Source organism: Microcaecilia unicolor, chromosome 4, assembly GCF_901765095.1.
Source record: "Microcaecilia unicolor chromosome 4, aMicUni1.1, whole genome shotgun sequence".
In the NCBI taxonomy this organism is placed as follows: domain Eukaryota; kingdom Metazoa; phylum Chordata; class Amphibia; order Gymnophiona; family Siphonopidae; genus Microcaecilia; species Microcaecilia unicolor.
This window is the reverse complement of record NC_044034.1, coordinates 37,547,897-37,619,985: the sequence shown is the minus strand read 5'-3', so window position 1 is coordinate 37,619,985 and position 72,089 is coordinate 37,547,897. Positions and strand designations below refer to the sequence as shown.

The 72,089-nt window shown below is 45.1% G+C and overlaps 1 protein-coding gene across 1 annotated transcript; it reads right to left on the bottom strand.

Moving 5' to 3' along the window:
* Positions 1 to 36,652: 36,652 nt before the first annotated feature.
* Positions 36,653 to 69,016, bottom strand: PRSS23 (serine protease 23). Its single transcript, XM_030200153.1, has 2 exons — positions 68,802 to 69,016; positions 36,653 to 38,592 (listed from the first exon to the last, which is right to left on the bottom strand). The coding sequence occupies exon 2, from the start codon at positions 38,577 to 38,579 to the stop codon at positions 37,443 to 37,445; it is 1,137 nt and encodes a 378-aa protein (XP_030056013.1). The 5' UTR covers positions 38,580 to 38,592; positions 68,802 to 69,016; the 3' UTR covers positions 36,653 to 37,442.
* Positions 69,017 to 72,089: the final 3,073 nt, after the last annotated feature.

Sequence of the window (72,089 nt, the reverse complement as noted above, 5' to 3'; positions counted from 1 at the left end):
AGAGAGAAAAAGACCCCAATGCTGGGCAACTCCTTGGAGGCCTGGGCCCAGGGAATTTTACCACATACAGAACCCCGAGGCAGGCGTTTATCACCGATACACGGTGTCATGTCGAGTCTTATCTTCCACTATTAAAGAACAGTTTTTATTCCTTATTTTTTCGTCTCCTTGGTCTTTTTGGAAGCATCCTGTTGACCATGCTATTCCTCTTTTGCAAGCATTTAAAAACTTTCCAGTTTCATAAATATCTGGTTCAGGAAGATCACTAACCCCCTTATTCTATTTTTATGCCAAGTACGCATGTATAATAGAATACTAGCATTTATGAGCGTGACTGTTAAAGTTATGTGCGTAAGTACTAGTTGGGTATAAAGCAGGAGTTAGCCGGGCTGCTTCTCGCAGTTGGCGGCAAACATGTAAATTCAATACCGGGCTAATCCAGCGACTGGCATTGAATTTGGGAGGGGGAGGTATACCGCTATGCACATAGCCAGTTAAGCCAATACTGATCAGCTGACTGGCTAAGTTATAGCGGTCAAAGATAGACCTGTTACCGCTAAATTTAGCCAGTCAGCCAATGGCTATTGTCGTGCAACATAGCCGGTGACCAGGCTAGCCACTAAATGCTAATATTCAGCCAAGGTAGCTGGATATCTCACGCTGAATAGCCAGCTTAAGGCTATTTAACCAGTCAGGAGCCATTACTGGCCAGTTAAATAGAGCTGAATATCAGGCAGTATAATTTTAGTGTGCTTAGAAGATAAACACAAGGGGGTGTGCATAGGGGAGGGCCATGGGCAGGACATGGGTGTGTCCAACATTTATACAAATAATTTATAGAATACTGTAAGTCAGGGCCGCCGAGTGGCGGGGCAGGGGGGACAACATTCCCCAGACCTGGCTTCCAAGGAGGGCCCGGAGCCAGGGTCTCTCTTTGTTTCCTGCTCCTGACGGGACCCGGGTGATCGTGTCCTGACAGGAGCAGGAGAGAGAAAACTCCCACGCCGGGCCCCCCTTGGAGGCTAGGGAGGAGCAGACACAGCAGGGCTTTGGGCCAGGACCTCTGGTTTGGCTGCAGGGGTCCCCCCCCCCAGATCCAGCCAGCAGAAGAGGTCTTCCTCCAGTGCTGCTCTTCACTCTGCCACATTGCCTCCACTGCATGCAAATATGTCTCATGACTGTTCATTGTGAATATCCTGAAAACTCAATTGACTGGGGTGCCTTCAGGACCAGGTTTGGGAACCATTGGACCAGGGGACGATACGCTATTATGGGAACCTCAGCTTGGGGTATCATCTGGGCACCAGGGATGTCTTTTTCTATTTACAACTAGGCCATTATGTGTTCTCCTTGCCATCATCAGCATTAACAATGGAGCATCACAAACATCTGTCTGAGGCTTATAGCCTGGAAGCACAGCAGAGAATACCACTATGGTTCCAGCATAGATACTTGTTGGATACTTTGCCTGCTTTTGATTTGGTGTCTTTGACACGACGGTGGTCAGAGGAATTGTTTATGGTGATCACGGTGGAACACCTTAGTCGGAGTCTGGCGAGCTGTTGATGCTTGCCTAATAATGTTCTTTATTGGGAGAGGCAATGTAAACTGGTGACGCGACTCTATATTTCACCCAACTGAGCTTACAATGCGCACTTTAGCACTTCAGATCTTTGCCTCGGGTGCCAACAACCCCAGGCAACCTTGGATCACATGTTATCAACTTGTGCCCTTGTTCAATGTTTCTAGTACCACATTGGGTTTCATGTAACCGCCTTGTGGCAGAGGCGATGGATTCCACAGCCCTTGCTACTCTTTCCCTCTTTTGATGTAGTCTCCCCCAAGCCAAAGGGATTTATTGGATATGTGAAGCATTCAGCTCTGTTGGGGATCAAATGTATTCTTCAATGCTGGTTGCACACTATACCTCCATCCCTGGCGCATTGGTGGTCTGCGATGATTCATCGTGCTGCTATGTAACGCTGTGAGATTTGGACTCACCTCAAGGGAAACGTCTTTCACTGGTTTGGACATCTTTTTGGAATTATTTGACCCCAACAGCTCGCATTTGCATCTTAAATAATTGAGGCCTTGGGTCATATGTTGTTGGGGGACTTGTGGACTTGGAGGTGATGTCTTTTCCCTGTTTTTTTCTTATATCTCTGTGAGTGGGGGATTTGAGATCTTGTTCCAATTGTCTATATGTTGTTTGATTGTTACTCTTGAAATTCAATAACCTTTATTAAAATAAAACTGCTTTCTAATGGATACATGCCTTTAAATATTGCTCCCTAGATTGTCAGTAATAGGATTTTCATGTGTTGGCAACCCTAGCTCTTCTTTTGGCTCACTTGCAGTCTGGTTGGGAACCAAAAAGTTGTATTCTCTGAGATTCCTGGTTGGAAAAGGTTATCTAGAGTGCACTGTACAACTGTCACAGCAAGCTCTGCGATAAAATAAAGCTATTGTCACAGAAGAGATGGAATAGGACGATGTAATCACTGTATAGAAAAATATTTTCCAATGTGCATATAAGTCAGTTTACTCAGTCCAACCTCAGCTTTCTCTGGTGAGTTTTCTTAGGTTAACCAGTCAAAGACACTTAAATACGCATCACATCAGCAATTTATGATCACAAATGTGAGTCTTGGTTTCCAAGAGCAAAAAATAAATGAACTCTGAACATATTCACTTTTTCATCCCAAGGGAGCTCCAAAACCACCGCATAGGTTTTGCTCAGATTTGAGAGAGAAATATATAATCCCACAATGATAAAGTAGGCTGAGTTTCAACCCATAATGAGTCCCTTTGACCACATAATGAGTAAGTGAACATCCCATTTTCCTGTAAAAACCATTTACAGATTTGTTATTTTTTTAATCAGGCGTTTTTTGGTAAAAGACCAAAATGGGACCAAACTCAGCTCAAAGGCCATACATTCTATTTGATTTTAGTCAAAAGACTGGAAAGATGCACAAATCAAACAAATAAATTATAACACATTTGAGTATTCTGTGTTGCATGTGAGATAATCATTCTTGTATGTGATAGCTTCTTAGTTGACGATGGTTCTCTGACCTGTTGGTCTTCTCTATCCTGTGAAAACAAGATGATAAGCTGGATGGAGGACTGAATAAGTAGTTACATTGTCATAAAGCTGGGCTTATGATGATATTGAGCTGATATAAGTAAGATAATAAGCTTCTATTTCTTTAATGATCTCTCATGTTTCATAGTCCAGTAACTATGATGAATTAGTTATAGGAAAGTGACTATTCATATACAGTGTTGATATTGTCCTTAATTATTTTCTGATCAGTGGTCTAATATCTTTATAAAGCAAGCATTCTTTTTTTTTAAATATCATACTGGTGCTCCTTGTGACTCTGGGCAAGTCACTTAACCCGCCATTGCCCCAGGTACAAAATAAATACCTGTATGTAAACCGCTTTGATTGTAACCACAGAAAGGTGGTATTTCAAGTCCCTTCCCCTTTCCCTTTCCCTTTCCCTTTCCCCTTCCCTTTCCCTCCCTTCAACCACCATGGGGTGAATTCTATATATACTGCAAAAAAACTGCTTAAAGTAAGGCGCGATTTCTAGAATAGCGGATAAGTGCAGGAATCATGCCTAACTTTAGGCATGGCCATTTGCACCAACTGAAACATGGCATAAATTGTTGCACCTAAACTAGGTGTGTATCCCCATTATTCTATTACTACATGCATAAATTTTAGGAGTACCCCCATTCTGCCCCTATTCCGCCCATGTTCCTCCCATTTCCATGTCCCTTTTTTGAACTCATGTATTGAATTCATTCAGTGTAAATGTTTAGGTATTTTTACCACCTCTCCAAATCTACATATACCAGTTACCCATAATTTGTAGAGATAAAAGACCAAGGCTGCCGCTTATGAGAAAAGTAATTTATTTACTACCCCTTCCCAAATTAGCATGTACCAGCCATGCACAATTTGGCGGATAAAAGAAACCAGAGCTACATGCATATGAGAAAGTCAATTGTTTATTTACTTACCAAAATGCAGATATATAAAGGTACAGATATAATCAAATAGTTTCTCATGGGAGAACAGCCGTTGCTATACATAAGTATTGTCTGCCTGCTGACTCTCCGAAGTAATTCTATGCTTCAACTGTTTACATATCCTTTATTTCAAACAATGCCCCACATAGGTTTAACAAATCATCTTCCTCGGAGATCGTTCTGCCTTCCCTCAACATCATCTGTCTCCCTTCAAGTTGCTAGACCACATTTTCTTGTTTATTGTAATTGCTCTTTTCCCATGTTTGCTTGCATGCAGGAATGTCTTATCAGATCATGAGTCTCACATGCTTATCAGTTTTGGCCCTTTGGCTCTGTTCCATGGTGCATGATCTATGCTCATTATTTACATCTCCCCCCCTTGAAGGCCTTCGAGAGTAAGGGCTTCATTCGAACCTCTGCTGTAGTCCCATCTATTTCAGATAGGAGCAATAAGTTCCTTTTCAGATGCATGTTAAACTTAGGGAGATCAATGAGTCACAGTGGCAACTCCTTTTTTACAGGTATCGGGCTACAGGTAACAAGAAAAGGTGGTTATAGTGAGATGTAAGTTGCCCCTCTTCAACCTTCCTCGAGCCTTATGTTACTTACACTACCTTACCATCTAAATGATCCTAGAGGATGACAATAATGCAAAATAAAGGGTAGCTCAATGAAATTAAACATTATTTTTAACATTTGCAATCTCTGCTTTTATGCGTAATCTTTCATACAGAACATATGCATGTCCTATAGGTTCTTTCTTACTTAAAGCAGTTTCAATTAATTGTTGCACGAAACTCCTAATGCAAGGTATTACACAACAGCCAAGAAGTACAAATACAGCAATAACGATTATCAATGTGGTCAAACCAGATAATATAAAAGTTTTCCATAACATAGTGAACATTGTATAAGCAATTAACATTAGCAATGCATAAAACAGCTTATGATGTAAAAAGATAATTCAGTAAGAAAAATAAAATCTTTAGAAAAGTCCATAATATGTAAACGATTAGAAATCAGGGTATTCAGTCACTTAAAATTTAATTGACTTGATGAATAGACAATCTTGGCATCAGAGAAATTTATAGTTCAGTGTAGGTTCTGGTATTATGAAGCAGCAGTCTGTATACCATTGGAAGGCTCACATAGGCAGGCATCATGTTGCATCCAGAAGACTTCCACTTAGAGCAGCTGAGAACACCTGCTATAGAAGAAGCAACATTTCTTGCATGATCTTTACTTAGGTGAAGTCAGTCTGATCTGCTATGCCTCTCTATACCCAAACTAAAGAAAAAAAAATTACAGTTTTTGACTGGCCATACTTATACCGTGTTTCCCCGAAAATAAGACACTGTCTTATATTAATTTTTGCTCCCCAAGACCCGCTAGGTCTTATTTTCAGGGGAGGCCTTATTTTTCGGGGAAACATCGGGTCACCCCCCCCCCCCCACCTGAGGTCGCCCCCCCAACCGAGATCGCCGGCTCGCCCCCCTCGATCGCCGGCTCCCCCCGCCCTCAGTCGCTCCCGGAACTAACCTCTTAAACGCTTCCTTTCACCATTCATCTTCGCACTCGCAGCAAGCAGCAGGGCAGGCCACTCCTTCCTTCCGTGTCCCGCCCTCGCCTGATGTAACGTAACGTCAGGCGAGGGCGGGTCATGGAAGGAAGGAGTGGCCTGCCCTGCTGCTTGCGGCGAGTGCGAAGGTGAAAGGAAGCGTTTAAGAGGTTAGTTCCGGGAGCGACTGACGGCGGGGGGAGCCGCCGATCGAGGGGGGAGCTGGCGATCTCGGGTGGGGGGCTGACCCCGATGTTTTCCCGAAAAATAAGGCCTCCCCTGCTAGGTCTTATTTTCGGGGGATGTCCTATTTTCGGGGAAACACGGTACATTGAGGAGTTAGGATTAAAAAAAACAGGAGACTTGAAAAAGAAAAAAAAAAGGACAATGTTATTCAAAGCATGGCCTCAAAACCACCTCTTGCTTATACAAAATACAGAAATCTAAGGTATTTTTTGTCTGCTTATCAGCAGTCAACGTCTTTCATATATTTATACAGCCCCCTCTTTCAGAGATGTGGAAACCACTTGGCAATGCTAAATGTCACGCTAACCATTTCTCCCTCAATCTCTAGAATAAAAGAGCTGCTGCTAACATTCAACAGTGGAAGAGCACGAATGATTTCATAGCTTTACCACCCAAAACCATGACATGATATACCTGTGATGTTTACAGGCCAATATTTAAAGGGACATAACCAGATAAATGCTGCCATTATCCAGTACAGTTGGGTTGTTGTTTAAAATGAATGTCATCTGCCGGTGATAGTGCATCTTCTTCTTAAAAAGCACACATTGTGTAAACAGCCCTTGCTAAAGTCTCCAATGACCTGTTCCTGGCCAGATCCCAAAGTCTCTATTCTATCCTCATCCTTCTCGACCTATCTGCTGCTTTTGACACTGTTGAGCACAGCTTACTCCTTGATACGCTGACTTCACTTGGATTTCAGGGCTCTATCTTGAGACCTCTTCTTTTCTCCATCTATACTTCTTCCCTTGGTGCTCTGATCTCATCCCATGGTTTTCAGTATCACCTTTATGCTGATGACTTCCATATCTACCTCTCCACACCAGAAATTTCAACGGGAATCCATGCCCAAGTATCAGCCTACCTGTCTGACATTGCTGCCTGGATGTCTCACCACCATCTGAAACTAAACATGACCAAGACTGAGCGTCTTATCTTTCTCCCTAAACCCACCTCTCCTCTTCCCCCATTCTGTATCTCTGTGGATAACACTCTCACCCTCCCTGTCTCATCAGCTCGTAATCTTGGGGTTATCTTTGACTCCTATCTCTCTGTCTCTGCACATATTAAACACACTGCTGAAACCTGTTGTTTCCTTCTCTATAATATCACCAAAATTCATCTTTTCCTTTCTGAGCACTCTATCAAAACCCTTATCCACACTCTTATCACTTCTCGCTTAGACTATTGCAACTTGCTTCCCACAGGTCTCCCAGTAAGCCAACTCTCTCCCTTTCAATCTGTTCAAAATTCTGTTGCACAACTTATGTTCTGCCAGTGTTGCTATGCTCATATTAGCCCTCTCCTCAAGACCAGCATAAGAATTCAAGAACATTACAGTACGTGAATTTTTGAATGACGTCACCAGGTGTGGAAATCACACATTTCTAGCAAGACAGTCACCAAGAAAAAAAATCTTCACCACTGCGCGTAGGGAAGTTTGAAGATTTGTTAGTGTGCGAAGTATGTCATCTGCAAAAAGCATAATCTTGTGTGTTACCCCTCCAGCATGGATCCCAGCTATGTCCGGAGATGCACAGATCATAGCTGCAAAAAGTTCAATCAATAAGGCAACCAGCAGGGGAGAGAGTGCACATCCTTGGTGCTTACCCCTCCGGAGTTCATATCTTTCAGGTGTCCATCTGTCGAGAAAGTCAGGTGCAGCGGTGATTGATGTATCCCTCACATACCTGCACTCCGTAGTAGAAAAGCGATTGATTGACATTTAGCTGGATGCAATGCTAAAAGTTTTCAAACTGGGGGATTTGGTTTGGGGGTAGGTTGAAATCGTTTGTTCTAAAAGCACCAGTACAGTTCAACAACTGGCAAGTGAACTAAATTCAGCATTTTTTTTCAAAGTGGTGGTTTTGGAATGTAGATGCCGTGTTCAAGCCTACAAAATGCCACTGTGTTTCTTGGAAGCTCACTGAATAAGATTCTCTGTCACTGAACTTTAATGACCCTTGATCTTTCAAGGTTGATTTTCTATTGTTTTTCTTTTTTTTATAATTATTTGGAAGCTATGACATGTCTCCCTGCCTCTGCCCACTTGAAATAGCGTTCTTGTTTAGGGGACACATCACATGACTGCTGATACTCTGTTATTTAACAGGGATGTGAGCCCTGTCTGGTGACATTCCCCACCCCCATGCTGGTTTCTGACTACAGCTATTGTGAATTCAAGGCATAAAAGAATGACCAAGATTTACCAAGTCACACTGAGTGGAGGGTTTTTTCTCCCCAGTTTCTTGTGGTAATAGGTATTTATCAGTCAAAGCATATGAGATTATTTGTTTTGATTCTAACTGCCTGCCTTTCATGGAAATGTTATGAACCTGATAAAAATGTTGGTAGCAATTTGCAAACCAACAGTGACTGTTTCAGCTATGTAATATAAGAACATAAGAATAGCCATACTGAGTCAGACCAATGGTCCATCTAGCCCAGTATCCTGCTTCCAGCAGTGGCCAATCCAGGTCACAGGTACCTGGCAGAATCCTACAGAGTAGCAAGATTTCATGCTACCAATCCCAGGGATAAATAGTGCTTTTCCCCATGTCTACCTTAATAACAGTTTATAGACTTTTCCTCCAGGAACTTGTCCAAGCCTTTTTAAACCCAGATATGTTAACTGTTGTTACACATCCTCCAGCAATGAGTTCCAGAGTTTAACTATTTATTGAGTGAAAAAATATTTTCTTCAATTTGTTTTAAAAGTCTTACTATGTAACTTCCTGGAGTGTTCCTTCGTTAAGGATATGGACTTGACAAATCATTCATTATGAATATGGATTTTGTAACCATTACAGAAAGGTAGTAAAATTAGATTTTTTTTAAATAAAATGTAGTATACAGCAAGTAAAGTTACATTAAATTAAATATTTCATACCCTGACTCACAATTCATGCCATCTCCTTTTGGGAGAGAAGAGACATAGTCCACGCTGCTGGTCATTTAAAGCTGCCAAGACTTGAGATCATCCAGTAAGTTTATGAATTCCTTGTCTGAATGAGAAATGTTTGAGTTCCAGTAGGTCGTTGTACCAGCATGCCAGCAAGTTCTGTGATGAAGTGATAACATTTTCAGAATACCATTAATGATTTGTTACAACAGAAAAATCCAATGAACAAGGTAAAATTAACGTGTGTGTGTTTGCAAGTGAAAATATAATAAAATTGTGCTATTGTTGACTTTAAAATCTATTCTTATTGTAACTGCTTTCAGTACTTCGAACCCAACAATGGAGTTTAGCTGAAAACAGCCACAGTAAAAAAAAATTTTTTTTTTTGAAGTTCACATAATTTTATTGGATTTTTGAGAAAAAATAGAAAAATACAATATAAACAATAACCATTACAATGAAATGATGGGAAATGTAATGAAAATGCCACCAAATACAAGGAGTGGCCTAGTGGTTAGCGCATGGGTCTTGCAATCCAGAGGTGGCTGGTTCAAATCCCACTGCTGCTCCTTTTGATCTTGGGCAAGTCACTTAACCAGTGGCGTAGCAAGGGGGGGCAGTCCACCCCGGATGTCAGCTCAAGGGGGGTGCTCCCTGCCAGCTCCCCCCCAGGTGCAGCACGATGACCCCCCCCCCCCCCCGGCTTCCGAGATTTCTTTAAAGGTAGGGTGCGGGAGCTGGTTGGACGGAGTTGAGGAGGGTAGGCACTGGGTCGGGGGGGGGTGTCATCGTGCTGCACCCCGAGGGGGGGGTGTAACGGCGAACCGCCCCGGGTGGCAGCCCCCCTTGCTACGCCACTGCACTTAACCCTCCATTGCCTCAGGTACAAACTTAGATTGTGAGCCCTCTTGGGACAAAGAAATATCCAGAGTATCTGAATGTACCTCACCTTGAGCTACTACCAAAAAAGGTGTGAGCAAAATCTAGATAAATAAATATAGAAGCAAAAAAAGAGGGTTTTTTATGAATACAAATAGTACTTCTGTAGAAATAAAAATTGTAAAATGAAAATAAAACTGAAAAAGAAATACCCTAATAGTGTCAAGATTTACATTGGAAAGAGGCAATTGGTGACCAGATTTTTTTCAATTGATTTATACCTATTGGTACTTGCAGCGTCTTTGCATTCATATCCATGAATCATGGCAATAGTATGTCATCAAAGGTAGTATTAAGCAAAGATGCATTTTTCCAATTTGAGAAGATCTGTATTGTAACTGCTAAAACAATATCTGGTAATCGAGATTGCCATTGATCTAATGGTTAGGAGAGAGCAAATGATCTAAATAAAATTATAGGGAAAGTGAAATTTTAATTTATAGGGGAAAGTTTTTAACTTCCGTCCATATAGACTTCCAGAAAAACAAAATCAAGAAGCAATAATATATTATAGGATTTAGAACCCCTCGTGATTTATTTATTTATTTATTTATTTATTTATTTATTTATTTATTTTTGTACATTTACACCCCACGTTTTCCCCACAGTTTTGCAGGCTCAAAGTGGCTTACAATGCAGTGATAGGCTATTGCCAGATCAGCGGTGACACAGTTACAAATAAATTAGAATTACATTAGATAGAATCGAAGAAACAGAGAAAATAGATAATAAGGAAAGGTGAAAAGAGTCTAAAAATGGTCCGTAAATAAGTTGGTAGGAAGGACTTCAGGTGATATGTTGAAGCCTTGGAGTAGGCTGAATCTCTTTTGGCTGCCTGTGCTAAACTCCGACAGTTGAGAAGATTTTGACTCGCTGTGATTGAATAGTGGCAACCGTCCACTCCAACCCCAAGACAAGGAGTGCTGCAATCAGTCCCTCTTCCACAATCTTCATCAGAAACAGCTGACTAGAAAGCGGACACCATCGGACAAGACAGACAATGCTGGCATCAGCCAATGGCTGGGATCGGTGGTCAAAAAGGAAGCAAGTCCCCCACGATGTACAGCGTTTTCCAAAAAGTAACCCCAACGCGAAGCAAGCTGCGATACTCTGTGATGAGGTGCAATGCCAACATTTGTCATCTTTGTGTGGGGTCCAAGGTGCTTTATGGATTAGAAAGTACAATGTTTGAGTGAGGCTGGTAGAAAAAGTGGGTCTGCTAACACAACATAAATAATTTTGCCATTCCTTGTCAGTACCAATCTAATTGGAATCCGCTTCCCATTTTGTTTTTTAAAATGAACAGAAGAAACAGTTTATTTCTCATTTTCTTATCAAAGAATGAGGTAGTATGACCAAGTATAATGGGCAAATTACAATCTTTTTCTTGATTGGAAATTCGTTTAAAGTATGATATATTAGGGAGACCTTTTTTAATACTATGTCGTAATTGTATTCAATTATAAAATTGTATGTTGGGAAGGTTGTATTTATCCGTTAAAAACTGAAAAGATACAAATGAATTCTCAATAATAATTAGATTTAAGGACCATATTCCAAGTTGACACCAATATTGTCAATACAGTCGATTCTGGATAATCGGGACACCAGTTAATCGGGGCGGCCATATAGTTGGTTCAAAACTGAGAGATCAAAAACAAAGCAGATTTATAAGAGGGAAAAGTTTTGGTTATTTGGGACATTGTGCAATTTAATAGGGCCGGATGCATCCACAGAATGTCATTGATGCATCACTTTCCCATCAAGTATAAACGGACAGCTAAGTTGGCGTACATGTGCTACCACAAGGTGTGTCGCGTTCCACCTATGGCATGCTCTCCAAAGTGCTCTGCTCAGACAAATGGTGACGGAACCCACTAGGGAGGGAGCAACGCTGGATCTGGTGCTCACAAATGGGGATAGTGTGTCAAATGTCCGAGTGGGTTCCCACCTGGGCAGCAGTGACCATCAAATGGTTTGGTTTGATATGACAGCTGAAGTGGAGGGCGACCACTCAAAACTCAAAGTCCTGGAGTTCAAGCATGCTGACTTTAGTATAATGGGAGAATACCTGAGGAAGGAGCTGATGGGCTTTATGTAAGGAGAGTAAATAAAAGCAAGAGAAAAAGGAAACCGATATGGTTCTCCAAGCAAGTGGTTGAGAAAATAAAGGCTAAAGAGTTGGCGTTCCTGAAATACAGAAAAACTCAAAAAGAGGAACACGGAGAGGAATACCGGATGAAACTGAAAGAAGCCAAGAGAGAGATACGTCTGGCGAAAGCGCAAGCGGAAGAACAAATGGCTAGAAATGTAAGGAGGGGTGACAAAAATTTCTTCAGGTATATTAGTGAAAGGAGGAAGACTAAAAAAAAAATTGTGAGACTGAAAGATGCTGCGAACCACTATGTAGATAACGATGAAGAAAAAGCAAATTTGCTAAATAAATACTTTTGTTCTGTTTTCACAGAAGAAAATCCTGGAGAAGGACCGCGATTGACTGGCAAAAGTACATATGAGAATGGAGTGGATATAGTACCGTTCACGGAAGAGAGTGTGTATGAACAGCTTGAAAATCTAAAGGTGGACAAAGCCATGGGACCAGACGGGATCCACCCCAGGATATTGAGGGAGCCCAGAGAGGTTCTGGCGGGTTCTCTTAAAGATTTGTTTAATAAATCCTTGGAGATGGGGGAGGTTCCATGGGATTTGAGAACAGCGGACGTGGTCCCTCTACACAAAAGTGGTGATCGGGAAGAAGCTGGAAACTACAGGCCGGTAAGCCTCACTTCGATTATTGGAAAAGTAATGGAAGCGATGCTGAAGGAAAGGATAGTGAATCTCCTGGAAGCCAATAAGTTGCAAGATCCCAGACAACATCGTTTTACCAAAGGTAAATTGTGCCAAACAAATCTCATTGAATTCTTTGACTGGGTGACCGGAGAAATGAATCAGGGACATGCTATAGACGTAATCTACTTAGATTTCAGCAAAACTTTTGACACGGTTCCCCACAGGAGGCTCTTGAATAAACTTGACAGGCTGAAAATAGGACCCGACGTGGTGGACTGAATTAGGAATTGGTTGACGGATAGACACCAGAGGGCGGTGGTTAATGGAATTCGCTCGGATGAAGGAAAAGTGAGTAGTGGAATGCCTCAGGGATCGGTGCAGGGGCCGATTCTGTTCAATATATTTGTGAGTGACATTGCCGAAGGGTTAGACGGTAAAGTTTGCCTTTTTGCGGATAATACTAAGATTTGTAACAGAGTGGAGACCCCGGAGGGAGTGGAAAATATGAAAAAGGATCTGCAGAAGCTAGAAGAATGGTCTATGGTTTTGGCAATTAAAATTCAATTTGAAGAAACGCAAAGTGATGCACTTAGGGAGTAGAAATCCATGGGAGACGTATGTGTTAGGTGGTGAGAGTCTGATATGTACAGATGGGGAGAGGGATCTTGGGGTGCTAGTATCTGAGGATCTGAAGGTGACAAAACACTGTGACAAGGCGTTGGCCATAGCTAGAAGGTTGTTAGGCTGTATAGAGAGAGGTGTGACCAGCAGAAGAAAAGAGGTTTTAATGCCCTGTATAAGTCGTTGGTGAGGCCCCACTTGGAATATTGTGTTCAGTTTTGGAGGCCGTATCTTGCTAAGGATGTAAAAAGAATTCAAGCGGTGCAAAGAAAAGCCTACAAAAATGGTATGGGATTTGCGTTACAAGACATATGAGGAGAGACTTGCTGACCTGAACATGTATACCCTGGAAGAAAGGAGAAACAGGGGTGATATGATACAGACATTCAAATATTTGAAAGGTATTAATCCACAAACGAACCTTTTCCGTAGATGGGAAGGCGGTAGAACTAGAGGACATGAAATGAGATTGAAGGGGGGCAGACTCAAGAAAAATGTCAGGAAGTATTTTTTCACGGAGTGGTGGATGCTTGGAATGCCCTCCCACGGAAGGTGGTGGAGATGAAAACGGTAACGGAATTCAAACATGCGTGGGATAAACATAAAGGAATCCTGTTCAGAAGGAATGGATCCTCAGGAGCTTAGCCGAGATTGGGTGGCAGAGCCAGTGGTGGGAGGCGGGGCTAGTGGTTGGGAGGTGTGGCTAGTGCTGGGCAGACTTCTATGGTCTGTGCCCTGAAATGGGAGATACAAATCAAAGTCAGGTATACACATAAAGTAGCACATATGAGTTTATCTTGTTGGCAGACTGGATGGACCATACAGGTCTTTCTCTGCCATCATCTACTATGTTACTATATGTTACCATGTTACTATGTGAAAGACCTAACACTAGCAGACAAAACTGGTCTGCTTGAACAGCTGAAAAAACAACTGCCAAACACCAGTCAGCGCCAACTGACAGAGATTACTAGAGTGCCAAAATCTACAATAGCACGCATTGTACAAGAACAAGAGAAATTGAGTAATGAGTGGACATTACATGTGAGACAGGGGGTTTCCCAAAAACAGAAGCATGAAGGTAGGGATCCTGATGTTGAAGAGGCCCTGAATCAATGGTTCTCGATTATAACAGGATGAGGTGTCCATGTGAGTGGATCAATGTTAAAAAGCAAGTCAGAGGAGTTAGCAAGAAAACTTGGTCACAACGATTTTCAAGCAACAGATGGCTGGTTGTCACGGTGGAAATGGAGGCTCCAAGATGGCGTCTTGAGCAGATGTGCGCAAAGCAGTCTCCCTTACCCAGTGAAACGTTGCACATTTGAGTTCCACGGACCCGTAATGGGGAAGAGGAAAGGGAGACCCAATTTGCCTACCTCCACAGGCCGGGTGGATCCCACTCCTATGCGGCAGATGACACTCGAGGAATCGGGACTGCGAGCATGGGGTGCTGGAGCGGCCACTTCGGGAGGTCCGGAAGATCTGCTTGACCAAAGTGCTGAAGGAGCGTCGTTGAGCCCTCCTTCACTAACAGCACCCCCAAGACCAGGAATGGATGAATTGGCAGCGAGTGAGCAGCTCGCAGAGTTTGGAAGTCGGACCCCTGCGGCTGAATGTGGAGACCCCGCAGCCTCTTTGACGCCAGAGGGAACATCAGGTCAGACAGGTTCTCTGTCAGAGAAAAGCTCAGGCATGCCTTCCTTGAGTTTTGGGGTTTTAAGAAAACCAACGTCTGTTATATTGGAAACTGTTTGGGAAGCAATCCAAGCCCTGAATAGCAACTTGCAGCAAATAACAGGTACTTTGCGGGGAAATGTGGCTGAATTAAAACAGGCTCAATCAGTGGTTACAATTAAAATTGCAGAGCAAACAAATAAGATGGAAACTTTTGATAGGGAGCTGAAATCAGTGAATTCCTCGACTTTAATGTTGATTAAAGACAGTAACCTCCAGCAGCGTAAGATAGAGTATCTAGAAAACCAGATTAGAGGTAATAATCTGTGTTTTCTTAATTTTCCTAAATCTCCTCTTATCCCAGCTCTTGAGATGTTAAAAAAGTATATTAGAGAAGTATTAGGTGTGCCCGTTGAGGGTTTTCCACCTATTACTAGAGTACAATATATTTCCGGAGCTGGTAAGAGTGAAATACCAAATGATCCACAGACTGCTTTAAATTTAACTGATTTCCTAGAGAATTCTATGGAGGTTATAACTGAAAGAACAACACTGTTGGTCACATTTGCTCTGCAACTGGATCGCAACAACATATTTAAGCGTTATTTCCGCCACATGAACTCACCCTTTCTTCGATCAAAAGTGCAGATTTTTCCAGATCTCTCTAGAGATACCCAAAGAAGAAGGAAAAAACTTCCTTTTGTTGAAAGAGAGAGTTGTTCGAGTTGGAGGGACTTTCATGTTAAGATTTCTTTGTAAATGCTGTGTTTTTTTGAATTCTACAAATTATATATTTTTTTGATCCAGAAAAATTAACTGCATTTATTTCCTCTAAAGAATAATGCTGTAATTAGGCTAGGATTGCAAGGCGCTTATTACCCGGCTGTGATTTCTCCAGCTCCTTCTGCTCTAGTTTAAAAAAAATTTTCTTATTAGATATAATGATTTTTTATTTCCTAGATCTTGGATCCATTATTAGTGGACTAAATAATTGGAATTATTTCCTGTTTGACTGATTTATCTTTTGACATGTTTTCTGATATTGGAATTTATGTTATATTACGTAAATGTAAAAGTATAAAATTTATAAATAAAAAAAAGAGGGCACATGGTGAGAAGGACAGTGCTGACACTATAAGCGCTGGACAATGGAAAGCCACAAAACTTCCATGTTTGCTTTGTAAATTTTGTGTGGATGACATCTACAACGCTGACGAAACAGGGTTATTCTACGGTACCACACTGGATGGTCCCTTGACCTATAAACACACAACACTGGTGGGCATAAAGACAGCGATGGATCATGTCACATTGCTATGCTGTTCCAACGTGTCAGGAACTGATAAATGTAAGCTGCTGGTTATAGGAAAAGTGCAAAGCCGCGGTGTTTTAAAGGGATCAGTATGGAAAGTTTACCTGTTCTGTGTCATGCTATCAAAAATGCATAGATGACATATGAAATTTATAGGAACTGGTTAGGAATTACAGAGGAGAATTGTGCTTGTGGAGTGGTGGAGTAGCCTAGTGGTTAGTGCAGTGGACTTTGATCCTGGAGAACTGAGTTCAATTCCCACTGCAACTCCTTGTGACTCTGGGCAAGTCACTTAACCCTTCATTGCTCCTGGTTCAAAACAAGTACCTGAATATATGTAAACCACTTGAATGTAGTTGCAAAAACCTCAGAAAGGCAGTATATCAAGTCCCATTTCCCTTTCCCTTTTCCTTTATAATTGTACAGTGCACCCACACATTGACTCTGAAAAATATCCAGGTAGAATTTCTGTTTCCCAACACCACATCTCTGGTGCAACCAAATCATAAAAAATTTGAAGATCTTATACCGGTAACTTACATCCTTGAAGAACGTTTTCTCACATCATCTTCAACAGCAAAGGAAGGTCGGTGCAAAGATTGATCTTTCACTAGTGGTGCAGTTTATTGCTGATAGCATCACAACCATTCAGCATTGTTTTGCTCACTGTGGGTTTAAACACCCTGAACTGGACACACAGGATACTGCTGAAAATATTATGGAAAATGAAAGTGATGTTTTTGAAGCACAGCACATTGAAAACTATGAAGAATTTTCACCCATTGACAATAATCTTTAATGCTACAATGAGAAAAAAGGGTTGTGAGGATGAAATCATTGAGCAAGTTTCAGCCAGACATCTGAAGACATCAGAAAATCAGGAAACTGAAGAGAATGACACAACGGAGTGTGAACAAGTTACACACCAGGATACCAGGAGATTTATTTCTGGATTAAAACTTTATTTCATGCAGGAAGGCAATGAAGGCAGTGCCAATTTCATTCAGCTGCAGTCAATGAAGAGAGCTCATAAGTACATAAGTATTGCCATACTGGGAAAGACCAAAGGTCCATCAAGCCCAGCATCCTGTTTCCAACAGTGGCCAATCCAGGTCACAAATACCTGGCAAGATCCCAAGGTACACTTGATCAGAACCTCCAACATTAATAATTTACTGTTTTCAATGTGCAACTCATAAATGAAAAATGTTCATTTTCACTGTACTGTTTTCACTGGGTGTTTATCAGTGCTTTACAAATTTGGTTTTCTTTTGTTCAAATATTATGTTTCAGAATAAATAAAAACTTTTTACTTTTATCTGGCACTTGTACTGTACTCTGGGGCAGCCGCTTAATTGGGACAAAATTCTGAAGTCCTGATGTGTCCCAATTAACCAGAATCCATTGTATAGGGTTTTATTATCTATCCTTACCTGACCCTAATATCAAATTGTATTTGTTTCCATACCGGACTTGGCGATCGCCTTTACGGTATTATGTAAGCCACATTGAGCCTGCAAATAGGTGGGAAAATGTGGGATACAAATAAAAATCATTATTTTGGTGTTATGCCAAATGGGTTCAGTCATAGACTGCCAACAAGGAGTAAGGGAAAGGGAAATGGGAGTTGATATACTGCCTTTCTGAGGTTTTTGCAACTACATTCAAAGCAGTTTACATATATTCAGGTACTTATTTTGTACCAGGGGCAATGGAGAGTTAAGTGACTTGCCCAGAGTCACAAGGAGCCGGTGGGAATTGAACCCAGTTCCCCAGAATCAGAGTCTGCTGAACTAACCACTAGGCTACTCCTCCACTAGCAACATTCCATGTAGAAGCCTGCCCTTGTAGATCAGCAATGCGGCCGCGCAGGCTTCTGTTTCTGTGAGTCTGACGTCCTGCACGTATGTGCAGGACGTCAGACTCACAGAAACAGAAGCCTGCGCGGCCACGTTGCTGATCTGCAAGGGCAGGTTTCTACATGGAATGTTGCTAGTGGAATAGCAACATTCCATGTAGAATCTCAAATAGTAGCAACAGAATCTCAACATTCCATATAGAATCTCAAATAGTAGCAACATTCCAGAATCTCAAATAGTAGCAACAGCAACATTCCATGTTGAATCTCAAATAGGGAAATGGAAATGGGACTTGATACACTGCCTTTCTGAGGTTTTTGCAACTACATTCAAAGCAGTTTACATATATTGAGGTACTTATTTTGTACCAGGGGCAATGGAGAGTTAAGTGACTTGCCCAGAGTCACAAGGAGAGTAGAGTAGAGTAAGGTCTTATCTAAAGTAAGTAAAAGCAATGAGTGTAGATCTTACAGCTTCTGTATCAGTCAAAGGTTTGGTGTAAGGCAGATATTTAAGAGGCATATTATAAAAAAGTGTCTTTTCTATCAGGAGTCAATCAGGGCTGTAAAATTGGTTTCTTATTGGTAAGTCGATCAGGTCTATCATGTATCCCGGAGCTAGACCGTGGATTATTTTATGAACCAATGAACAGATTTTGAAAGCAATTCGTTCTTTGACTGGAAGCCAGTGTAGTTTTTCACGGAGGAGTTGCACACTGTCAAACCGTGTTTTACCAAAGATGAGCCTAGCTGCCGTGTTCTGAGCGGTCTGAGCGGTCTTTAGGATCTGTTCTTTGCATCCTGCGTATATTCCGTTGCAGTAGTCAGCGTGGCTTGGTACCATTGATTGCATCATGTTGCACCCATTTAAAAGAAAATCAGAACCATATTCAAACCATTCAAGAATTTAAAATAAATATGGCCATTCGACCATGTCCAAGGCTTTTTCTTCATCCAAAGAGACAGCCAAGACAAAAAATGAGATTTTGGTGTTTGTAAAAGTCAATAGGTCATGAAATGTTCTAGCACTGTCTCCAAAGAATATTCCAGACATGAATCTAACTTGATTAGTGTGGATTAGAGAACCACAGTGGCATACCAAGGGGGGGCGGTGGGGGCGGTCTGCCCCAGGTGCATGCCGCTGGGGGGTGCCGCGGCGCGCGCCTGCTCCTCCGAGTTTGCTAAACTTCGTTCGTTCGCTGCAGCTCCCTCTGCCCCGGAACAGGTTACTTCCTGTTCCAGGGCAGAGGGAGCTGCAGCGAACGAACGAAGTTTAGCGAACTCGGAGGAGCAGGCGTACGCCGTGGCACCCCCCCTCCAGTGGCGTGCACCCGGGGGGGTGTCATTTTGCCAGAGGGGAGGGATCATCTAGCGGGGGGCGCATCGGCGCTCCACCCTGGGTGCCATCCAGGCCAGGAACGCCACTGGAGAACCATGTATAGACTCTAGTCTTGTAGCTAAAACTTTAGCCATAATATTACAGTCTAAATTAAGTAGAGATACGTGATGAAAATTTTGAACTTTAGTTATATCATGTCCTAGTTTGGGTCAAATAACAACTTGTGCTTCAGCAAATCGACCTTTTGAAGTGCGATATTGCCAAAAGAAGTGATATAAAGAGCACAAAATGGGAGATAGATTGCCATGAAAAATATAGTACAAGATTTAATGGTTGAGGTTATTTCTTCAATTGTAATTGGCGCACCAAGACAATCCTTTTGTATATGGGAAAGCACTGAATGAGGCCGGCTTTCTATGAAGCTATTCATAGCATCTATAGGATTTGCACTATCAATTAAAATGTTCTATTACGCATTGTGTTGACACTGTAAGTAGTATACTATGCCATTCTTTGTATTGTTATTTGAATATTTTTACTGCTGTAATTGTCTATTGCTTATGTTTGATTTATTGTACTGAGGAGTCTTTTACTAAGGTGCAATTTTTGGTGACCTTTATACAATCAGGGGGGATGATGTCTAAATAAGTGTTTTTATAGTATTGTTGTAGGATGAACATGACTGTAGAGTTTAATTATCGCAATCTTGAAGGGGGTAGCTGATGAATTAGGGACCTGAAAATTGAAGTGGGGCAGAAGGCTGAAGGTTCGCCTAGGGAACTCAATACTCTTGCATCAGCCCTATGTCACATGACCTCTATTTTCTTTCTGTCAACTTTTCTTCTAGTTCCCTCCCCATCCTGACATGTACCGCTTGCACAAAATTGTGTAAAGTCACACACATGCTCTGAATTTGATCGTTATTAATTATTATGAAATAGTTGGTATCATTTGGTATGTTATTGTCTGCTTCTAATAAAGACGATTTAAACATAAAGTCACACACGTGCTCATTTTATCTTGCAGTTCATTGGATTTTTCTGTTCTTAATGCAGGTCAGTTGTTTTTTCTTTGTGCTGATCTCTGGGAACCAACTCTGTGGGATTCTGAAGTGTTATTGCCTCAAGAAATGTTATAAATTCATTTTCATCCAACTTGCTGGTGTGCTGGGACAGTGGCCTACAGGCACTCGAAATATTTTATTTTTCTTTGTTTCTCAAACATGGAATGAATAAGCTGGCTGTATGATTTCCAGTCTTGGCAGCTTTAAAAGGGTGATTCTATTACTTAGTGTTTCCAAATAGGTGCCCAGAGGGCACATGGTAGGAGCCTATTCTATGAAGAAAAGTAGGATACTACTTTGTTTTATAGAACACTTAACATAACTGGGTATACATGAGGGTTGAATGAAAAGTAATGCCTCCACCATATTGTAATTTCATTTCATTTGTTCCCATTTATATACTGCCCTTGTCCAGAGCGGTGTACAAATCAAATATACATAATGAAACATGAAAATGTTTCAAACTTGCTCTTTGATTGCATGTATTTACTTTTCTATATAGTCCCCTCGCATTTTTTGTGTTACATTTGTACCCCATGCTTTCCCACTCATGGCAGGCTCAACATGGCTTACATATTGTATACAGATACTTATTTGTACATGGGGCAATGGAGGGTTAAGTGACTTGTTCAGAGTCACAAGGAGCTGCCTGTGCCTGAAATGGGAATTGAACTCAGTTCCTCAGGACCAAAGTCCACCACCCTAACCACTAGGCCACTCCTCCACTCTTGCCAAGGGACAACTTTTTGAAAGCCGTCGTGAGAGAACGGCACATCTTGTCTCTTCAACCCGTTGCTCTCAGTCCTTTTCCCCCCTTCATTCGAGTCACACAGATGCCCCCCCCCCCCCCCCAAGGTATTCCTTCAATTTTGGAAAAAGATGGAAATTGCAAGATGCTAAAGTCTGGGCTGTAAGGCAGATGGGGTAAGACTGTGAGCAATGTTTCCTCTTAGCTGCGTGGCTGCATGGGCACGCACGTTTTAGAAAGATGCCACCCAGCAGTTCTGGCCTGCCGCACAGCCTGCACACCGGGACCTGGTCCATCTACCTCCCACCACCATTGCTGTTAATTCCCAAACCAGCAGCAGCTGCGATAAAACAAAGTACAGCTAACATGGGGCCAAACTGTACATACCCATGGCTGCCTCATAACTGGAGTGAGCCTTGATGACAGCTTCAGAGGTTCGGAAGTAGGACCAGCGGCGTAGCAAGGGCGGGGTGGTGGGGATGGTCCGCCCCGGGTGCATGCTGCTGGAGGGTGCAGAGAGCAGCCGTGCACCTGTCGGCTCCACTGGTTCCCTGCTCCCTCTGCCCCGGAACAGGTTACTTCCTGCTCCGGGGCAGAAGGAGTAGGGAGCCAATGGAGCCGATAGGCGCACGGCTGCTCTCTGGACCTTCCAGCAGCCAAGAATGCACCCGGGGCTTGATGTGCCAGGGAGGGGGTGTCATTGTGCTGGGGGGGTGTCATGCTGCACCCTGGGGGGACGGACGCCGCTGCACCCGGGGGCGGGGTGCGCAGAGGCGATCCGCCCCAGGTGGCAGCCGACCTAGGATCGCCACTGAGTAGGACCAATACTAAGTAGACTTCTACATTCTGGGTCACGTTAGTAGCAAAAACAGATCAAGATCAAGGCTGGATTGGGCTTCAATGGTAACTGCAGTAGTTGGGAAGTAGGGTTGCTGCTGGACAGACGTCTACGGTCTGTGTCCCAAAATTGGCAGGGAAAGACAGAGATTAAGTATAACAATGTTTAATCAGGAAGAAATGGAACCTGTGCAGAGTGCCTAATTCAACTCTGGCCACCTTGATGGGCAGACTGGATGAACCATGCAGGACTTTACCTGCTGACATTTACTATGTTACTATATTACTATGGACTCTGCATGTGCAAAATACAACAAGCTATCTAGCACTGGAGGATTAGAGTCATTAGCAGGAGCAGTGCAGGGGTATTAGACACTTTAGGCCAGAGATTAGAGAGTGATACGGTAATCATTACTGCAGTAATACCGCGGTCATAGGAGCCAACTCTGTGGGTGCTATGGGTGCTTGAGCACCGCCAATATTAAGAGAATTCCTTGTATGTATTCAGGGAGGGGTGATTTCCATTGGGCTTAGCATCCCCAATAATGTTGAAAAGTTGGCTCCTATGACCGTGGTTACCATGGTAATGGTGAATTTTTTAAAAATTATGCGGTACTATTGCGGTAATGGTAAAATGTTATGCAGTAGTGCTGCGGGAGCGGGGGCTGCCATTTCTTTATCCCTGCGGTAATGGGAATAAAGGTCTGCTCCCCACCCGAGCCTATCTTAAATCGTCCTGGTGGTCTAGTGGACTGTTCAGGGCAGGAAAGAAACCTAGCCTTTCCTGTCCACTGCTCTGCCCAATACAGCTGCCTCTTCAAGATGGCCGCTAGGCCACCAAGGCAGTACCAGGCAGAGCAGTGGCAATGGGCAAAAAAGAGTGGGCTTCTTTTTTGTCCTGAAGAAGTCAGCCAAGTCAGCAAGTAAGCCAGCCAGCCAGCCCAGCCAGCCCAGCAAGCAAGCCATGCCAGCATATCCAGCCAGCAAGCCACACCAGCTCAGCTAGCCAAGCCAGCCCTGCTAGCCAGCAAGTAAGCCAGCCAGCCAGCACAGCAAGCCAAGCAAAGCCAGCCCAGCCAGCCAGCACAGCAAGCCAGCAAGCCAAGCAAAGCCAGCCAGGCCAGCCAGCAAGTAAGCCTGCCGTAGTGTTCTATTATCAGTATTAAATATTTTTCTTTTAAACTATAGGCATAAGTTGTTTATTTATAGTCCTGTTTGTCCCATAAAATTGCATTAAGATCTTTCTTTCAACTTTTGAGTGGGGAAGAAAATTAAGACTGTGGGGATGGTGAGAGGTCAGGGATGGAGAATGCGGGGACAGTGAGAGGATGGAGTTACAAAGTCTGCTTGACAGTGGGTTGGGGTGGGGAGGACAGGAAAACATTTGTGGTTGTTGAGAGGGATTGGGAATGAATTTTGTCCCCATTTCACTCTCTACCAGAGATCTTCACTATTTTTCAAGCAGGGACCAGTTTGTCAATAACAAATTCAATGTGAGAACCAAGACAATCATCAGACAAAGTGGCAGACACCCTATCAGCCCCCACCATCCTGTCTCCCCCCCCACTCATGCCCAGTTTTTAATCTCTCCCTATACTTTCCCTGGAGGCTTGATTGTGGTGCCATCTTTCAAACAGTTTTTCTGTTTTCTTCTAGCACCATATAACGTGCAGTAAGTTCGGGGCTTTTTTTGAGGGGGTACTTGGGGGTACTGAGTACCGGCACCTTTTCCATTGTCTGTTAAAATTGACCCATGGACCCCAAGTTTTAATGAAAGAGTTCAGGCTCTACACACCAATTCTGTCTTGTCATAGATTCTGTGGCTGGTTGCAGGGGACCTGGCTATTGTGGGGTGGGTTCCTCAGTGATCACCCCACCCCTGAAGGGTGGCCAGGCATTTGAGTACCGGCACCTTTTTTGCTAGTAAAAATGCACTCAGTAAGTTTGAACTGCACAGTGCTCTCTCGGTCTTGTGAGAACAGAGTGGAATTTTGGGCAACACATAACTCAAACCCACTGAGGCCCCGATGCAAAAAAAATCACCATTAAACACCGCACACATTTATGTTCACCAGCGAACTTAGTGATTTTGAAAACAGCGACTGATGAACAAAGGAAATTGCATCCAAATAAGTTCCACAGAAAATCTGTAAGCAGCTCGGTAGGGGCAGTGCCTAGCACAGGCGCAGAACAGTCTCTCAGTAAGCGTTGATGTTCTGCGCATGCTCTTCCACCTTCACATCTCGGCGCACATGACCAGCTAAACCTGGTTTAGCTTGTTTATTTCATTTAAAAGGCTATAAGTTTACAAAGTTGCAGTAAATTTTCAAAGAAAACGCTTTGTCCGTTAATCGTTTGCTCAGTTGAAGTGGTTTTTTTTTTTGGGGGGGGGGGGGGGGGTTGCTTTGTTTACAACTTGACATTTCGTCCCTTAGATTAGAGGAGTGTGGTAGCCGTGTTAGTCCACTCTTAAGGTTATCAATAGAAATCAAACAAAATAAAACATGGAAAAGAAAATAAGATGATACCTTTTTTATTGGACATAACTTAATACATTTCTTGATTAGCTTTCGAAGGTTGCCCTTCTTCCTCAGATCGGAAAATCTGATGAAGGGCAACCTTCGAAAGCTAATCAAGAAATGTATTAAGTCCTTTAGATTGTAAGCTCCTTTGAGCAGGGACTGTCCTTTTTTGTTAAACTGTACAGCGCTGCGTAACCCTAGTAGCGCTCTAGAAATGTTAAGTAGTAGTAGTACATTTGCTAGCCCTTGTCAGCTAAGGGCTGGGCTATTTAACACAAGTACTGGACATCCAGCAAACTGTAGTGCAAGCAGACTGCTCCACCAGGTAGTCCTGTCCCCGTACACCATCTCCAAAGCTGTGGGGAAAAGTTTGCATGTTAAAGGTAGGTGCTCAGAGCATGGAAATGTCTGTGCATCCCTGGAAGGTCGCATTTTGAGCTTGTTGTAATACATTTGCATAGAACTATTGGTAACAGCACCTTTTTTTTAATTAGACACGAAACAATGTTTGCTTTAGACTGGCTGCAACCAGTGGCGTTCCTAGGGGCGCTGACACCCGGGGCGGTCGCCGATGCGCCCCACCCCCTGGGTGCAGCGCCCCGCCCCCCAGTGCAGCGTGAACCCCCTCGTCACCCCCCACCCGGCAAAAGAACCCCCCACCGGGTGCACGCTGCTGGGGAGGGGGTGCCGCGCGCCGGTCAGCTTCGTTGTTTCCATGCTCCCTCTGCCCCGGAACAGGAAGTAACCTGTTCCGGAGCAGAGGGAGCATGGAAACAACAAAGCTGACCGGCACACGGCACCCCCCCCAGCGGCGTGCACCCGGGGCAGGCTGCACCCACCGCCCCCCCCTTAGTATGCCACTTGCTGCAACAGGTCGAAAGCAAATGTTGCAAGCTAGGTAAGCTTTGTGCATGAGCCCTGAGCTGTATGGTACAGATATTAAACAGCATAACTGTTGTGAAGGTATGTTGGTAGCAAGTCTAGGGGAACACTGTGTACTGGGGAAAGAGCCAGGGCCACACTTGGTGCTGTGTGGTTCCTGGACTGGAGAGCTTAATTTTCCTAGGCAAGCTTTCAGCTATGTGCCCCGCAATTGTCTTTCATGCACCCATATCTCCCCCTGCTGAGATTTTCAGACGTAAACTCAACCATCAGGGTTATCACAATATCACTCCTCCTCCCAGAACAATTCTGTACAAATGTCTTTAAATATTAAACTTTGTTTTATATGTACATATGTAATGAGGGACATTTTGCAAATGCTATTTATTTGCCTAAGTAAATGGCTTTTTATATGTGTAAATAGGCTATCTGAAAATTACCCACCTCCCCTAGCAAGTAAATGTAACTGCTGATGGCTCTGTGTCAGGGGCTATAATGAACAGCAGACTATTCATCGACTATCTGGCGTCACGCAGGATATGCTATTTTGAGCTGCTCGTGCTGGTTTTTTTATGATTATTTGATACCGCTCTTATTCAAGAAAGATACAGACTAGCCCCTGACGCAGCCCTATCGTTGGGCGAAACACGGCCTGTGTCGAGCATTTGTCTCATACACGGTATCTTGGATATTATACTGATCTGCTAGTTCGTTTTCCACGTTGGATTTTGCAGATTGGTTGCCCCCACTGAATATCCCCGAATAACGGCTAGCAGATAGCTGGTTATATCACCCAATATAACCGGCTATCCGCCTAGTTTTAAAGCCAGTTTAGCGGCCATATTGGCTGTGTGAAAAGGCGGGATATTGTTGGCCTGTTTAACAATAACTGGATAAGTCTTAATATTGACTTAGACTGTTATCTTTAAACCATCCAAAAATAAATTGGATATTCCATGTCAGTCACCGGAAACAGCCTGGCATTGAGTATCTAGGCTCAGCACTGACCGCAGGAGATAGCTAGTCCAACTCCAATGGACTGAATATCCGCTCCTATATGTCTTCCATTGGCTCCCTTCAAAAGTATATATGCAATTCAGGACCCTGCCTTTGGTTGTTGGTTCTAAGCATGGCACTGATCTCCACTATTTGAAAGACAAATGTAAAAGGTATATGCCTCAGCGTTGCTTCTGTTCAAGCCAAGGAGCTTTACTGGTCATTCCCTCAGTTAATTCAGTGAAAAAAAAGCTGAAATTAAAGCAAGAATGTTTTCAGTTGCTGCTCCCATGAGAGTCCTTTTTACGAAGCTGTGGTAAACACTAACGCATGTAACATAGTAACATAGTAACTTAGTAGATGACGGCAGAAAAAGACCTGCATGGTCCATCCAGTCTGCCCAAGACAAACTCATATGTGTATACCTTACCTTGAATTTGTACCTGTCATTTTCAGGGCACAGACCATATAAGTCTGCCCAGCAGTATTTCCCGCCTCCCAACCACCAGTCCCGCCTCCCATCACCGGCTCTGGTACAGACCGTATAAGTCTGCCCTCCCCTATCCTCGCCTCCCAACCACCACCCCCTCTTCCCCCCACCTGCTCCGCCACCCAATTTCAGCTAAGCTTCTGAGGATCCATTCCACAGCAAAAAAATGCCTTACTATGGAGCGCGCTGAGGCATCCCATGATAATTTTTGGATATGTGCATGCTACTTACACGCTAAAAAATAAAATGTATTTTTTAACACTGGGAGCGGGTCTGGGGCAGAGAGTAGGTGTGTTCTACGCTAATCAGTTAGTGCAGCTTCATTACCTCACACTAACCGATTAGCACGTGGTTAGCGCGTGAGCCCTTACCGTCTACACAATAGGTGGCAGTAGGGGCTCACGTGATAATAGCCATGCACTGATGGGGAAATCAGTGCGTGAAGAGCAAAGAAAACCACCCCAAAGGGGTGAAGGTACACTGGTTCCTACGTAAAAGGTTGCAGAAGCAAGAAGTAGGAAAGGTAGGCGCTTCTAAAAACCGGAGGAGACGTCTATAAAGAAACAATTCTTTATTGCAAGCGAAGTGACAACGACTCAACATAGCTAATGCTACACTACGGCAGTGGCGTAGCCACAGGTGGGCCTGGGTGGGCTGGGGCCCACCCACTTAGGACTCGGGCCCACCTAACAGCAGCATTCATTTAGTGGTAGTTGGTGGGGATCCCAAGCTCTGCCAGTTGAAGACCGCCCCTTGACGGTGCTGAAAACATTGCTCTCCACTTCAGCAGTCTGAGCTTCTTCCTAAGCTGGCACCAGCGCATGCTCAGTTTTCGGTGCATGCCTGCTGCAGGCTGCCAAGGTGGAGAGCAGTGTTTTTCCGCCAGCTTAGATATATATTTTAAGTTGGTGGGGGAGGGGGTAGAACACTTGGTGCCCACCCACTTCTTGTCTAGGCCCACCCAAAATCTGCTGTCTAGCTACGCCCCTGCACTACGGTGCTCTTCTCTATTCTGACAGTGGAAGTTTATACCTTACATGAAAGTTTTTTTTGTAACAAACTATCGACTTTACACAATCAGCTATACATCATACACATCGTTGTCACTTCGCTTGCAATAAAGAATTGTTTCTTTATAGACGTCTCCTCCGGTTTTTAGAAGAGCCTACCTTTCCTACTTCTTGCTTCTGCAAAATTAGTGCGTGCCCATTAATACTGAAAATACAAAACTCAGCCATTTTACCCCGCGGTAAAATGGCCTTAGCGTGCGGGAATGATTCTCGTAAGGATGCGCTAAGGCCACTCCTTACTTCAGTTTGGTAAAACGGCCCCATGGTATGGAGCAAATTGTCCTGGAGGAAAAGTCCATACTCTGCTATTGAGATAGACATGGGGAAGACACTGCTTGCCCTGGGATTGGTAGCATGGAATGTTGCTATTCCTTGGCATTCCGGAATCTTGCTACTCTTTAGGGTTCTGGAATGTTGCTATTATTTGGGATTCTGGAATATTTCTGCTATTTGGGTTTCTGCCAGGTACTTGTGACCTGGATTGGCCACTGTTGGAAACAGGATACTCGGCTAGATGGACCATTGGTCTGACCCAGTATGGCTACTCTTATGTCCGAAGAAATTATAATACCTTTGTATCGCTCCATGATGCGACCGCACCTTGATTATTGCGTTCAGTTCTGATCACTGTATCTCAAAAAAGATTTAACGGAATTAGATAAGGTTCAAAGAAGAGCGACCAAAATGATAAAAGGGATGGAACTCTTCTCACATGAGGAAAGGCTAAAGAGGTTAGGGCTCTTCAGCTTGGAAAAGAGACGGATGAGGCGAGATATGATTGAGGTCTACAAAATCCTGAGTGGTGTATAACAAGTAGAAGTAAATCCAGTTTTTACTCGTTCCAAAAGTACAAAGACTTTGGACACTCAAGGACGTTACATGGAAATAATTTTAAAACAAATAGGAAGAAATATTTTTTCACTCAACGAATAGTTAAGCTCTGGAACTCTTTGCCAGAGGATGTAGTAACAGTAGTCAGCGTATCTGGGTTTAAAAAAGGTTTGGACAAATTCCTGGAGGAAAAGTCCATAGTCTGCTATTGAGACAGACATGGGAAAGCAACTGCTTGCCCCGGGATTGGTAGCATGGAATGTTGCTGCTAATTGGGTTTCTGCCAGGTACTTGTGGCCTGGATTGGCCAAGGTTGGAAAAACAAGATACTAGACTAGATGGACCATTGGTCTGACCCAGTATGACTACTCTTATGCTCTTATATTTACCTAAAAAGGTAAGCAGCACTTGACTTTTTCCTTAAAACGTCAGCCACAATTTTGGTCTTGCAGAATTTTTATTAGTGTGCTTTACAGTTCACTCTTTTATTGCTTTGTTCCGCATTCAGGGATTGGTTTGAATGTTATTTGTTTGCCTGGGCAGGCTATCCTTTTACTTTGTATTTTATGTGTGGTATCGCTTGCTTTGTACACTGCACTGAGCAGCTAATAAATCATTAAATAAATAAATAAATAAATATATAGCTAAAATGATAACCCCCAACTGTAAACTCAGTTGTAAAAGGAAAAAGAGAAATATTTCCACCCCAGACCGCATGCTATGCTCATTCCTTTCTATCTTATCAGAACAAAGACCTTTCATACAAGTACTTGGCATTTGCTCAGCTATTTTAATAAGCAGCAGATTAAGGGGCAGAATGGCAAGGAATGTCAGGCATGCCTCAGACTCCCATTCAGTTCACTATGGACATTTACAAACACTGTCACAGGGTACCAGAAGAGCAGACAAGCCGAGAAAGTGTGAAAGTAGTAAACCCTTCCATTTAAATGAGGTCCTTTCCAAGCCTGCCCTGGTCTCCCCACAGTCAGTGACCCGGAATAAGATAAACGCATTCTGGACCTCCAGCATATGCAGATTTATCTCATGGATGTTCCTTGGGGAAGTCCTGAAACCTGACCTGCGCTGGGATCATCAGATTTGGCAACCCCTGCTGCCACCCTCAAAGTAAGAAGCAGGTGTGCAGCTGTATTCTGGGCCATGTGTTGAATGCACAAAGCTTTATTTCTTCTGCTTTCTTTGTCGTCGGCGATCTCAGGTTACGGTTACCCACATTTATTTCATCTTCATTCAGTTCTGGATTTAGGCTTTGGCAATGGTGCCAAATTTCTGGACTAAACAGGAGACTGATTCCACTGCTTTAAACCCATCCTTGGGAGAAACCTCCTGTCCCCACTCTTCTGTGCTACTGCCAGTGGTGTGCTGGAGCAGGCTCTCACAGGCTCGCAAGAGCCGGTTGTTAATTTTTTGAGAATTTTGGGAGCCGGTTGTTAAAGTAGGGCCCTCCATGGCTACTTTAACAACTGGCTCCCAAAATGTGGGCTTGGGCCCCCTGCTGAATTCTCTTTTACTTTGCTGGTGGGGATGCTGAGCCCTGCCAGCCAAGTAAATAGATTGCTGCTGCTCCCAGCTCCTTGTTTCCAGCTCTGAGCAGCAGGCTGGGACTTCTCGAGCATGTGAGAGAAGTTCCAGCATGCTGCTCAGAGCAAGACGTTGGGAGTGGTGGCAGTCCATTTATTGGCTTCCAGCAAAGGTATGCCTAGCGTGCCCGCACGAAGGGAGGGAGGAGAGAGCAGCAAGTTTTGCTCCCCCCCCCCCCGGCCACCCTTGGCCCTTCCAACTGCAGGGCTGGCTACGTCCGGAGAAAGAGCCTGTTGTTAAAAATTTACCAGCACACCCCTGGCTACTGCCTATGGATACCACCATCTTAAATCTACTCCCCATAAGGACAGGTCCAGACCTCCTCATAAGACCAGTTCCACACCTGCCATAAAATTTTGCACGTTAAAGGTAGGTGCTCAGGTCTGTGCATTGCTCGTAATGCTCATTTTAATACTAATGAGCTTCTTGTTTAATTTATTAGCCAGCTCTATTCACAGCAGTTCTTTTTTTTTTATTTTCTGGGACGAGAAGAGAGTAATCCCACCCGCTAATGCTTTTCTTCCTCAGGTGGAGGCACCGAGCACCCAGTGAGTAAGGGACCAACAGAGATCTGCCCTCGAGAAGCTCCGGTTAGGTTGGGCCCTGAATCCAGGAGTGCCCTGTAAGGAGGCATTACACTAAGATACTTCTTAGGATAGTATTTTATCAGCTGCATGACAGGAAGTGCAAACTTTTTGCATGTGGGCTCACTGCAGTCTACTACAACATCCAGGAACAGTTCCAGAAAATATTTGTAGCTTTTTTTGTGGATTTCTCACACTCCAAGCAGTCGGCTGCCAGTGGCCTGCATGCAGAGCCTGGTTAAGGTATAGGCAAAGTAGGCAACTGCCTAGCCTAGGGCACAAAGGAGGGACCTTTCAGTTGTGCTCAAGATTCAGGAGGCCAGGATGCCAAGTGTATGGATTTTTTTCAGGATTCTAAAAAATGTATAAACTACCTGTTTCAAAGCCAGAAGGATGGCTAAGTATGTGGACATTTTTCAGAGTTTAGCCCAGGGGCATAGCCAGACCTCGAGGTGGGAGGGAACCAGAGCCCAAGGTGTGGGAGGGCACATTTTGGTCTCCTCCCTGCCACCGCCCCCCCTCCGCCACCCACTGCAACATCTTGGTTGGCAGAGTTCCCCAACCTCTGCCAACTGAAGCACCGCCATCGCAAATACCTTGGCTGGTGAGGGTCCCCAACCTCCACCAGCTGAAGACTTTGTCCAGCGCTGGCCCCTGGTGCTGCCGCATTGCCTGCCCTGCTCTCTCTTCCCCCTCACATCTGGCACGCTCCTTTTTGTGAAACTGAGCATGCTCAATTTCACTAAAAGGAGCGTGCCTGGCGTGAGGGGAAGAGAGAGCAGGGCAGGCAATGCGGTGGTGCTGCCGCAGACCAGTACTGGATGAAGTTTTCAGCTGGGAGGGGGTTGGGGACCCCCGCCAGCCAACCAGGGGCTCAGAACAAATTTGGGGGGCCCAGGTCCCCGTGGCCCCACCTAGCTAAGCCATTGGTTTAGCCCACTACAGCTTTCCATGCTCCCCCCTTCCAGTGCAATGGCTGTGGTATGATCCAGCCAATGGAAAAGCTTCTAGTCACAAGAAAGAGGAGCTGAGCTGCAAGGGCTGTGGTGGGGGAGGCTGAGCTCTGTAGGGTCTTCTTGGAGAGAATCATTGGAACTAGTGGGTGTTATGAGGGTGGAGGGAGATTGTTGCAAAGGATTAGGACTGAAGCATGGGGGGAGAGTGTGAAGGGTCTGCTCTTGTCTGAGGAAAGAACTGTCAGCAAATGCCAGAATTTTACATGATGGTGAGCGGACCTGGTGAGAGGTGGGAGCACTGCCTGAATGACCAAATGAGCAGCAGGACAGCATTAGAAAAGAGAGCTAGCTAGACAGTGCATGTGTGGAAAAAAAATTCTACCTTAGAAATGTACTTATTATTAATATAGTTTCTACACATGCATGATGCACTTGTGTATGTTTCTGCATCTCTGTTGAGGCCAGTCTCATAAAAATAACGCTTCCCTTTCAAAATCTGGGCTGGAATGGAGAAGTTCATTGGAACAAATGTCCCTATGCACATACTAAGTGAAGGGAAGTTTTAGCCCAGGGAATTTACCCTGTTAATTATTAAATTACTTAGGCAAATTCCTTTGAACACTGTCCTAACACTGCCTCCACTCTGCCTATATCCTTTCAGGAGAATCAAAAAAGCTAATCATTTTAATTGGCTAATTCTGCACCTGACCTTTGGCATAGAAGCGCGTTCTAATGGATGCAAGGAGCTGAAACACACCCAGTTATATGATAGCACCTAAGTGGGCATTCCCATGGGAAAGGCATGGGCAGGTCAGAAGCATTCCGGAAAATTGTGTGCAGTATTATAGAATACTGCAGATGCGTGCCTGGATTTTCATGTCATTTCAGTTGGTATAAGTCCTCACACCTAGGGTTACCATATTTTGTCCCCCCCCCAAAAGGAGGACACATGCCCCGTCCCTTTCACACCCCACCCCACCCCCTTTCATGCCCCACCCTGCCCCCTTTCACGCCCCGCCCTGCCCCTGTCACATTTCCCCTCCCCCCTGACACACACCCCGTCACTCCCCCTCCCTGTCACCCCTCTCCCATTACCTTACTACTGCCCTGGTGGTCTAGTGACCTCTTCGGGGAAGGAAAGAGCCCCCTCTTTCCTGCCCGGAGCGCTGCCCTGCATGCATCCTTCCTGTTGTTGATCTCGACGCCGATTAAAAATGGCCACCGAGAGTTGAAGTCTTGCGAGGTCACTTCAACTCTTGGCGGCCATTTTGAATCTGCGCCGAGATCACGAACAGGAAGGATGCATGCAGGGCAGCGCTCCTGGCAGGAAAGAGGGAGCTCTTTCCTGCCCCAAAGGCGGAAGAGGTCACTAGGCCACCAGGGCAGTAGTAAGTAAGGGGAGGGGAGGCTAGCAATCTGCCCGTTTGTCCGGATTTCTTGACAAACGGGCAGGCTGGCAAAACCCGCCCGGTTGCCAGGACATGTCCTCAAAAAGAGGACATGTCTGGGTAAATCCGGACATATGGTAACCCTACTCACACCAAACGCTGAGTGTGGAATTCAGTGCCCAATGCTATTCTATAAAAAGCATTCAACCCAGGGTGCCCTTTATAGGAAAGATTTTTTTTTCGGCACCCATATTTGGACACAGTTACTGAATCCAGCCCATGGTCCTTAAATCTCACTTTGTCAGGCAGTCCAACCTTGGAATCTCTGGTTTGTACCAGAGGCAATGGAGAGTGAAAATGTCTTGCCCAGCTTCCTTGGTTCTCAGCCCACTGCTGTAGAGCTGCCAAGTTACCCAGCTCCAGGAGAGAGACTTTTTGGCCAGTCCCGTTTTTGAATTTTTATGTTACATTATGTTATTGGGCTTGATGTTCCAATTCACTGTTCTATTTGTAATCCTTGAAGCTACCAACTGAAGTCACAGCTTCAGGTCCCGATAATGTACCAGGATAGGGTTGCAGAAATCCAGGACTGGCTCAGAATTTCCCTCCTGGAACTGGGTAACTTGGCAGCTCTCCAGGCCTAACCGTGAAGCCTCTCCATTCAAAGCATGTGCTTGCATAGTCCCCATGCTCACTCATAAACTATTATCATACCCGCAACTAGGCTGTGCACTTTTCCCTGCTACTTCTGGAGAGGTGAAATGATGGTGAGCAGCCCACAAATATGTTTGCCTAGGGCCCATTATAGTATTAATCCGGCCCTGCCTTCATGGTGGGAAATAACAATCAAGTTTCCATCACAGTTTAATTTCAGTCCAAAATATTCTTTTAAAAAAAAGAACATGAGCGGAATCAATGACACCGCCCAAATGCAAACATCCCAAAATACCCAAGTACTCTTTTTACCTAATAAAAAGGGGGAGGGGCAGATTCCCAGCTCTATCCCAACTGACAATGGCCGGAACAGCTGTCAGGTCTTTGAATTTGAAGGAAAAAAACAGAAATATGTTACCTCTCAATAGAAAGATCCTTCCACCCCTCTTAGCATGAGGTATGAGGCGGATAGCATATAATCGTCCATGGCATGAAAAACAAAAGCCTTTGGAAACCTAGTCATTTGTGAAACAATACACATCAGCATTCTATATATCTGGGTTTTTTTGTTTTTGTTTTTTATTAGAGGGCTTCCATCAAATTATACGGTCCCCGTTAAAACAAATGAACTTTTCGTGAAAAGCAACAGAAGGTACAACTGATAAAAAACAAATCTCTAAACAGTTCATAAGAACAGCGCTGCATTTTCTGTTTCTTTTTCCCAAAGCACTAGCATTTACAAGGAGGCTCAAATGACAACCCTTAGGTGCAAGTACAAAGCTGCTTTGTGTATTTATTCCATTGCTTTTATCATTTACATTCAAAAGAATTGCTTTAGGATAATAAGCGGAAAGTAAAACATCAAACCGAGTCCATGAAACCAGTACATACCCGCAACCCTTCAAAGGCAATCCTCTCAGCTTTTGGAAGACCCCAGGCAGCAAAGTTGGCAAGTAAAAATCTGAAAGGTTTGCTCTAAATGTTTCGCTTTTTCAACACTGTGGGATACTTCTTCAATAAAGTGCTGCAGTCTTTAGTAGCTAAGTAACTTTCTAAGTCTAAGTGCTTTGAAAATACGCCTCGCTTTGCATTATGGGAAGGTACCTGGACATCTCTCTAGTGGCCACTAGTAACTTGCTAGGAAGTGGTTCCCTTTCGGTTGCCCTGGAATCTCTCCCATCCAGCTCTGCTTTACATTTTGGATTCTTTTTAGGGGGAGCACATTCCTCAGTTCTTGCAGCTTTATCCTCCTCATTTTAGTGATCCCTAGATATAAAGTTCAGAGCCTTGTATTGTATTTTTTTTCCTTGTCACTTATCTCATCTATCTGTCTTGCTCAGACTGTAAGCTACAGGAGCAGGGGCTGACAATTATATGCAGGGCCGCCAAGAGGGGGGAGCAGGAGGGGCAAAATTCCCTGGGCCCGGCCTACAAGGAGGGCCTGGCGCCAGGGTCTCTCTCTCTCTCTCTCCTGCTCCTGACAGGCTCCGAGTGATGGAGAGAGAAAACTCCGGCGCCGGGCCCCCCTCCAGCACTGCTCCTCACTTGCCTTTACCGCTGTGCCGAGCAGCTGCTTTTCCCCCTCAAGCGCAAACGGGCAGATTGCTAGCCTCCCCTCCCCTTACTACTGCCCTGGTGGTCTAGTGACCTCTTCTGCCTTTGGGGCAAGAAAGAGCCCCCCTCGTTCCTGCCCGGAGCGCTGCCCTGCATGCATTCTTCCTGTTACTGATTCTCGGCAGCGATTCAAAATGGCCGCCAAGAGTTGAAGTGACCTCGTGAGACTTCAACTCTCGGCGGCCATTTTGAAGGTGCCGAGATCAGCAACAGGAAGGATGCATGCAAGGCAGCGCTCCGGGCAGGAAAGAGGGGGCTCTTTCCTGCCCTGAAGAGGTTACTAGACCACCAGGGCAGTAGAAAGGTAAGGGGAGGGGGGTGACAGGGAGGGGGAGTGACGGGGTGTGTGACAGTGGGGGAGGGGAATGTGACAGGGGGCGAAGCCAGGGCATGACAGGGGGTGGAGCGAGGGTGTGAAAGGGGGCAGGGCAGGTGTTAAAGGGGGCGGGGCATGTGTTCTCCTTTTTGGGGGACAAAATATGGTAACCCTAGCCATAGGAATATATGGGCATCTCTAGCGTTTAGCGCATGCTTATTTTTAGTGCACAATAAAAACGCTAGCACGTCTTTGTAAAAGGAGCCCTAAATTCTTACTATTGTTCCATTTAATTTACCACTATAGCCAGAAAATGACGACATGGATGGATGGAAGGGTAAGGATAAGGCATGAAAAAAATGCGTAAACATCTGACTCCGTGGAAGCTACCTATAAATTAAAAAGTATAACACCAAAGAAAGAGTATCATTCCTAGAGATGCCAAGTTACTCAGTTCCAAGCTGGAGATTTTCAGACAATCCTGGTTTTGAACTTACAGTATTTATTTATTTATTTATTTATTTGTTGCATTTGTATCCCACATTTTCCCACCTTTGTGCAGGCTCAATGTGGCTTACACGGTACAGCATTTACAAGATTTCTTTTTGATAAAAGTATTTGGAGAGTATTTTGAGCATTAGGCTCACACCACCCATCCTCCATTCCTCGCCAATCTCTTCCAGGGTCCAGCATGTTCTCTGACGTCAGGCACAGCAGATACCCTTCCAGGCTCCCAATGCGAAGATGACCAATGAATGAGATCTTTTGCCAAAATTTGATACATGTATTAAATGTGTCTAAGGGCTTCTGAGGTCTTTTCCTGCAAATAACTTCCTGACACTTTTTTTTTTTTTTTTGTATCTGCTGTGGTAGGAAAATTGTAACCGTCAAGAAAATTCTCTGGTTGGTTCTGGAACTTTAAAATATGACACAGAGAGGGACTGACAGCACATTCAAACAATGCCTTTTAAATACAAGTTTTCCTTCTGATGACCAAATTCATCAATAATTTAATTTATTAAAAAAAAAAAAAAAAATATTGATGTGGGGAAGAGGAAATTTGAGTTTAATTCTGGGGTTTTGCCTCATGAGAGACTGTAGCACGGGGGGGGCAGGGGGGGGACACAATAGCACGAGGGGGAAGAGACAAATGCACTGTTTGAATTATACAGTAAGTAAGGTGCTAAACATATGAGACTCATTAAGGTATAACATAGTGCAGCCTTCCACAATTAGGTTAAGTAACTAAATAGAACACAGCATAAAGTCACAAAAATAAGAAAACCTTTGTTTAATGCTTCCTACTTCTACTTTTAGTTGCACAAAAGCTTGAGTGAAAAGCTATCATTACCAAGGAAGCCCAGACAGATCGTTTATAATTTATTACAACATTGTTCTTCCTTGTTTGTAGGTGGGAGAACAGAGGGTGCTTTTCATCTGTGTTCCTTTCCTTGTATAACGATGGATAACATCCCCCAAAACAGAATAATTATACTGTAAGTTTTTGAGTTAGGTACAGAAATACAGAAAAAAAAAAGAGATTGGCTTTGCCTAAAGAACACAGTTGAGACCGTGATTTTTGTAGGGGGGGGGGGGAGAGTATATTTCTTTACTCATCCCTACAGTCAATATAGTTTCCTTTAATCCAGAAACAGATCTGTGCATATTTGAGAGGTGTGATGCGAACTGCTACATTGAAATCTTGGGGAGCATCATTGTGGTCCACCCACTGGTGGCCAGAAAATATTCCAATAATTTTGCGTTCCCATTTTTGATTCTTTCTCTTCCACATTCTGACATACACCCCAGACCCACTAGCCCCTGGCTGAGCATCACACTGCTGATACAAAAGGTCGTAGGTCTCATCTCTGACATCACAGAAACGGTATACCAGATTCCCTGGCCTGTCATTATCATATCCAGAGAAGTGAATCCTCCCTCCGGGCAGCTGCTTCCCAGAGGGGCTCACACCTATCTTCATGTACTTTCTCTTGTGGGATTTCTTGAGTTCCAAAAGAGCGTAGTCGTAATCCATGCCAATTTCATTGGCATTCCCTTTGATCCACCCTTTGGGAACATGTGTCCGTTTGACCCGAATCCACTGGAATTTCATTTTCTCAGTTGAGGAAGAATTTGTCTGTTTTGTCACCTTGCCTCCATCTTTCTGCCTTGGCTTTAGAAACCCCACTCTCAGCTTCTGTGCTCCTTTCACATAGCTTTTCCCATCATGGATGCAGTGGGCTGCAGTGAGGACATGTTTCTCTCCCACAAGTGTCCCTGTGCAACCTGTGGATAGCTTCACTGATGTAGAAAAAGGGTAATTCAACAAAAAGTCCTTCCCAAAAATGCTAAATCTACTGTCATATCCATAAATCTGCCTCTTTCTTCGAGATTTGCCTCCTGAAGCACTGTTTTGAGATCCGTTCCCAGTGTTGATCACATAAATGCCTACGTTGGTTTCTGTGCGACTTCCATTGGCATACAGGGTTTCATAGGACATATATTCTTTCAACTCATTGAGTGTAGGCGATGGGAAGTGCTTATGGCACACTGGTCCACAGGAGGACAGCACTTCCAGATTTGCTTTTGCATCAAAGTCGGGTTTTTTCAAGGAGAAAGTAGACTGTGGCAGAACGACTGGAACTTTGTACGTCGGCCATGTTGGTTTCCAGTGAGAATTAGCTGGTATAACATTCTTAACAGCACACAGGAGAAGAATTAACGTTGACGCTCTTGATATTTTCATGTTAGATGTCGATCTGCAAAATGAAAGATTCAAATTAGAATAGTAAAGTGATTTTGAAGTTTATACAGTGAGAACAATGACATGAGAATCAAAACGAGGGACTATCTTTGTTTAGAAATTGCGTATACATCTCTACTTCCAACCAGCTTCTGTGAAGAGCTTCTTCCATGTGAAGAAAAATTCTGTAAACAAGGCATCTACATTAATGCACCCCTTTCACACTTAAATGTTTAGAATACTAGCACTTATGCAAGTACAGTATGAGCCAGATTAAGTAAATGACACCCAAATACGGGCACTGAAAAAATCAATGCCAAACACTATTCTATAAATGGTGCTCCAGGATGAGGGCTCTTTATAGAAAACCATTGGTCACTGAATTCTGCACCCAACTTTGGGTATAAGGACTTACACCAACTGAAACCAGTTGGGTGCGCATCCGCGGTAATCTATAATACTGCTCACAATTTTTTGGAACACCCCTGACCCACCCATGCTGCTTCTATGGGAATGCTACCTTTGTAGTTGTGCATGGATACACTTAGGCACTATCCTATAACTGGGCACGTAAGAGTATTTCCATGCCAATCTGTCATTTCAGCCCCGTTTTGGTACCTTGTATCCATCGGAACACATTTCCACGCTGAAATATGGGCATAGAATCAGCACCTAACTTTAGATGTCATTTATAGAATTCTCCAGTATGTATGCACATACCCATAAAAGTTCCAGTACAGCACCTAAGTACTATTCTGCAAATGCCTGCTTAACTTACATAGTGCGTATTTACAAGGGGGTGTACACTAGGGCTGAGCATGGGCAGGGCATAACTTAAATACTGCAAGCTATGCTTATCCTTGCCACATTACTCTTGCCATGGAGCACAGAATTCTTCAGACATGCCAAATTCAACATTTTTGTGCAGAATCTGTGCAAAAAGATTGATGTTTTCTCTAGTAAGAAAATCACTATATTCATCACTTGATTTTTAGACGTTTTCAGCAAAAAGTCCTTAACAAAAATAAAAGAAAATAAGACCGAGAAAAGAAAATAAGATGATACCTTTTTTATTGGACTAACTTAATACATTTTTTGATTAGCTTTCAAAAGGTAACTCTTCTTTATCAGATCGGATCCAAAATCGGATTTATACGTCATTTTGAATATGCCCCTGTTTATCTTTCACAAAAACCTGAATACTTTCATAAGCAGTACACTTTTGGGCTCATTTTCGAAAGAGAAGGACGCCCATCTTTCGACACAAATCAGAAGATGGGCATCCTTCTCCCAGGGTCGTCCAAATCGGTATAATCGAAAGCCAATTTTGGACGTCCCCAACTGCTTTCTGTCGCAGGGATGGCCAAAGTTTAAGGGGGCGTATCGGAGGCACAGCGAAGGTGGGACTTGGGCTTACCTAACACATGGGACGTCCTCGACCCATAATGGGGGAAAAAAGGGCGTCCCTGACAAGCACTTGGACGACGTTACCTGGTCGTGTTTTTCTTACGACCAAGGCACAAAAAGGTGGCCGAAATGACCAGATGACCACCGGATAGAATTGGGGATGACCTCCCCTTACTCCCCCAGTGGTCACTAACTCCCACCCACCCTCAAAAAACATCTTTAAAAAATACTTTTTGCCAGCCTCAGATGTCATACTCAGGTCCATCACAGCATTATGCAGGTACCTGGAGCAGTTTTAGCGGGTGCAGTGCACTTCAGGCAGGCGGACCCAGGCCCTCCCCCCTCCGTACCTGTTACGTTTGTGGAGGAAACAGTGAGCCCTCCAAAACCCACCAGAAACCCACTGTACCCACATCTAAGTGCCCCCCTTCACCCCTATGGGCTATGGTAGTGGTGTGCAGTTGTGGGTAGTGGGTTTTAGAGGGGTTTGGGGGGGCTCAGTAGACGAGGTAACGGAGCTATGTTCCTGGGAGCATTTTATGAAGTCCACTGCAGTGCCCCATAGGGTTCCAGGTTGGTGTCCTGGCATGTCAGGGGGACCAGTGCACTATGAATGCTGGCTCCTCCCATGACCAAAGGGCTTGCATTTGGTCGTTTCTGAGATGGGTGTCCTTGGTTTCCATTATCGCTGAAAATCAGAAACGACCAAGTCTAGGGATGACCATCTCTAAGGATGACCTAAATTTCAAGATTTGGGCGTCCCCGACCGTATTATCAAAACGAAAGATGGACGTCCATCTTGTTTCGATAATAAGGGTTTCCCCGCCCCCCCCCCCCATCAGGACATTTTGTGAGGACGTCCTCAACAAAACTTGGGCGTCCCTTTCGATTATGCCCCCCTTTCTCATTCATCAGTCCCTGAGTGAGTCCATAAAGTCAAGTGAGTATAATAATCCTCTTTTTTCTTCCAGAGCTCTTCTGACTGCTGAAGAGCGACCGCTAGTGGTTTGTTTTTTGCTTTGGAACTCACAGTTGCAGACTTTACACATACAGAAAAGAGAGGGGACTGATAAATGACACGCGTGTACTACATAAGATAGTGTTTGATTATCTGCAATTATGGGAGTAAACTTCTTCTGATGGTCCCTATTATTACATGAATTATCAGTGCTGCTTTCACTGTTGATTTATTACAGAGCAGTTTTGATATATGTTTGTTCACAATTGTGTTCTGGATGTTTACCTTCATGTTCTCAGAAACTTATTGGAGCAAATGACATTTCTAACAAAAAGAAATGCAGTTTGTTATTCACTCTCCTATGCAATTTTATAAATTGATGCCAAGATGTAGGTATCAGAATAGGGCAGAGTGGTGGATGCCTGGAATGCCCTCCCCCAGGAGGATGTGAAGACAAAATCGGTGATACAATTCAAGAATGTGTGGGATAAACACAGGGATCACTATATAAAAAAAGGATGGACTTCTAGTGCAGAGGACTTTGATCCTGGGGAACAGAAGCCTGCGCAGCTGCATTGCTGATCTGCAAGGGCAGGCTTCTACATGGAATGTTGCTAGTGGAGGAGTAGCCTAGTGGTTAGTGCAGTGGACTTTGATCCTGGGGAACTGAGTTAAATTCCCACTGCAGCTCCTTGTGACTCTGGGCATGTCACTTAACCCTCCATTGCCCCTGGTATGAATAAGTACCTGTATATACTATGTAAACCACTTTGAATGTAGTTGCAAAAACCACAGAAAGGTGGTATATCAAGTCCCATTTCCCTTTCCCTATTTGAGATTCTACATGGTATGTTGTTAATATTTGAGATTCTACATAGAATGGTGCTACCATTGGAGATTCTACATGGAATATTGCTATTATTTGAGATTCTAGATGGAATGTTGCTAGTGGAGGAGTAGCCTAGTGGTTAGTGCAGCAGACTTTGATCCTGGGGAACTGGATTCAATTCCCACTGCAGCTCCTTGTGACTCTGGACAAGTCACATAACCCTCTATTGCCCCAGGTACAAATAAGTACCTGTATATACTATGCAAACTGCTTTGAATGTAGTTGCAAAAACCACAGAAAAGAGGTATATCAAGTCCCGTTCCCCTTTCCTCTATTAGAGCAAAACTTAAATGACTTCATAACTGGAGTGAGCTTTGACAGCAGCTTCAGAGGTTGGGAATTAAGACCAATGCCGAGCAGTCCCATAAATGGCAAACAACAGATCAGGATCAAGGCTGGAGTGGGTGTTGATAGCATCTCCAGTAGTTGGACAGTAGAACTGGTACTGGGCAAACGTCTACAGTCTGGATCCCAATATTGGCAGGAAGAGATTAAGAATAACCAGTGTTTAGTCATGAAGAAGTGGAACCTGTGCAGAGTTCCAGATACAACTCTGGCCACCATGTCGGGCAGACCGGACGGATCATGCAGGGCTTTATCTGCTGATATTTACTATCCTTCTTATTTTCAAAGGAGAAGGGCGGCCATCTTCCGACACAAATTGGGAGATGGCCGGCCTTCTCCTAACGCCGGCCAAATCGGTATAATTGAAAGCTGATTTTGGACGGCTTCAACTGCTTTCCGTTGCAGGGCTGACCAAAGTTCAAGGGGGCATGTCGGCAGTGTACTGAAGGCGGGACGGGGGTGTGGTTAAGAGATGGCCGGCCTCGGCCGATAATGGAAAAAAGAAGGCCGGCCATGACGAGCATTTGGCCGATTTTACTTGGTCCCTTTTTGTTCACGACCAAGCCTCGAAAAGGTGCCCAAACTGAGCAGATGACCACCAGAGTGAATCAGGGATCACCTCCCCTTACTCCCCCAGTGGTCAACAACACCCTCCCACCCCCCAAAAAAAATTTAAAACACATTTTTTTGCCAGCCTCTATGCCAGCCTCAAATGTCATACCCAGCTCCATCACAGCACTATGCAGGTCCCTGAAGCAGTTTTTAGTGGGTACTGCAGTGCACTTCAGGCAGGCGGACCCAGGCCCCCCCCCCCAACCTGTTACAATTGTGGTGGTAAATGGGAGCCCTCCAAAACCCACCCGAAACCCACTGTACCCACATCTAGGTGCCCTCCGTTACCCTTTTAGGGCTATGGTAGTGTTGTACAGTTGTGGGTAGTGGGGTTGGGGGGGTTGGGGGCTCAGCACATAAGGATCAATTTGTGAAGTCCATTGCAGTGTCCCCTAGGGTGCCCGGTTGGTGTCTTGGCATGTGAGGGGGTCCAGTGCACTACAAATGCTGGCTCCTCCCATGACCAAATGGTTGGATTTGGCTGGGTTTGAGATGGCCGCCATTAGTTTCCATTATTGGCGAAAACCAATGGCGGCCATCTCTATCGCCGGCGATCTCTAAGGGCGGCCCAAATTTTGAGATTTGGCCGGCCCTGACCGTATTATCAAAACGAAAGATGGCCGGCCATCTTGTTTCGATAATACAGTCGGGTACGCCGCTTTACGAGGCTGTCATTAGAGATAACCGCCCTTATAGTTGGCCGACCCCTTTCGATTATGCCCCTCTATGTTACTATGATAGGATTCTATAAGTTCCGTGCCCATGACCTGCATATGTGTACAACCCCTTGCAGTTGTGTGCTAAGTGACTTATGAACATTTCTGCAGGATAGCGCCTACCACTTACATATGTAATTTTCAATTATTGGCACCAATCACAAGTGAAGTGCAATATTGTGTGATATACATGCTCTATTGGTACCTAAATTTAGGTGCCAGCTTATAGAATTGCCTTTATTAAGCCCAGTGTATAACCCTAAGAATTTTCCCACAGAAACAAAGAAGTGGAAATCTCCGGAAACATCTGATCCACCAGTTCCTCCCTACAGTGATCAACACCTTTTAACCTTCTCACATGCTCTTTCCAGGTATACATACATTTACATTTTCTTTCACAAAACACAGAAATATGACGGCAGATAACGGCCAAATGGTCCATCCAGTTTGCCCATCCTCAGCATCCACTATCTCCTCCTGTCCTTAAGAGATCCCATGTGCCTGTTGCACACGTTCTTAAATTCAGACACAGTCCTTACCTCCACTGGGAGAATATTCCACATGTTCACCAATTAACTCAAGAGCCTATAACCTCTTCGCTTCATCCTATACCCTCTTATTCAAGAGTTTTCCTTCACTGGAAAAAATGCTCACTTCCTGTACATTAATGCCACGGAGGTATTTACACGTCTGTATCATATCCCCTCTCTTCCAGAGTACACCTATTGACAGTGCATTCTTGCTAGCAAAAAAGGATCCGGTACTCAAATGCCAGGCCACTCTACAAGGGTGGGGTGATCACTGAGGGACCCACCCCACAACAGCCAGGCCTCCTGCAACCAATCACAGAATCTATGACAAGGCAGAATTGGTTTGTAGAGCCTGAGTTCTTTCATTAAAACTTGGGAACCATGAGTCAATTTTAGAAGACAAAGGAAAAGATGCCGGTACTCAGTACCCCCAAGTACCCCCTCAAAAAAAGCCCTGCCTATTGAGGTCTATAAGTCTGTCCCCATATGCTTTATGGCAGAGACCACTGACCAATTGACTCCATCCTGTTTACATTTATGAGAAAAAGACCAAATCATCTCAGTCTTTTTCCCTGATGTATCCTTTGAAACTCAAGATTCATCATCAAGAGTTTTTTTTTTACTGTGACATCAAATTGCAGCAGTGGGGCTCAATTAACTTTCAATTCTGCCTGTTAGTGTAGAATAATGTTATCTTTCCAAACATTTTTTTTGAATCAGGCCAGATTAAGGCCTTTTTACAGCAACATCAGAGAAGCCTCAGTAATTCAGGGGGTGATTCCATAAGGAGCCACTTAGATCTGTGTGACAATAATATGCATAAATGTCAATATTCATATCCTTTATGCATGTATATGGACACATGCATTCTGTACGTTCACACCATTCTTCAATGCAAATGGGCAGTCACATAGGTGGAGTTTGGCCACAGCATGGGTGCGGTGCACCTTTACACGTGTAGATTATAAAATGCTAATATCTATGCACATACGCTTTCACAATCTAAGAACTAGTATTTATATGAGCACTATGACTGATATATGTGATTGCACCTAAAATATAGGCATGTTTTTCACCAGTTACACTAATATTCTATAAAGAAAATTAGACGCCTATGGTTTTTTTTATATAGAATAGGCTCCAGATAGTGCATTCGTGGACCTAAATATAGGCACCCTTTTACAAAATTACTTTCATAAGTACATAAGTTATGCCACACTGGGAAAAGACCAAGGGTCCATCGAGCCTAGCATCCTGTCCACGACAGCGGCCAATCCAGGCCAACGGCACCTGGCAAGCTTCCCAAACGTACAAGCGGATAATGTTGGTTCTACAATTTTGGGGGTCCTTTTACTGAGGTGCACTGAACAAATGGCCTGCAGTAGTGTAGGTGCATGTTTTGGGCGTGCGCAGAATCATTTTTCAGTGCACCTGAATCAGTTAGATAATCAGTTCATTTCTGGCGTGAGAAATAAGGAGGCAGTATGTTAACGTCCATTAGTGACAGGGTGATTGAAGCAGTCAGGTGTAGAGAGTTCGGTTTTGTCAGGTTCTGGTAGAGTTTCGTTGTCTGGCATTTAGGATGGATCATTGTGGTATGTCTTCTTGAACAGGTTGGTCTTTAATAATTTTCGGAAGGTTGTTAAGTCGTGAATTGTTTTTATGACATTTGGTAGTGCATTCCATAGTTGCGTGCTGATGTAGGAGAAGCTGGATGCATATATTGATTTATACTTAAGTCCTTTACAGCTGGGGTAGTGGAGATTCAAGAATGTGCATGCTGACCTTTTTGTGTTTCTGGTTGGTAAGTCTATGAGGTCTGACATATATGCCAATCTCAATTATTATGGACTCAACTTCATTTGATATCTTGAATCTATAGGTGTTGTTAATTGTTTCTTTAAAAGCCATAACATGGAACAGAAACAAAATTTGAAAACCTCCATATTTGCTATCCACGATCCACTCAGCCCAGCATTTTGCTTTCTTCAAAGTTGCTCCCTTCTAGCTGTAAACATGGAGTTATACACTAGAGGGCGGCATTCAATGACAAACACAAAGAAAGGATTGCCCTAGTCTCCAAAGTATCTCTGGATGTGTGTCCCAGACCAGGGTGCTCCGAAAACTAGTGAATCACCACTTCTGTCTTCTGAGACCCCCTGCTCAAGTGGGCTGCATTCCAGATTATATCATTGCAAAGCAAACTGCAGTTTTTCTTTCTGCTGAGAACTCCATGATCACAGACTACTTGCTGTCAGCGGGCGTGAAGCGAAGGCCACTTTGTGCTAAGCTACTGTGCTTAGCTACTTACTGTAATCCAACCAGACAAGAAAATGATAAAGGAAACTCGGCTTCTGAATAGATGCTAATGCATTAGTCTTGGCATCAAAAAGAGGTCACAGTGTGAGATATTTTTAAGTCTAACAGTGTCGTGTAATAAGACACTTTTCAGACTTTGCAGATTCTGATCCCCAGCTACTAGCCTTGGATACCTTGTGCAGAGAAAAATGTTAAAGTTACCAACTGATCTGTATTTTTCAGGACAAACTAATCCAGTTCGCTCCAGTCTGGAAATCAGAACGACAGGTGAGGTGATTACATTTGCAGATGACACAAAGCTATTCAAAGTTGTTAAAAAACAGACATGTGGACTGTGAAAAATTGCAGGAAGACCTTAGGAAATGGAGGGGCCCTTTTACTAAGCTGCGTAGGTGCCTATGTGTGTCCAACGTGCGCCAATTTGGAACTACCGCCCGGCTCCCATGTGGCCCAGGAGGTAATTCCATTTTTTTTACGCACGTAATATTTTTTATTTTCCAATGCACGGTGCTAACCAGGCAGTAATCGGCAGTGTACATGATTACTGCCCGGTTAACACATGAAACCTTACCGCTAAGTCAATGGGTGGTGGTAAAGTCTCAGATCCAAAATGGATGTGCGCCAATTTTTATTTTGCCGCACATCCATTTTCGGCAAAAAAAAGGCCTTTTTTCAGGCGCACTGAAAAATAGATCTGTGTGTGTCCAAAACACGCGCCTACACTAGCGTAGGCCATTTTTCAATGCACCTTGGCAAAAGGACCCCTGGAAGACTGGGCATCCAAATGGCAGATGAAATTAAATGTGGACAAATGAAAAGCGATGCACATTGGGAAGAATAATCCGAATCATAGTTACCCAATGCTAAGGTCCACCTTGGGAGTCAGCAGCCAAGAAAAAGATCTAGGTGTCTACAATGACACTGAAATCTTCTACCTAGTGGCAGTGGACAGAAAAGCAAGCAAGATGCTAAGAATTATTAAGAAAGAGATGGTAAATAAGACCAAGAATACTATAATGTCTCTGTATTGCTCCATGGTGCGACCTCATCTTGAGTACTGCATCCCCTTCTGGTCACTGTATCTCAACAAATGTATAGTGGAATTAGAAAATGTTCAAAGAAGAGCAACCAGAATGATAAAGGGGATGGAACTCCTCTCTTATGAGGTAAGGCTAAAGAGGTTAGGGTTCTTCAGCTTGGAAACGAGATAGAAGAGTGGAGATATGGTTGGAAACAGGATACTGGGCTAGATAGACCATTGGCCTGACCCAGTATGGCTATTCTTATGTTCTTATGCCCTACATCAGGAGATCTCAACCCAGTTCTTGAGACACACCTAGCCAGTCAGGTTTCAGGATATCCACAATGAATATGCACAAGATAGATTTCCATTTAGTGGATGTCGTGCATGCACATTTCTCGTGAATATTCATTGTGGGTATCCTAAAACATGACCAGCTAGGTGCGTCCCAAGGACTGGGTTGAGAACCACTGCCTACAGCATGCACAGAACAGCAAGGCCCTGCATCAAATCCAGGATAGGATCAACCTGTCCTGAAAAGAAGGATCCAGTGGGCAACCTTGAAAATTCCTCAGCTATGAATTAGAGGCATGACTACACATTAAGGATCTGCAATCAACCAAAACAACAAGGAAAAATAATAACATTTAATGTTATGTCCGCTGTCATCAATAGCGTGCCCTTTATAGGATCGTTCTTAGTGCCAATTCCCACACAAGGCTTACTCCTACTTAGACATGGTATAAATGCTGGTGCCTAAATTAGGCGCACTTACCCAGTATACTATAACTACACATGCAGTTTTTGGAACAACCCTGACACACCCATGGCCACGCCCCCTTTTGAGTGACATGCTAGTAGCGTTAGGCATCATGCCTTATAGAATAATGTGCAACCAGATGCATGTGCAAATTTAAACAAGTGCCAATTAACATTAATAGTTTCTTGTTAGCGCCCAATTACTGATAGTTAAGGGCTCGTTGCTTAATTAATTTTCATGTTCATGAATCTGGGCACCACATATGGAATCCTGGGATAAATGACATTGTCCCTCAAACAAAAAAGAAATAAACTGAAAACCTGAATACCAGGGGCGTAGCCAGACTTCGGCGGGAGAGGAGTCCATAGCCTGAGGTGACGGGGCACATTTTAGCCTCCCCCCAGCGCCGCCAACTCCCCCCCCCCCCCCCGCCATTGCTGACCCTGTCGCCATCAACAACTTTGCCCCCCCCGATGACCCTCTCGACCCCCCCTCCCGTCACCAATCCGCCATCGCCTACCTTTTCTGGCAGGGGACCCCAACCCCAGCCAGCCGAGGTCCTCTTCTTCCGGCGCAAGGCTTCATTCAGTTTCTGAGTCAGACTCGGAAACTGAACGAAGCCTTGCGCCAGAAGAAGAGGACCTCGGCTAATGGGGGTTGGGGTCCCCTGCCAGCAAAGGTAGGTGACGGCGGCAGCGGGGGAGGGTTGGCAGCGGGAGGGGGGGTCAAAGTTGTTGGTGGTGGTGGCGGTGGTGGTGGGGGGTCGGCAATGGCGGGGGGGGGGTTGGCGGCACCGGGGGGGGGGGGGCTAAAATGTGCCCCCTCACCTCGAGCTCTGGACCCCCCCTCCTGCCGAAGGCTGGTTAGGCCCCTGGTGCAGGCCCCCTTTAGCCACAGCTTAGTAAAAGGATCCCTTACTGAGCATAAGGCTATGACCAGCATAACTGCTCCCACATTTCAAACTTATATTCATTCAACTAATTTGCAAGGATGTTGTATGTGGTGGGGGGAGGGGGGGAAGATGTGTGTCTGTCATCAAAGCAATTTAGCTGCCTAAAAGGATCTAGGCAGCTAGACAACCATTGTTTGTAGACAATGACTATCAATGTTTTTATGAATCACCACTGTCAGACAATTAGTTCAGATAAATCCAAAGTTGTCATTCTCAATGTGAGTAAAACCAGGCACTGTTTCACAATACAGGTCATTTTAGCCGCATTTAGAGATTTTGTGTTCCCAGAGTCTGAGAGACGGCAGGGTATGAAAGCGGCATATGGAGATACAATTTTCCAACCCTAAGCACTTTGCTTTCATGCTACAGGAATATCAAATGCCAAATTTCAAGTCTTTCTCTACCTGCAGCTTTTCCAAACAATTTTCAGATAGAAACGCATATCCAACGGACTCTGCGGGTCAACAGGCTGTTTCACAACTATCCTCTCTCGCAAAATCTTACTAAGTTAAAAGCCACTTGGAAATCCCACCCTTCAACTAATCCTGCCCTTTTACCCAAATAAGTTGATTTGAATATATGTAGCACAGTGCTAATAAAATATGAATCTTTCTGCATAAAAAAAAAAAGATAATGGATTACAATTAAACAGGAGCAAAGCATCGCTTTAAAACAAATTCCCTGGTGAGAGGGTTAAACCATTATTTAGTTGTTCATTCCCACCACCCCTCCTTTTTGGGTGAGTCAATCCTAGGAAATTGTCTGAGGAAAGCTATGGAAATTCCCCAGTCCAGTAGGTAGGCAGAGAGACACACTCATGTCAAAGGCATCTTGGACCAGACTCACTAAAGCAATTCTTCCACACACAAATAATGGGAGAAAGCCTGGGCCCATCTGCTCCCCGCCCTCCCCCCCCCCCCCCCCCCCCCCCCCACCTCCTTTTTTTCCTGCCTCCTTGCATTACTTTGCAAACAAACAGCTGATAAGTGAATCCTAAATCTCCATGTTCTGCTATTTTGTTTTGCAAAGCTTTGTCCTCAAGGTCAACCAATGTGCTTAGGGAAAGAGGCTGCAAAGATACAGCCTTTCAATACTCCTACAGCTTCCTGTCACCCTCCCCCCCCCCCCCCCCCCTCCCCAAACCACCAGCTGTAAATCTTTTGAACTACAGTGATCCCTGTGAAGGATGCAGATCCGAGGAGGATTCCATGCAAACCCCGCACAAATCAGCAGGATCAGAGAATCAGGCTAAACACCCTGGCTGGAGTACTAAACAGGAGAGCTGGCAGTGAGTGGAGTAGACTACATAAGCACATAAGTATTGCCATACTGCAAAGGTCCATCGAGCCCAGCATCCTGTTTCCAACAGTGGCCAATCCAGGTCACAAATACCTGACAAGATCCCAAAAATGTACAAAACATTTTATACTGCTTATCCCAGAAATAGTGGATTTTCCCCAAGTCCATTTAATAACGGTCTATGGACTTTTCCTTTAGGAAGCCGTCCAAACCTTTTTTAAACTCCGCTAAGCTAACCGCCTTTACCACATTCTCTGGCAATGAATTCCAGAGTGTAATTACACGCTGAGTGAAGAAAAACTTTCTCCGATTCCTTTTAAATTTAGTACATTCTGGGTTCATCACATGCCCCCTAGTCCTAGTATTTTTTGGAAAGCGTAAACACACGCTTCACATCTACCCGTTCAACTCCACTCATTATTTTATAGACCTCTATCATATCTCCCCTCAGCCGCCTTTTCTCCAAGCTGAAGAGCCCTAGCCGCTTTAGCCTTTCCTCATAGGGAAGTCGTCCCATCCCCGACTAGAAGTTAAAACAGTAGTCTAAGAACCAGGGAAGTTGGCAGCTGAATCTGGGCTCTCTGACTGAGGTTCCTTGGCCCCGATGCTCAAAACTCAGCGCCATAAAAATACCATCGGGACAGCGCAGAAGAAGAATGTCCTAATGCTCAATTCTAATGAGAAGCAAATATAGACACAGTCACAGCATTGAGCATTAGGGAGTTCGGCAGGAGGATTGTGTTGGACATGGGCAGAAGAGTTCAGTGGCAAGCTCGGCTCCTGTGCACACGCGCCTGGTAAAATTCGAACGTGAAGCACACATTGGCATCTGTTTTCTGTGGCTTAAATATAGGCATTAATTTTTTTTTTTTTTAGCTTGGATGCTTATTTTTATACACAGGAAACAGATGCCAATGTGTGCTTTCACTTTGGGCGTTTTTAATTTTGTTTTTAGCATAGACACTTTAACAGACGCCAATGTGTGCCTTCGCTTGGGTCTGTTGTTTCTCACAACCAGCGCTTAAGCAGGGCTGCTTGAGAGACTAGGCCGGCCCGGGGCAAGGCCGCCCCGCTTCCGCCCCCCGCTGCCCCGCCTCCTTCCCCTGCCGCTGCTGCCCCCCCGTTGCTCCTCCCGCCGCTGCAATCCGCGGTCTCGCCTGCCTCCATGGCTCCGGGCGGGCCCCCTTCATTCAACGCAGCAGTCGCGGATCAAGTCTCTTCTGGCCTTCCCGCCCTCATCTGATGTAACTTCCAGTTTCCACGAGGGCGGGACACAGGGAGGGAAGGCCAGAAGAGACGCGATCTGCGACTGCCGCTTTGAATGAAGGGGGCCCGGAGTCAAGGAGGCAGGCAGGTGAGACCGGGGACTGCAGCGCCGGCAGCCTGACCCCGGCGCCAGGCCCCCCTTGGAGGCCCGAGCCTGGGGAATTTTGCCCCCCTGCCCCCCCTCTCAGCGGCCCTGCGCTTAAGGACTTGCACGGGCTTCCTTCTACTTCTAAAAGCACTCAAAACTGGCAGATTTTGCAGAAAGAAGCATGAAAGAAGCATGAGAATCATGAGAAATCCTCTCTTCCAACTGCGTAACACCTGGTCCGATCTGGTGTTAATTGTTGCAGCGGTAAGACAGTTTTGTTTCAGGCGCTCTTTTCTGAGCATTGGGGAGGAATACAAAATGACTTCATTAACACGAGCTTGACTACATTTGCATGCTATCTGCGCAAGTACCTGGCACATTCATTTCCTACGCTAGACCCCTCTGAACATTCTGTGCAGGTAAATGCAGGTGTTAATACAGTGCTAAAGGCCTCTAGCACCTGTGTTTACTTTTGAGCATCGGGGCCTGTGTGAGGTAGGGAAAGTCGCTTTTACTGCTTCAAGTTACAACTTAGTTTGTAAAAAAAAACCATCTGGGGCAGAAATATAACTCAGCTTGGATTTGGAAGGCAAGTCATGAAATCTAAAATTCCCAAAAAGGGGAAAGGAGATGATGAAGCGTCAATAGACTGAAGCTAATTGGTAGACTGCAGGGGCCTAGAAATGCTTGTTTGTAGACAATGAACACAAATGGTTTTTTCTGAATCACTAGGGTGAGGCAATTAGTTCAGCTAAATCCAGTCACTGGTAGGAGAAATTCTGTCACCACCTGATGGCTCAGGGCCCCCTGGCTGAAGCAGGAGCATGAGCAAGGGATGCTGCCTCCACTGCCATGAAGGGTCTAGAGCATGGAGTTCTCAATCCATTCCTCTGGACACACCCAACCAGTGGCGTTCCTAGCCTCACCAATGCGCCCCCCCCGGGTGCACGCCGCTGGGGGGGGGGTGCCGCAGCGCACACCTGTCGGCTCCGAGTTCGCTAACTTCGCTTGTTCGCTGCAGCTCCCTCTGCCCCGGAACAGGAAGTAACCTGTTCCGGGGCAGAGGGAGCTGCAGCGAACGAGCGAAGTTAGCGAACTCAGAGCTGACAGCCGCGTGCTGCGGCACCCCCCAGCGGCGTGCACCCGGGGTGGACCGCCCCCACCGCCCCACCCCCCCTTGGTACGCCACTGCACCCAACCAGTCAGGATTTCAGGATATCCACAGTGAATATTCTTTTGATCTGTACAAATATTCAGATTAGTGCATGTACATCTTCCAACCTAAGCACGTTGTTTTACAGGCATAGAAAAATCAAATGCAAAATTTGCATGTACTCTCTACCAGCAACCACACGCATCTGACTTGGTGTCTCAAGGATTGGGTTGATAACTACTAGCCTAGAGCAGTGCTTCTCAACCCAGTCCTCGGGGCACACCCATCCAGTTGGATTTTCAGGATATCCACAATGGCTATGCATGAGATATTTCCATAGCAAGGAAGCAGTGCATTCAGATTCTATCATGTATGTTCATTGTGGATGTCCTGAAAACCCAACTGGATGGGTGTGCCCCGAGGACTGGGTTGAGAAGCATTGGCCCAGAGAAAGGGTTCTCAACTCAGTCCTCAGACACACCTAGTCAGTCAGATTTTCAGGATACCCACAGTGAATATGCATGAGATAAATTTGCATGCATTACTTCCATTGTATGCAAATCTTTCTCATGCATATTCATTGTGTGTATCCTGAAAACTTTACTGGTTGGGTGTGTGCCTAGAGCAATCCCTTTGCAGACAAAGCAAGGGATGGCAACTGATTCTAGAAGGGAGCACGGTGAGGTTGCAGCTTACTAACGGATGGTGAAGGGAGGAAGGGAAGCCGCAGTGATGGAGCAGGCCTGAATGTAGCCACAGACAGCATAGGCAATTGCCTAGGGCAGTAATTCTCAATTCTTTCCTGAGGAACCACCAGCTAGTCAGGTTTTTCAGGATATCCTTAATGAATATGAATGAGAGAGGTTTGTATATATTGGCAGTGGCAGGCATGCAATTCTGTCTCATGCATATTTATTTATTTTGTTACATTTGTATCCCACCTTTTCCCACCTATTACTAGGCCCAAAGTGGCTTACATAGTTACGGAGAGATGGTTACAGACTCCGGTGTGAACCAATACAGTTAATTAGATTCGGTGTAGTTCATCCCAAGCAAATTGCTAAGGTGGGATCATGTGTCAGGGGTTGAGTACTGTCCGTTTCCTGGTTAAATTGTCATATTTCATTATTCGGTATTTATGTCAGTTCTGTGGGGTATGCCTTTCTGAAAAGGTGAGTCTTTAGGGGGGTTTTTTCGGAATTTTAGGTGATTATTTGTGGTTTTCAGGCCTTTTGGTAGTGAATTCCGGAGCTGTGTACATATGTAGGAAAAACTGGACACGTATGTTGATTTATACTTCAGGCCCTTACAACTCGGGAATATTCATTAGGGATATCCTGAAATCCCGACTGCCTGGTGGTCTGCCAGGACAGGTTTAAGAACCACTAACCAAGGGTCAGTGGCGTACCAAGGGGGGGGGGGGCGGTCCGCCCCAGGTGCACGCCGCTGGGGGGGTGCCACGCGCCTGTTGGCTGAGTCCGTTCGTTCCCTCCCTGCTGCTCCCTCTGCGCGGAACAGGTTACTTCCTGTTCCGGGGCACAGGGAGCAGCAGGGAGGGAACGAGCGGACTCAGCCAACAGGCACGCGGCACCCCCCCCCCCCAGCAGGTAAAAATGCACCCGGGGGGGGGGAGAGAGGGTGTAATTTCGCCGGTGGATGGGGGGCTGCGCTGCACCCGGGGGGGGGAGGTGTAATTTTGCCAGTGGGGGGGGGGTAATTTCGCCGGTGGGGGAGGGCTGCGCTGCACCTGGGGGGGGGGCTCATTGGCGATCCGCCCCGGGTGTCAGGCAGCCTAGGAACGCCACTGCCTAGGGTACCAAACAGCCAGGCCAAAGATGGAGCCTGCTCTCGCTTACTTTAGGATCATGTGCATATGTTACTTAAAAGGGGCACCACTGTGGTGCTCTGGCTTTCTTCTGCTCTTATTTTGGCCCTCCAGTCTTTGGGATCTCTAACACCCCTCCCCACCCCTTGCTCCCTTACTGCTGGGATCCGCTGTCTGGTCTTGCCTATAGGCAACAAAATCTTAAATCTGGCCCCGGGTTGGAGGAAATTTTGCTGCCCACTGCAGTTTGCTATCTGAGGGAATCCCTAGAAATCTGACTTAACTCACTGTATCCACCCACCTTTAATATAAATATTTGCAGGCTAACACCTACATCCAAAATACAGGCAAGCTTTTCACTACCTGTGATTCTTTTGCATATATTCCTAGCTTTAGTTTTGGAAAGGATACTCCCTTTTTCTTGATAAACTGACTCCCTCAAATATCTGAGGCTTTGACCTTGAATTCCCAGCAGGTCAAAAAAGGCTGGGCCCTCCCTAGTCTCCAGGACCGGAGCCAGCAGACACGCTGGTTACACAAACAATCTGCTATAGCTGCATGTGACGCCCGAACAGGCCCTGCACATGACTTGACTTTGTTGTGGTCAAGGTTTGTTATAAAGTAGGATCACGCTGCAACATGCTCCTGTTTTTCTATTTGAATTGTCATTTGTCATATGCTATCGCACAGGAGAACAGAGTTGGATAAAAATCCAGAAATCACAGCAGTATAGTAATAGAGCTTTTTATTAAGATAAAAAAAAAAAATCATTTGCTAAATGTGTTCAATTTGTATTATAGTAACGTCACGTGCCCCTAAAGCAGGTGCAAGCTGAAACACGGCTGTGTCGGGCAGACGATTGTCAGATCTAACAAATGATTTATCTTAACAAAGAACTCTAATTTCCATACTGCTGTGGTTTGTGGATTTTATCCCAAACTATTCTCCTCCTGTGGACTGTTTGTTGGATTTCTTTGCCTCTTCTGTTGATGGATATGCTATCACAAAACACAAACCAACCACATGCATCACCCTTTTGAGAGCATTTTCGTATTACGAGCAAACTGTATCTCCACAGTGCATGAGTCTGGTTTGCACTGTACCTGCAAAAATCAGTTCCTACATTACCAAATATTGTGTTTTGCTTACTCTTGTCTATTCACTCATGTGTGACAGCTCACAAGCGTGCAGTTATTTCAGACCCTGGGACCAACATGTACACAGCTTGGTGTAAACAAAAGGGCTTCTGGGTACTGAGGAAAGAACTGCAGCATTTGTTTCTACCTTCCCAAACCGCATCTCTCCAAATCTGTTTCCAACAGCAAGCAGATTTTCATCTTTTGTAGAAAAGCATTAGCATCATGTCTATGCTATCTGAATGTTCTAATGCCCTGATGGCGAACCTATGACACGCGTAGCCATTTTGGATGACAGGCGGGTTGAAAGCTGGCAGCAAATAGAACCCAGCCTACCTGCTCTTACTGCCAGGGCCAGTCTTAGGCAGGGGTGACAGGCGCGTTGGTGGTCTTATCGCAGCTTCAGAACCCCCCTCCGAGTCGGAACCCCCCCTGCTCCGCCCCACCTCGCAGCCTTGGTAACCAGCAGTCCTCTTCGTCAGAATCATCCCATTAGGAGTGCCCTTTTAGGCGCCAGACAGGCTCCCTACAACCAATCATAGCTCACTGCAGTTGTAGCTCAGCCAGGTGAAAAAACTGCCTGAGGCTCGAGGCAATTGTGATTAAATGTCGAACCTGAGTGCTGAGTGGAGTAACCCAGGCAGCTGCTGCTCTCTTCAGACAAATAAAGTCGGGTCAGCGGCCGCTTTCTTCCTCTCTGTGATCCTGTTGCAGCCTTAGCTCAGCTGTGCTTGGACACTGACTGCTGCTCCTGCTCCACTCTTGTTTGGGAAGTTCCTAAAAATACCGGTCCTGCTAAGAAATCACTTTTCATTGCTTTTATAATGCTCCTTTCACTACTTGTTTGTAGCAATTCGTTATGAGAGAGGGAAAACAAAAAGGGAGAATAAATCATGGGTGCCGTTTCCCGCCATTAGAAATAGCGGCAGGTAAGTTAAATAATTAGTTTTTGGTTTATTAAATACAGTTATATATTTCAATTATACATTTTTGTTATTTAAACTATAAATATCGCGAAATTATGTTTTTTTTTCTCGAAGTGACACACCACCCGAGTTATGCTCGGTTTTTTTGGCGAATTTTGACACACCAAGCTCAAAAGGTTGCCCATCACTGTTCTAATGCATTCTTGTTAGATGCAGTGTGTTTTTTCTAGGGGAAAAGGTGGCGGTACTCAAATGTCAGGCGACCCTTCAGGGGTGGGGTGATCACTGAGGGACCCACCCCACAATAGCCAGGCCCCTTGCAACAAGTCACAGAATCTATGACAAGGCAGAATTGGTGTGTAGTGCCAAAGATCTTTCATAAAAACTTGGGTTCCAAGGGTCAATTTTAGCAGACAATGGAAAAGGTGCCAGTACTCAGTACCCCCAAGTACCCCCTCAAAAAAAGCCCTGGTTAGATGTATTATGCTGTTTTCACCTCATTTATTGTATTTATGTTTATTCTTGGTTATTTTACTGTTGTTATGCTGCTAACAAAATTGTAAATTTTATGTTAAACCTACCTGCTGTACACCGCCTTGGGTGAATCTCTTCATAGAGGTGGTTAATAAAGCCCAATCAATAACTAAATAACTATATAAATAGAATATAGCTCTATTTGAAGTTCAGTGCGGTTAAATATGTATATTTTTTATACTGTTTCATGGTGGTCCTATTATTAGTTTTTCATTCGTTGTTTTCAAGTTTACCTCATTTATTGGATTCATGTTTATATCTGGCCATTTTTACTATTGTTTTGCTGTTAACAAAATTGTAAGCTTTGTGTTAAACTGTACTTGCTGTTCTCCTCTCCCTCCACTCTCTATCTCAGTTGATAACACCCTCATCCTCCCCGTCTCATCTGCCCGCAACCTCGGAGTCATCTTCGACTCCTTCCTCTCCTTCTCTGCGCATATCCAGCAGATAGCCAAGTCCTGTCGCTTCTTCCTCTATAACATTAGCAAAATCCGCCCTTTCCTCTCTGAGCACACTACCCGAACTCTCATCCATTCTCTCATTTCCTCTCGCCTTGACTACTGCAACCTACTCCTCACTGGCCTCCCACTTAGCCATCTATCCCCCCTTCAGTCTGTTCAGAACTCTGCTGCACGTCTTATCTTCCGCCTGGACCGATATACTCATATCACTCCTCTCCTCAAGTCACTTAACTGGCTTCCAATTAGGTACCGCACACAGTTCAAGCTTCTCCTACTAACCTACAAATGCACTCGATCTGCAGCCCCTCCTTACCTCTCTACCCTCATCTCCCCTTACGTTCCTACCCATAACCTCCGCTCTCAAGACAAATCCCTCCTTTCGGTACCCTTCTCCACCACCGCCAACTCCAGGCTCCGCCCTTTCTGCCTCGCCTCACCCCATGCTTGGAACAAACTCCCTGAGCCCATACGCCAGGCCCCCTCCCTGCCCATCTTCAAATCCTTGCTCAAAGCCCACCTCTTCAATGTGCCTTCGGCACCTAACCACGACACCTCTATTCAGGAAATCTTGACATTTCGTCCTTTAGATTTTAAGCTCCTTTGAGCAGGGAGTATCCTTCTTTGTTAAACTGTATAGTGCTGCATAACCCTAGTAGCGCTCTAGAAATGTTAAGTAGTAGTAGTAGTTCACCACCTTGGGTGAATCTCTCCATAAAGGTGGTTAATAAATCCCAATAAATAAATAAATAAGTGACTTCAGTTTACAGTAGGGTCAGGGCTGGCTTAATCATTAAGCAGTCTAGGTAGTCACCAAGAGTGGCAGCTTCTGGGGGTGGCAAAGCACAGCTGCAAAGTTGATTGTCACACTAACTCAAAGAGACATCAGTGAGTACTTTTATTTGGCATGAAGATAAGCAGTTTTCAAATAGCACACTTGCCTGGGCAAATGGCGTTTGGAAATTACCTCAAAAGCATGCGGTTTGCTAATAAAATGGCTGACACAGACTATGGAGGGGGCTACAAACATCTCAAAATTTAATTGTTTGGATGGCTTCCTAAAAGAAAAGTCCATAAGCCATTATTAAAATGGACTTGGGGGAAAATCCACTGCTCATTTCTAGGATAAGCAGCATAAAATGTATTGTACTGTTCTAGGATCTTGCCAGGTACTTGTGACCTGGATTGGCCACTGTTGGAAACAGGATGCTGGGCTTGATGGACCTTCGGTCTGTCCCAGTATGGCAACACTTATGTACTTATGTAAACAAGGCCTCAAAGCTCAAAACCCAAATATGTCAGTTTTCCCAAAGGAATTCCCAGATATTAAGACTGACCTCAATAAATCATCAAACTTCAGGAAAAAAAAAAAAAGAGAGCAAGCAAAAACCTCCCAAAAATGAAACAAAAAGTTGCTCACCAAAAAAACAGGAGAAAAAATAGCCAAACCCCACACAATCTGTTTTAGTCATCAAAAAACAAAAATGTTCACAGACGTTAAGTGCTCACGCTTAAATGTTGGCGCATAAATGCCGTGTTCTATAATGCCGAGTACCCAGATGCCATCATGGAACAGTGCTTAGCATGTTCAATTATGATTATGTATTTTTGCAGGATTGTTCCTGGGGGGGGGGGGGGAGGGTTGTGTTGTGGTGATCAAGATGTTGAGGGGCCTTACAGTTAATTGCTGGGGAGGGGAGGGGTAAAAGGCTGAAGACTCACCTAAGGTAACTAATATCCTTGCCCTGATCCAACATGAGTGTTCCTAGCCTTGTGTAACTTATAATATTGTGTGTTTGTATGATTTGATATGGTGGGAGCACTGGGAAATACTGGCACCCGAGGATGAAATCCAGTGCAGCACCAACAAGCAATGGCCCTAGTGAACTTGGAAGGTAAACTGATTTATTTTGCAATAAAAGAATAAGTGAAAATGCAACTCCCCACACCCTAACACCCTCGGAGTGAACAGAACAAAGCCATAGGTACAAAGATGGAGAGTCTTGTTCAACAACACCATTTACTCATTCTATGCCTGCGGAATTCTTTTGCAGATGGGGTTTTCTCTAGTCACCAGTCTTGCTACAGACAAGCTCAGTGACTGTCCATCAACCTTCCCAACAATAAGCACATAAGAACATAAGCACTGCCATACTGGGACTAACCAAAGATCCATCAAGCCCAGTATCCTGTTTCCAACAGTGGCCAATCCAGGTCAAAAGCACCTGGCACTGATCCCAAAACAGTAAAACAGATTTTATGCTGCTTATCCTAGCGGTGGATTTTCTCCAAGTCCATCTTAATAATAGTTAATAGACTTTTCTTTTAGGAAATTAGCCAAACCTTTTAAAACCCTGCTAAGCTAACTGCTTTTACCACTTTCTCTGGCAAGGAATGAGAGCGTTTAGTTACACATTGAGTGAAGAAATATTTTCTCCTGGTTGCTTTAAATTTACTACTTAGTAGCTTTATTGTGTGGCCCCCAGTCCTATTATTTTTGGAAACAACAAACAAGTGATTCATGACATATAGATATCAATGGTGAAATCCAATTGGAATTGGTCAGACTTTGATATTGGCTTCCATTTGAATGAACTAATCAAGTTATTAGGATAGGAAGTCATGGTCTAACATTTGACCTTTTTGATGAGTTACACCCTCGGAGAATGTAGTTAGTTCGTAATCCTTCAGAAATGATTTGAAGTTGTGGATATCAGTGTCAGCATCATTTTCCAAGTGTAGGTTTAAATCTCCCAGGAAAATAATCCTTGAAAATTGTGACCAGGCAGAGGACGTAATCTCTTCAAGTAGAGGCTCTGCCTTGGACCAAGCTCCCGGAGGACAATAAATGATGAGTAAATTGTACAGCGCTGCGTAACCCTAGTAGCGCTCTAGAAATGTTAAGTAGTAGTAGTAGGGCGAACTGATTTGCCTCTTTTGAACCATTGCAGAATTTGCACAGCATGTATTCCAGTTCAGGGAAAACCCCAGAACTAACTAGTGGAAAAAAAACTCTTAAAGATAAGAGTTAAGTCCGCCTCCTTTTTTACCCTGTCTTGGAGAATGAAGAATGCCCTAATCGGGTGGATAGATGTAGGGCAGTATCGGACTATCAACTTCTGTGAGCCGTGTTTCTGAGATAAACAGAAAGCCCAGATCTGAAGATTCTAGCAGATACGTGAGTAAGAGAGCCTTGTTCTTCACAGACCTGGCATTGATATAAATGGGGGGACGGGAGTGAGTTGAAACTTGTGTTCCAAAGGGGAGAATTGTTTGGATAATTGCAAAAGGTAGCGGGGTTTTTTTTAGGCCATTGAATGTTAGCCATTTGGTTCTAGCACTGTGATTGAGACGCTGTAATTGAATAACATAACAGCGCAGGAAGTGTCACAGGCGTCTGGGGTCTTTTTCCCTAACTTTTTAATATAATCTAAAAAAAGTGGTAGCTACAGAGAACACCTTTCCTTACTTGATTTTTTTTTGGATTGTGGTTATTGTTTGCGAGTAAGTTTCTAGTGTACTTTGATACTTTGTTCTAGTCTGTAACCACAGAAGTGTTCTGACGGTATATACTGGCATTGTCTAGCAGATATCTGACATTACAATGAGGGTGTTTCTTAGTACAGTGTTCTGTAGACAGGTTATAGATTATGGGGATAGGATTAGGCACTAAGTTATCTGGTAGGTTGCCGCCCGACCTGCTCAAACAGGCTAAGCAAATCCATGTAAGCCATGGATTAAGGCATAAACCTTCTTACACCCTCAGTGGTCATTGACCCCCATCCCACTTCCCAAAGATGTGAAAGAAACAGTACATACAAACCTCTATGACAGCTTTCCGTGGTATGGCCAGTGTGCGTTTTTCCCTTAGGCTTTTTTTGTTTAATGATCCTAAAAGACAGACGCACTGAGCAAAAACACGTCTAACAAACGGCTATTTTCGAAACAAAAAGTTGGTCATTTTTCTGGTTTGAAAATGGCCATGCTCACTACTGGATTTTTGGACGTTTTCGCAAAATGTCCAAACTCAGATTATAGACGTCATATTGAAAATGCCCCTCCTGGTCTACTGCAACCTTGTTATCGGGGTGCCTGTTTTTGTGACATCTTTTAAAGATAACTTGTTAGGAACCATGCGCTTTTTAGTGACTGTCAGCCTTCTCCCAATTTCTAGTTTAAAAGTTACTCTATCTCCTTTTTAAATGTTGATGCCAGCAGCCTGATTTCACCCTGGTTAAGGTGGAACCAATCTTTCCACAATGGGCTCCCCCTTCCCCAAAATGACACCTAGTTCCAAACAAATTTAAAACCCTCCTTCCTATACCATCGCCTCTTCCATTGAGACTTCAGAGCTCTGCCTGTCTCTTGGGTCCTGCGCATGGAACGGGGAGCACTTCTGAAAATGCTACCCTGGAGGTTTTGGATTTCATGGCTTCCAGAACCTCTTTCCCACATTTTCTTATGTCATTGATACCCACATGTACCAAGACAGCAGACTCCTCCCCAGCACTGGCTAAATTCTTATCTAGATGCCATGTGAGGTTTCCCAACTTTGCACCATGCAGGCAAGTGACGAAGTGATCCTCACATCCACCAGCCACCCAGCTATTTACATGCCTTATGATCGAATCTCCAACTTCAATGGCCATCCTAACCCTTCCCTCCTGAGCAGAAGCCCCTGGAGACACATCATCAGTGAAAGAGGATATTGCATCCCCTGGAGGACAGGTCCTGCTACAGGATCACTTCCTGCCTCTCCACTTCAGGAGACATTTCTCCTCCATAGAGGCAAAGAGGTTGTCTAACTGGAGGTGGGACTTCTGTACTATGTCCCTGTAGGCTTCATCTATAAATCTCTCTGTCTGCCTCAGCTCCTCCAAGTCTGCTATTCTAGCCTCCAGAGATCGGACCTGTTCCATGAGTGCTAGGTAATCTTTGCACTGAGTACACACATACGACTTCTCACCAACTGGGAGATCAACATGTGACGCTCAGTGCGAAAGACTGAATAGCCCCCATCTCGCTTCTGGACTGCTGCCTCCATCTTATTATTGGTAATTTCTTAATTAAGTTGCTAAAGTGGGAACATGTAAACTAAAGTGGAGGAGTAGCCTAATGGTTGATGCAGTGGACTTTGATCTTGGGGAACTGGGTTCAATTCCTACTGCAGCTCCTTGTGACTCTGGGCAAGTTACTTAACCCTCCATTGCCCCAGGTACAAAATAAGTACCTGAATATATGTAAACCGCTTTGAATGTAGTTGCAAAATACCACAGAAAGGCAGTATATCAAGTCCCATTTCCCTTTCCCCCTTCCCTAAGATAGCTATGCTAATATTTAGTTCTATTATTGGATCTAAGTAGACTGTATTTCTAAGAGCTAGCAGTGGCGTTGCCAGTATTGGACCACGGGGGCCTGGGCCTCTGTAGATTTGACCCTGGACCCCCCTGCTGACGACCCACTCGACCCCCCCTCCCGCCGCCAACCCACTGTCGCCAACCCACCATTGCCCAGCTTTGCTGGCAGGGGACCCCAATCCCCGCCAGCCGAGCCGAGGTCCTCTTCTTCCCAATCCCGTGCAAGGCTTCGTTCTAGTCTGACGTCCTGCACGTTGTACGTGAGGGACGTCAGACTCACAGAAACAGAATGAAGAGGGTTGTCAGCAGGGAGGGGTCAAACTTGGTGGCGGGGGGGGGGTTCAGCAATGGCAGGGGGGTCGGCGGCGCCGGGGGGGGGGGGGCTAAAATGTGCCCCCCTCACCTCGGGCTCTGGACCCCTCTCCCGCCGAAGTCTGGCTATGCCCCTGAGAGCTAGAGATGCCCTAATTAAATTAATAGCCTCCTAATTGGTTCAAGGGTCTATAAATCAGAGATCAGGCCAAGGGTGGGCAGGAGTTGATGTGGGTGGGAGGAAATTAAAGTCTAAACTGAGGCTTTCTGTGCCTATTAGTTGTGCTTTATACTGATACTATAGTAACTGTAAAATAGCCCCCTTAAATGCTAGCCTATGGAACTGTAACAGAGATTTTATGTTTCAATGTTTTTTTACTGACGACAGTACAAAGGTAGTGAATTCACAATTGAATACACAAAAAGTCAAATATGAACCTGTACTCAGTGAAGATCAAATGTTATAATCCGTCATCAAGCTTTTTATCATTTTATCCCTACCCCCCCCCCCCCCCCCCCCCGTTTTATGGCCAACGTTTAAACATATTTTCTGTAATAACATTCCAAATGTAATTATCTTACTTAATAAACTGCAGCTCTTTCTTAATCCCCTACTGATTGATGCTTCCTTATTTATTTTAATTCCCAACATTATGCTACCATCTTGTTACATACGTTCCTCCCCAAACAAGTACCATAAACATCGACCCCACCCAAGGGTACAGTATTCAACAAGTTTAGCATCCCTTTCCTAACCCCCGTAGCTACCTCCCCCTCTCTCCCCCTACATTCCTTTTCCTACCAAAAGGCATCCCAACTACTCATGAAACTGCCCCTCTCCCACCCCCCACCCCCACAAAGCCTACCCCCCACACCCCACCCCCTATTATACCCAAACATCTCATGGCTGAAGCTTTCAAACTGAGCTGGACAGCAACCTTTGCTCGTAAGAGATTTTATAGGCTAAGAAAAACTATTCTTTAAACTCCTTTGCTAAGTGAGAAGAGTAACTTAAAATAAATTCCCTGAGATTATCTATTTAATTCTAAGACTACCTTTTCTGGCAATGAATTCCAGAGTTTAACTTCACTCACCAGGGGATGATCAGAAGCAAACGCCAGCGCTAGAGGCTGTTAGCGCCATACTAGCGCCGGCGTTTGCTACCGCCCATGATCAGAGCCCTCGAGAGTCTACGCCCCCCCCCTAGTCCCCCAGCAAAGAGTCCCTGGTGGTCCAGTCCCCCCTACCCCCCTACCTTGTGGGTTAGAGGAGGGAGGATAGCCTGCCTCCCTCCTCTTTTTACGGCGCCGCAAAATGGCGGCACCCAGCCCTGCCCAATGAATCCTCGGATGCGCTGGGCGGGGCTACACACCATATAAGGGACACTGGGCAGGGCTGGGCGCCGCCATTTTGCAGCATCGCAGGAAGAGGAGGGAGGCAGGCTACCCTCCCTCCTCCCTCCCTCCTCCAACCCACAAGGTAGGGGGGTAGGGCAGACTGGACCACCAGGGATCCTTTGCTGGGGGACTAGCTGGAGACCCACCGGATATCCAGCCCTCCCTGAACCTGTAGGGGGGAATGTCGGGGGGAACCGGCGGTACAGCAGACCTCCAGCCCCCCTGTCGCGGGGGTTTGGTTGATTGCCCACTAGGCACCAGGGACTGTTTGTTGAGGGAAATTAGGGGGGGCTGGAGACCCACCGAATCTCCAGCCCTCCCTGAACTTGGAGGGAGGGGATCATCCGGGGGACCGGAGGTCCGCCAGACCTCCAGCCCCCGTTGCTCGGAGCAGGAGTAGTTGGGGCCTGGTGGTCCCATGGACCTCCAGCCCCTGTGTTTGACAGGTTTGGGCTTTTGACAGCCCAGACCTGTCAAACAAATGTGGGAGGATTGTGCTGAGCGCATGCTCAGGCACAATTCTCCCGCACTTCTACCCCATGATCAGAGATAATTGCATGCTTAAATTTGCATGCAATTATCTCTGATCATCGGTGCGGTAATGCCCCATGCTGCTCCAGCGCTATTTTAGAGTGCTGTTTGGAACAGCGCGGGGCTTTTGATCATCTGCTTGTCAACATGTAATTAAACTCTGGAATTCATTGCCAGAGAATGTAGTAAAAGAAGTTAGCTTAGCAGGGTTTAAAAAAGGTTTGACTGGCTTCCTAAAAGAAAAGTCCATAGACCATTATTAAAAATGGGCTTGGAGAAAATCCACTGCTTATTTCTATAATAAGCAGCATAAAATGTATTGCTGTTTTGGGATCTTGCCAGGTACTTGTGACCTGGATTGGCCACTGTTGGAAACAGGATGCTGGGCTTGATGGACCTTCGGTCTGTCCCAGTATGGCAATATTTACGTATTTATGCACTTTCCTCATGTTTAAAAACAATTTCCAAGCAAATTCTTAAAGATCTCTCCTTCTCTGTAAATCAGCTCATAGCACTTCTGGACAATCAAAAAGCCCAGGTGCTTCTGTCCACACATTAAAATTTATTTTAGCAAAACAGCCCTCAGTTTAGTTCTCTGAAGATTATGGATAGGGGCATATACCATGTGGTCCCAACCTACACGTAACTATGGTGAAAACTGTATCTTTAAATGAAAAGTGATGCAAGACTGGTTGTGGAAACACAAACTCTTTTTCCATTGCACTTTCCCTCTGGGACAGAAAGCCCACCTAAATAGATTTTTTAAAATCTAGTTCTGTTTGTAGTTAAAATTTAGGCTATGCCTGTTCCCCTATATTGTTTTTACAGATTTAAACAATGATTCTCCCAGCCTTTCAAAGAATCAAGGTATTCGTGCTGTGCCCATGGTTGTCAGAATTTGGTGCCCAGAGCAGGTTTACACATGTAAGGTGTGAGACAGCTGAGAAGCGGATCTGGAGTAGGGGAATGAGGAAAGCAGGGCATGCTCGTGAGAAAGAAGTGTTTCCCAATTATTCTGAATGTGAAAATAAAAGAAATTAAATAATAGAGAGAGAGGAGACCTAGGAAGGCAACCAAATGAGGCAGTAATGAAGTTACAAAACATGGCAAGTTGATGTCTTGAGCACCCAGCTGCCAGTCTTTTGCCAAACTGGACAATGCTCTGGTAGGGAGGGCGAGGCTTATTCTTGGGAGCGGACATTCTGGTGGATAAGATTGTTGCCTTCCCCAAGTGGGATTTTGACACAGAGGAAGGGAAGTGAAAGGCTGATCATTTTGCATGGGGACCACCCTCCTCCCTTCTCTTCTCTCTACTCATCCCCATCGCCCAGAGAAGAACGCATAAAGCACAAGCTGCCAACCAGGGCTGAAGGCGCCAACATTTCAAAGTGATTGGGGGTGCCAAACACAATACAAATAACCCCTCCCTGGACACAAATGAAGGAATCTGCTCAATACTGGGGGTGCTCAGCAGCTACTCTACCCACAGAGTTGGCTGCTATGCAATGATTTGGCAATGGGCTCTGGATCTACCCTACCCCCATCCCAAACAAATACCCCTCATAAAGATCGGTCCCACACATCATCAGTAGACATCGCTTCCATGCCATGCTTTCCTAAACTTCGATCAAATAAGGCACCAGCGCCCATGTTTTGCCAAGCAGGATGCATTACCAGATTGCGGCACTCGGAGCTGGAATTAGCCCCAAATAAATTGGCACAAGCATCCTGTCCTGGAGATGGGCACTGCTCATTTTCAGATTTTTCCACATTTTTCTGGTTTTCAGGTGCTTTTTCAGTTTGTTTCATGCATTTTAATAACTTTTTTTTTTGTATGGACATTAGAAGTTTTTAACATGCATATATTGATTCGTACAGATTTGTAGATTAAAGCGTGCTAAATTGATTTTGCCAGCACTAAAATTTGTAAGGTGCCCTAGCAAACCGAAAATACCATCCTCCGGTATCTCATTTCCAGACAGGATCCTTCATTTAACCAATGCAGACCCCAGTACATAAACTTCTCACATAGTTCCTCATTTCCATGGTGTAGCTGTGTTACATTTTCCTCCAGGTCCAGAGTTTTTCCATACTCCTGGGACTGGTTTGTCAAAATAAGTTTACATTGAAAAATGAAGGGACCTTCCATTAAAGATCCCAGGGTCCTAGAGGGGCAAACAGAGCACACCCACTATACCTCCTACCTTTGCAATGTAACTTTCTATTTAAAAAAAGAAAAAACCCTACAAGATGATAAATACACCGAAAAAAAAACCCAAGTTCTTTTAATTAATACACCAGGATTAGTTAATTAGTTCATTTGTTTCATTTGTATCCCACATTTTCACACCTTTTTGCAGGCTCAATGTGGCTTACGTAGTACCGTAAATGGCGTTAGCCGGTTCCGGTATGAACAAATACAAGGTGATATAGTGGTAGAGTAAGGTTCACGTTTGGTAAATACATTGGGGGGAACTTAGAGAGTGAAAGGAAGAGTCTGGATACGTCCATTGCGGTCTTTGGTTACGTTATGTCGCAGGTATCCAGGTTTTTTATGTTGGGTCGGTGGGGTACGCTTTTCTGGACAGGTCTGTTTTTAGTGCTTTTCGGAAATTTAGGTGGTCGAGCGTAGTTTTTACTACTTTTGGCAGCGCGTTCCATAGTTGTGCGCTTAAGTAGGAAAAGCTGGATGCGTAAGCATCCACCATGGTCTCCCCCACTTTGACTGCCCCTTTTACTCCTTGATGATCCAACAGTCCAACTGACTTAAATTTACAAATGAGAAAAATCCCAAGCTATAAAGAAGCAATTGGTCAGATCTGCTCAATTTCATTACAATACTGTAAAACAAATCTTACCCCCCCCCCCCCTCCGAAACATTTGAACTCAAACAGGTCCTTTTAAAGTGCACAATTAAACTAGGGCTTCCTGGAGCTGTAGTGCAGGGGGGGGGGGGTATGTGCACCCTGATCACTCCTATAGTGAGCGGCTGCCTCAATCGTACAGCTGTGCAGCTTCTGGTCGCACTTTTGACAGCAGATTTCGGCAGGCAAACCTCAGTCTAGGGCTAGTACTGCTCCCAGACTGGTCCTCCTCGTGTCCCTACGACTCTTAAGTAATACGAAACTTCAAAAACTAGGGTAACTTTTCTAGTCTAAACTAAAAAGCAATCCGAGCACTGAAGAATCGTTCTAGAGGTGTCTCGGTTCAGACTAGTCCTTCCTTTGTCCTGATCGCTTGTTTCCCCTTCTGCAGTCAGCAGATAGGGCCAGTAAGAAGCAGGTTTCCTAAATGGGGGAAAACCTTTGAGAGATCTCCACCTTAATCTTTCTGGATGCTCTCTACAGACTAAAAGGAATCCCCCAGTGACATTCGACTTAGGTTTTGCCCATGCCCGCCGAGGTTACAAAAAACCCCAACAAAACTGCACTTACCAAAGCTGTTCAAAGGTAACTTTTTCACTCCCTCCTTCTCCCTTGTCTTCAAGAGTAAACCAAAGGCTTTCACGCAGACCGGGGCAGACGGGTTTGCTGCGGACGGCGACCGAGCAGCATCACTGCCGTGTGCTCGCTTGCTAGTGTGGCCGGGGCTCTGGGGCAGGTGCCTCCCTGCAGCTTCCCTGCTGCTGCTCTCTGCAAACTCCGCTGCTCCCAGCCCCAGCCCTGCTCCGGCCCCACGTGACCCGACCCAACCCACCCACAGAGCCCGTAGCTCGGCTGCACTTCCAAAACTTCCTACAAAGAGTTGCTGGGCTTTCTCCTTCCTCCTCACCGGCTCTTTTTAAGTTTTCTAGCGGCCAGAAATGTTGATCCTGTGAAGCAGAAACATCCCCCCCCCCCCAAAAAAAAAAAAAAAAAAAAACATCATTTTATCTCAAGCACATCCTTTGAAAGTGTACGATTAAGTTTCTACTTGTGCTGCCCAGTGCGTTTTTTTTCCCAGCGTAAAAAGGTGCCGGTACTCAAATGCCAGGCCACCCTTCAGGGGTGGGGTGATCACCGAGGGACCCACCCCACAATAGCCAGGTTACCTGCGACCAACCACTGGAATCTATGATAAGACAGAATTGGTGTGTAGAGCCTGAGCTCTTTCATTAAAACTTGGGGACCAGGGGTCAATTTTAGCAGACAAACTCAGTACCCCCAAGTACGCCTCAAAAAAAGCCCTGGTGCTGCCTGGAATTATATTGCAGTCTAGACATCTATTTTCTGGGCTCCTGTACTGCATGTCTCATTCTTACAGCCCTTCAGCTCCTGTTCACACTTTTGACAGCAGATTTCAGCAGGCAAACCTAGTCTATGGCTTTTCAACCTTTTTGTTTTGTTTTTTTAATATCAGGGCACACTCTCAAGCTCGTTCGTGACACAAATTTTGCAAGGTTGTCACTGGTCACTGGCCCCCATGACTGAAATGCCAGAAAATGTACTTTAAAATATACAGTATTAAATAGCATACAACATAATTAGGAGAAGTATAGGGACCCTGGCAGGACTTAATATATAAAACAGGAGAAGAAAACATCCCTCTCTCTGTTCCCCCCCCCCCCCCCCCCCCCTCCTCAGCCTGTCCATCTCTCTCTCTCCCAGTACTCACTGCTCCCTCCTCACTTACACATACAGCCAGCTCATCTGTTTCTCCTCTCCCCCTCCGCACTGCCACCACAGGCTTCTCTCTGCCCCTACTGCTAGTGATCATTCCTACAGGCAGTACTGTACACATTATATACAGATACTTTCTCTGTTCCTAGAGGGAAGGGAAATGGGACTTGATATACTGCCTTTCTGAGGTTTTTGCAACTACATTCAAAGCGGTTTACATATATTCAGGTACTTATTTTGTACCGGGGCAATGGAGGGTTAAGTGACTTGCCCAGAGTCACAAGGAGCTGCAGTGGGAATTGAACCCAGTTCCCCAGAATCAGAGTCCGCTGCACTAACCACTAGGCTACTCCTCCACAAGCAACATTCCATTTAGAAGCCTGCCCTTGCAGATCAGCAATGCGGCATATGTGCAAGATGTCAGACTCACAGAAACAGAAGCCTGCGCGGCCGCATTGCTGATCTGCAAGGGCAGGCTTCTACATGGAATGTTGCTAGTGGAATAGCAACATTCCATCTAGAATCTCCAATAGTAGCAACATTCCATGTTGAATCTCAAATAGGGAAATGGAAATGGGACTTGATATACCGCCTTTCTGAGGTTTTTGCAACTACATTCAAAGAGGTTTACATATATTCAGGTACTTTATTTTGTACCAGGGGCAATGGAGGGTTAAGTGACTTGCCCAGAGTCACAAGGAGCTGCAGTGGGAGTCGAACTCAGTTCCCCAGGATCAAAGTCTACTGCACTAACCAGAGGGCTTGCAATCTAAGGTTTTGGATCTGAGGTAATGGAGGTTTAAGTAACTTGCACAAGGAGCTGAAGTGAAATCAAACTCAGGCTGCTAGGATCAAAGCACACTACACTAACCTTTAGACTACTTCTCCAATGCAATCCTGTCTCCCTGCTCTCTGTCTATTTCCCAAATAGACCCTGCCACTTCTCTCTGTCCCAAACACACACCAGCAGTTAACATGTCCATCCCTCTCTCCTCCCCTCCCTAATGCACATGGCCAGCCTGTCCCACCTTGTCTGTTTTCCAAATGCATACTGCCACCTCTTTGTGTCCCAAACACACACCAACACCCTACATGTCTGTACCTGTGTCCTCCACACACATGCAGCCAGCCCGTCCCTCCCTCTTTTCGCCCAATGAACACAACCAGCCTGTCTGTCTGCCCCCTCTCCCCCAATGCACGCTACCACCACTTTCTGATCCCCCCCCCCCCCCACACACACATTTAGCCAGTCACCAGGGCCGCCGAGAAACAGAGCCGGTCCCGGGGCCGCTGCTGCCCCCCCCTCCATTTGGGCCGCCGCCGCTGCTCCTCGCCCCCTACCAGAAACGTAGCCAGATTGTGATGCCAGGGGGAGTGAAGTGCGGACTATATAGGCATGCGCCCACATTGCGTAGGAGCAACAGACCACCTGAAAACTAGGCGCTGGCGATGTCGGAAGTCCATTTGGGGGAGTGATCACTCCCCTGGTGCCCCACCTAGCTCTGCCTCTGCCCCCCTACCTTCCTGCATGTGCTCCTCCCTCAGTCTGTCACTCTCCTGGTGCTCCTGTGTGCCGGGACTGGGTTATCACGTTAATGCAGTGGCGTAGCGAGGGCGACTGACACCTGGGGCGGGTCGCCTCTGCGCACCCCCCCCCCAGGTGGAGCACCCCCCCCTCAGAGCACACTCTTACCACTGGCGCTCCACCCCGTGTGCACGTCGTCACTGGGAGCTACGTCGGCTCCGCTGGTTCCCTGCTCTCTCTACCAGAGAGAGCAGTGAACCAGTGGAGCTGACACCCCCCCAGGGGCATGCACCCGGGGCGGACCGCCCCACCGCTCCCTCCCTTCCTACGCCACTGCGTTAATGCAATCACCCAGGTTCCAACACACAGGAGCAGGGGAGAGAAACAGACCCCGACGCTGGGCCTCCCTTGGAGGCCGGGCACGGGGAATCTTGCCCCCCCCTCACGGCCCTGCCAGCCGTGTCTCTCTCTCTCTCTCTTGTCCCACCCATGCATACTGCCAGCTCTTTTTGCCTCACACTCTCACACACCTACTGCTTTGTCTCTTTCTGTCCCTACCGCCACCCCCTCCACACCCACACACACACATGTACAGCTAG

Coding starts and splice junctions, on each gene's coding strand:
- PRSS23 (XM_030200153.1), bottom strand. CDS start 38,579: ATGAAAATATCAAGAGCGTCAACGTTAATTCTTCTCCTGTGTGCTGTT.